We start from the raw sequence: 72089 nt of genomic DNA on the forward strand, positions 1-72089 counted from the left end.
AGAGGGGGGGTTAGGGGGGGAAGAGTGCCATAATACCTCGCAACATGTTTCGGCCAAGATATGAGAACGCACGCGTTGAGGGTGAAAATGGCCCCTTCGCGCGGGTTCGGCTTTTTTCCCCTCAAATTACTTCCGTTGATACCTGCGTCGATATATGCGTCGATACCTGCGTCGATACACGCGTGGAAAAATTAGCCTTTCGACGCGTAAATTCACAGTCATATCGACGCAGATATCGATGCTTATATCGACGGACAGTAAGTACGTCGATATGAGAGTGGAAAGGCACGAGCGTCGATAACTTTGGGTTATCTTGTAGTGATACAAACGAAGTAAAATAACGCAATCCGACTTCAATAGCGCACACAAACTTCAAAAACCCTAATGTATAGTCATTGACTAATAAAGAAGAGATTATTACCCTGTGGTCCTGATCTCCCTGCACCTCTAGACCGAGGTGTGCAGAGATCGGGCATGGCTAGAGAATGTGAAGTTGTTAGAGCTAGCGGCAAATAGTAGAAATACCACCGATGGCAGAGAGGTCTGGTCACGGTTTGGCAATCACGTTATGGTTTTGCAATGGTGGTATGGCTGACAAAGGAAGTGGTTGCATATGCTTGCTTCATTGAACCAATACTGTTGTAGACGTCATGTTTCAACCACAACTACAAACTCTTATATCTACTATTGCATGTGCTTTTTATTTTCGATGGACGGTGCATATATATTTTGATTGAGGGCTCAAATTTAGGAATGCGGCTTTGTCTCATCCTTGCAACAAGCATAAAAGTAATATTAGGCTCACTAAGTATTTTTGCACACACTAAAACAAAAGAAAAAATCAAAGATTCGTGAGTAGATTCTCTCTCTGTTTGTCGATTGGAGCCGGTTGACTCTCTCTCTCTCTCTCTCTCTCTTTCTATTGTGGGTAAGGCATTTGGCCAACTCTCTCTCTCTCTCTCTCTCTCTCGTATTATTTAATTATATCATTTGGACAAGTGTCCTCTTTTCCTTCCTTGAGAGAAAGAGCTTAATTATTTATTTAAATGCATTTAAATTCTCATTGAGCCCATCCAATAGGATTCAAACACATTATGAGGTCCAAATGGGGAGGATCTTGACATGTATCTTTTATGCTTCTTAAGAGATCATGTTTGAATTGAACACTTCAAGCACCTTAGTCATTTAAGCATGAAAATCTTTTATGCCTCTTGAGAGATAATGTTTGAATTGAACACTTCAAGCACCTTAGTCATTTAAGCATGACAAGCATCTCAAGGCTGGGCAAGGTTCCCACAAACACCTTAAGCACCTTAGTTATTTAAGCATCTCAAGCTTGGGCAAGGTTCCCACAAACACCTTAAGCACCTTAGTCAACAAGCATGACAAGCACGTCAAGCTTGGGTAGGGTTCCCACCTCAAGGTCATTCCCAACTTGCTTAAGGTCCTAGGTATAAGGACTTTTAACACTAACCTTTGGAGGTCTTTAATGAAGCTAACCCTAAGGTATTTAAGCTCCATTAGGTAGCATTTCTCTTTGAAAGACCATCTCTCATTTGGACCCTTTACCTTGGCCCCGTGTTGAGACAGATACATAAGCACACGTCTATATCCTAACCCTCGTTCCAGTTTATTCTCCCACATTAAACGATCAGTTTAATATGAGAAAAAACATTTGGGTTGGTTAGATATTAGATTTTATAACATGGCTAGTGGAAGTAGCAAAAAAAAAAAACCATCAATGGAAAAGAGGTCGTAGTAGTCGCAGTCGCGATCGTTCTCAAGATTGCAAGAATGCATGCAACAAGAGTTGTGGACATGACATAAGGAACATTGAATGTTACCACTCTCACAAGAAAAAACACATGAAGAAAGATTGTTGTTTATTGCAAAGAGAAAAGGGTTAAGCCATTGTCGTAAGTCCTGCACCTCCTAAAAGCAGTGTGAAGAAAAGAGGAGCTCAATGTCATTGAGTCTCCACATGTTGAAGTTGTTCCTGACGTACCGCAGTCATCAAATGTACTAATTTTTTCTTCTCATTTGAGTCCAGAGGCATTGTTAGCTCTTGACGAATGATATGCTAAGAATTGGATTATTGACTCAGGTATCGATTTTCATGTTACTCCTCACAAGGAGTGGTTCTCCAGTTATGCTTCTACACGTGGTTCAGTTAAGCTCGGTGACTCTCATCAGCTTGAGATATGTGGCATTGGAGATGTGAATTTGAGGATAGCTTGATGATCTTGGATGCACTACATTGTTTTGCAATGGTTCTTGGCTAATTCAAAAAGGGAATTGGATCATGCTCAAAGCCGATAGTTTGGATATGTTTTCCTATTTGCTAGAGCATCCGTGTCATAGAGATCATGTCTCCAAAACTATACATCATCTTCCACCACATAGGCAGAGTATGTGGCAATTTTTGATGCTAGCAAGGAAGATGTATGGTTAGCTCGCCTAGTGGGAGATCTTGGCATTACTCAAACTCCATGTTGGTTCTTCTTGTCCCTCGCACTCTGTACGTAGCATGCACTCTTCAATTCAAAGATATTTGGAGTGTAGCCAAACCTTCCATAGCAAGTTGCTAGCCCATCAGCTATAGCCAGAAGAAGGCTTCAATACAAATGGCAACAAAAGGAGGGTCGATAAACCTTCAAGCTCTTGCTCTTATACTCTTTGTATGTCTCTAGTGTGAAAGAGAATTCTATCTATGTAGCCGAGTTGCCTTCTACTAAGTTGTGGCATAGCTCTTGGTCATATGAGTAAGAAGGAAATGAAGCAATTACAATGTTTTGGCTATATCCCTCTGTTATTTTTATTTTTTTTAGGGGAATCCTCTAGATTTGGTTCATAGCAATCTATGCGAGCCTATGCCGCATAACTCTCTAGGGGGCATTATATTTCTTGACTTTCATAGATGACTCTACTTGAAAGGTGTTGGTCTACCTCTTGAAGAGGAAAGACAAAGTCTTTAGAGTCTTCCAAAAGTTTCTAGCTATGGTTGAGAACCAGTAAGACAAGAAGTTTTTGCGCACTGACAATGGAGGAGAGTATGCCTCCATTGAGTTCAACAATTTTTGTAGCAAAAAAGGAATTTAGAGGCACTTTACTACACCGTACACACCTGCTCAAAATGGAGTTTCTGAGTGCACGAATAAAGCTATTCTAGAGATGGTCACTTCCATGCTATCTATGGAAAATTTACCTCAAGAGTTTTGGAGAGCAGTTGTTATGATTGCCTAGTACGTCGGTGAGCTACAATATTCCATAGGAGATGTGGACAGACAAGAAGCCTAATTATGGAAGATTATGTGTGTTTGGGTGTGTGAGGCATTCTCACATCTGTCTAAAGATCTTAGACAAAAGCTCAACCCCAAGTCACACGAATGCATCTTCATTGGCTATGGTGTAGATGGAGAGATGGGTTATCGACTCTGTCACCCAGAATCTTTGAAGAGTTATTCATAGCTCACAAGAGATTTTTAATGAATCAAAGATGCATGGAAATCGTGTGAAAGAAGTTGAGTATTGCAAAGTGAGATTCAAGGATGTATCATCAAGTCCACTTAGGCAAACAACTCGGTCTACTAGTGGATGTACCTACTGTAGTAGTGATCTAAAGAGAGCTAATAATGATCCTAAGAGAGCAGAGTCCAACAGTCAGGCAATGAGGAGATCTACATATGTATCACGTGCCCCTTAGCGTTTTTAGCTAGGGTTAGACTATTTGTTGGTCACTGACTATAGAGAGCCTACCTGCATGAAATGGAAGATAGCGTGAAGTGGGAGCAGGCAATGCAATCTTAGTATAATTTGATTATGGCTAATGAAACCTCGGAACTAACAGAGTTGCCAGAGGGCAAACAAGACTTGCCTTGCAAATGATTGTATAAGAAGAAGTACACAATAGAAGATCCCAAGCCTAAGTAGAAGGCTAGATTGTTGCTAAGGATTTCAAGCAAAAGAAAGGCGTGGAATTTGATGTGATTTTGTCTCCAGTAGTCAAGATGACTACATTGCATCTTTTGCTTGGCCTAGTAGCCACTGAAAACATGGAACTTTGTTCAGATGGACGTGAAGACGGTTTTCCTTCACGGGGGTCTTGATGAGGATGTCTACATGAAGAAGCAGCTAGAGGGTTTTGAAGTCAAATCTTAAAAGCCTACAAGAGCAAAACTGGTGTGTAGATTGCATAAGGCATTGTATGGACTAAAGTAGGGCTCAAGGCAATGGTACATGAAGTTTGGTAAGTACATGCAGTCCCAAGGCTATGTAAGGAGCCAGGAAGATTACTGCTTATATACCAAGAGGTTGAATGATGGCTCCCTCATCATCGTCATACTCTATGTTGATGACATGCTCATTGCTAGCAAGTCAAAAGATAACATTGCCATTTTGAAGAAGTCACTTAGTACGTAGTTTTCTATGAAGGATTTGGGAGATGCAAGTCACTTTCTTGGTATGCATATCAAAAGGGATAGAAAACGTGGAATATTGGATTTGTCTCATATATCCACAAGGTCTTGCAGATTTTGAATATGCAGGAGGGAAGGTTCCCCAATGCATGCATATAAAAAAGCTAGCAAGAATGATGCTCCCAAGTCTGATGCTAAGAAAGTGGAAATGGCCAAGTGCCATATTCTTTAGTAGTTGGTAGTCTTATGTACACCATGGTAGCCACGAGACTAGACATTTGTTTTGTTATGGGAGAGGCTAGCAGATTTATGGAAAATCCACGTAGAAAGCACTAAGAAGTGGTGAAGCACATCTTGAGATATCTGACAAGTATGGCAGACAAGTGCTTGAACTTTGGAAATAGTGATACATCTATTGTGGGTTACATGGATGCAGATTACGTGGGTTGTGTGGATAGTCAAAGATCCACATATCGCTATGTTTTTCTATTTATTGGAGCAACTGTGTCAACAAGATCATCTCTAGAATTGTACGTCATCTTGCACCACATGGGCACATTATGTGGCAGTTTCTGATGCTAGCAAGAAGTTATTTGGTTAACTCACCTATCGGGAGATCTTGGCAATTCTCAGACTCCAGTGTTGCATTGCGATAGTTAGAGTGCAATTGTATTAGCAAAGAATCTTGTGTTTCACTCCAAGTCGAAACACATAGAAGTCCGTTATCATGCGATACAAGACATATTAGCTAGCAAACACATTGAGCTAGTCAAGGTTCATACAATGGCAACCTTGCAGATGCTCTCATGAAGAGCCTACACTCTGAGCGGTTTGCACATTGCAAGGAGATTATGGGTATAGGGTGAAGCCATAGGATTGCTTCATGGTTATACACATGTACATACATAGGCCACTTGTGCCAGATTGACCTTCAAGTGGGAGATTGTTAGGGTTCAAGCCAACTGGCCAGACACCCATCACATTGACCGTACTAACCTTATCTATTCTTTTGATCAGATAGAACAATAAGGAGTAGTAAGGTTATTCCAATCCTCACTAAGAGTGCCACAAACACTCTCTGCCTCCTATTCTTCTCCCTCTCACTCTGCACACACCACACACTCTTCAAGATATTGTTATAGCAGCACTGAAACACTCACACAACTTGATAATGAGCAACAACAAAAGAGAGGGTAAGAGTGATGTTATTTCCATAGAGATTTTGAGATTTTGATGCCTCATAAACAAGTAAAAGGGTCAAATAGTCCCCCTCTGGCTCAAAAAACTTTGGTTTTTTTTTTGTCAGCCTATGGCTATTTCTCTTTAGGCCTAAAGAAAATGTTATGTGTAGATGATATGGCAATGATGGTTAAAATTTGATCATTGCATCCAGGGTCCACACTGGGGAGTAGCATTCTTTATAAAGGAGGCTCCAAAGTAAACTTAGCCATCTTCATTCCCAAATTTGTTAAGAGCCCTTCATCATCGATGGGTCCTAAACTATAGAGCTACTCCATGGGCAATCTTTGAGCTTGTGAAGGTGGTGGATCCATAAAATCGAAGGTCAATAAATCATTAATGCCCTTAGCCTTTAGCTGCAAAGTTGCATTGCCCACATTTATTCTCTCATTTTCAGGCACAATTGTTGGTAACATTTCACTCCTATATGCGCTCTCCGTGTAAAAGCGATAACGCTTTCGTGGTCACGTGCTACGTGCTTGCCTTGCTCTTTGCTTTTAATAAGGTTGAGAAATGGGCATGATGACAAGTATATCTAACCCAAGCTTGGGATTATAGACATTCTTCTTAGTACTATAAACTAAGACTATAAGAGCTTTGGAACATTGGGACCCCACCCCTTCATTCTCTCATACAAGATCTCGCACATTATATCGATTTCTTCTAGTCTTGTTAAAATGAGAAGGATATTACCTTCTGACTTATTTAATGTATCTACATAAGAGTAATAAGTGCAACACCTAAAAAGTCACACTGCAGTTGCTTTGCATACAAAATATTATCTGAAAGTATTCTTCTTGGAATAGTTAATATATTATTGTAGAAAAGTACCCAAAAAAATTCTCAACTTCAAGCGTAGCTAAGATGAGATGTTGTTCTCCTATTTTCTACCATGGAATCTTCCCAAAGACGATTTAGATCCTTGGGATGGAATAAAAAATAGCGCTTTGTTGCCACTCTCGCAGTTTTCTCCTCTCTTATAACGTGTTTGATGAAGTGAACCATCTCGATTTATTACGATTTTCATAGGTGACATGTCAATGGAGTACCTTGTGTGCTCTCTTAAGAAGGCTGATTCATCCTCATTGAGCTCAATTTCAAGATCCTCTTCAAAACCTTTTTCTAGATACAAGAGTCTAGATCCATCATCATCATAACTGGGGTAATCTCTCACATCCAAGACCCTTGACAATATTAGCTTCTTAGCTTCCCATCTCTCAAGTGAACTCACTCTCTTTAGTGGTTTCCTAGAAGTGCCACTTTTATCCTCCTCTATGATGATAATCCAGAAAGCCCTTTGCAGTTGAAGACTGTTTCATACTTGAGGGATTAGATCCGTCATCCAAAGAGCTGCTTTTCATCAGTAGAAGATCTTGCCTTGTCTTTTGGTTCACACCCCTCATGGAAATATTCCGAGTCATGGAAACAACCATACCGCTTGATCTCCCTTCACAACATCTTTTGCATCAACAATCATACGTATGCAATTTGTGACACATGCATAATCTCTTACTTTTGATCACAAAGTCCACAAACTGCACAAAACAACCATGATCCATGACACATGAATTCCTACCACAACTCAAGTTCCTATGGTTGATGTCCTTTTGAAGAGCTAGAGCTTCTATCATCTCAATCCCTCATGCTCTAGTCTTTGTGCTCTTCATCGTTCGTCATTGTGGGCATATCCACTGTATCTATCCCTGTGACTAGCATGCTCTTTGTGAGTCCTTCAACCACCATACTTGTGGCTGCGATCTCTTCTATATTCATCCTTTTTGTCATGGTCTCTCTGTATATTACACCTTCTCTCATGTTGATCATGTCTTTCATGAGCTCCACAACGTGTCAACAATGTCGTAATCTCAATGCATGTTTGATAGCAGTGAAGGACAAGCATGCAAAAACAATGATGCTAAGTGAGTCGTGACCATGTAGCTGACAAAGGAAGTGGTTGCACATGCTTGCTTCATTGAACCAATGTTGTTGTAGACGTCATGTTTCAACCACAACTACAAACTCTTATATATTTCTATTGTGTGTGCTTTTTATTTTCGATGGACGGTGCATATAGATTTTGATCGAGGGCTCAAATTTAGCAACGCGGCTTTGTATCATCCTTGCAAGCATAAAAATCATGTTAGGCTCACTAAGTATTTTTGCACACACTAAAGAAAAGAAAAAATCAAAGATTCGTGAGTAGATTCTCTCTCTGTTTGTCGATTGGAGCCGGTTGACTCTCTCTCTCTCTCTCTCTCTCTCTCTCTCTCTCTCTCTCTCTCTCTCTCTCCCCCCCCCCCCCCGGTAGGCCCTCTTTGTGTGTGTTCCTTCAGCAAGCTGCGAGGGTAGCCCTCTAGGCCCTGTGTGTGTGTGTGTGTGTGTGTGTGTGTGTGTGTGTGTGAGTGTGTGTACGCTTCGGGCAATGGGAGCCTTGTCCTTCGGGAGGGGATTGAGTGCAGTGAGGGTGCAGGAGGATGGAGATCGTGCATCCGAGTGTGTGTAGTTTTTTTTTCGCTGCTTCTTTTTATTTTTCTTCTTCTTCTTTCTCTCTCTCTCTCTCTCTCTCTCTCTCTCTCTCTCTCTCTCTCTCTCTCTCTCAGGATAGATTTCTACGGCGTTAAAACTCTCTTCTTCTTCTTCTTCTCTCTCTCTCTCTCTCCATATGCGTAGGGTAGTGGGAGCCTTGTCCTTCGGGAGGGGACTGGTTGTAGTGAGGGTGCAGGGGGAGGGAGGTTGCGCATACGAGGGTGTATAGTTTTTTTTGGGGGGAGGGGGGGTGGGATCTAAGTAATCGATATATTTTATTATCATGTGAGCCAATATAATATAATAAATGTATGCGTCTATGATTTGTAAAAATGAAGTATTAATGGGAATCTAGTGCATATGCCATTTTTGAAGAGAAAAGAAGAGCGGATGTCGATGCACATGGGGGAGAAACCAACGACCTAGAGCTGAGATCCAGAGCTGAGATCCAAGGCGGTAGCAAGTCCATGAGCAGGAGGGCGTCGTGGGCTTGAGTAGGAGGCGGCAACTGCCACAAGTGAACTAGGTGTTGGGAGGGGGTTGCGACCTTAAAAAAATAAATTAAAGGTACGAGATGCAAGCACTAAGATGGTTAGCACTAGGTTTTGGAGGTGTATGTGTCTGAGTTTGACTCTCAATGCTAAGTTCTAGTTTTGCTGCTTTGTGCGCCACTAGGCATCTTGCAAGATTCGTGTGCAAATAAAATATGAAAATTCCAGTATGTCTGAACCACAAAAAAAGAAGAGAAAATCAAGGTTCACACTGGAGACACTCCTACTCCCCCCCCCCCTCTCTCTCTCTCTCTCTCTCTCATGTATAATCGAAGTTCTATGATGCAAAAGACGTGGATCACTATGGAAAGTCACTTCTACATATGTGCAATAGTACCGAAATGCTCATTGCAAATGGTGTATCTTTATGGCAAGGCACCAATGACTTTACATATAGAAAGCACAATGGTGATAGTGTGATTGACTATGTTGTTTTCGGAAGCCACTCTAGAATACATACAAACTTTTACACTTGGTGAATGGAATTCGGAATCGGATCATAGGATGTTATGTATTGACCTCTAGTGTGGTAAAAGACCCGAGCATGTAGCCTCCAATCATGATGTGAATCATTCGTACCTATGTCTAGACTTCAAATGAGCACTTATATATGTTGATATGGTGGACCAAATGTTAAGCATGACAAAGCATCAAGAGAGCCCAACATTAGAATGCAAGTGGAAAGTTTTCAAAGAAGTAATTTGCTCTTGTGCAAAGGAATGCTTTTCGGTGAAACACATGTCTTGCAAAAGGTCTAAAAAGGGTAGCACCAAGAAGAAATGGTTTGACATGGAATGTAGTCAAGCCCGAAAACACTTGCTAAGGTTGGATGCAAGCAAAGACAAGGAAGTTTACTTGGAACATTCACACACATACAAAGCACTTGTTCAAAAAAAGAGAAGAAGGTGGGAAGTCAAAAAACAACTTCTTTTAGCGCAAGAGAAAGCACATGCATGTGGCAAGTTTTGGCAAAATCTAAAAGGCAAGCGTGTTGAGAGCTTTGGTGACTTGACTCTTGAGGATATGTATACGCATTGAAAGAACCTCTATGAGCAACCCAATGTTGATAAGATGGAGTGTTGTAGCTCCCTTCCGTTTATGTCTCCCTTCTTTACCATTGAAGATGTATGCCGCGCGCTTGAAAAACTTGCTACTCGCAAGGCAGGGGACCTTCAAGGTGTCAAGGCTGAAATGATTAAATGGACAAGCAAGAAAACACGATATTGGATATGCGATATGTTTAACCTTGCACTTCAACATGGCATGCCTCATGATTGGAGTGTAAATTGGATCAAACCTTTGCACAAAGGAGGAGATGTAAACGATGTGAACAACTATCGCACTATAATGGTTGGTTCTTTAATGGCAAAGTTATTTGGATGTATCATGAAGATGAAGATAAGTAAATGGGCTAAAAAGAACGGCAAATGTGCACTTGGCCAAGCAGGTTTTCGAAAGCATCATAGCACTATTGATCACCTTGTCACTCTTCAAGTTCTTATGGAAGCGTCTCGAATGAAAGGAAAAAAGTTGTATTGTTGCTTTGCGGATTTCAAGAAAGCTTTTGACATGGTACCACGAGGAAATCTAATTTGGAGACGTATGCAAAGCCTTCAAGTGCCGAGATAATTTATGCATGCAGTCTTTTGTATCTACCAAAAAGTGATATGTCGGCTACGTATGGGAGATGGAATTTCAGAATTTTTTGCAAGTACCATTGGTGTCAAACAAGGATGCCCACTTTCCCCAACCCTCTTTGGGCTACTCATTGATGAATTGGAATGCATGGTTCTTGATTTTATGCAACAAGAAGGGATAGAAGAGGTTAAGATCGAAAATGCGATGATCATGCTTTTGCTTTATGCCGATGATGTAGTGCTCTTGGCACATACCTTAGAAGATGCACAAAAGCTTATGAGTGTCTTGGAACATTTTTGCCTACATAGCGAGCTGATCGTGAATGGATCCAAAACCAAGGTTATGCTTGTAAAGACCCTCAATGACGAGAATCCATGCATTGTATACAACAATGAGCAACTTGAAGTGGTAGATAGCTTCAAGTACCTTGGCCTTGAGGTTCCATCCAATCATAAATGGAAGGATTGCGCAATGCGTCGCTTGGAAGCCGGAGAGAGGGATTATTATGCATTTGAGAACATGTGCAATTTCGGAGAGATCAAGTGTTGGGCTCTCAAAAAGTGCCTCTTTGACACATTGGTGACATCGGTGCTTCTCTATGGAGTGGAGGTGTGGGGTGGTAGCATCGGGTTGTCTACTTGGAAAGAGTTTGAGAATGTCCAAAAGCGTTTTCTCACCAACTTTTTCCAAGTCAAGACACAAACACCCTACATGCTCTTGCTTCTTGAGTCCGGATCACTTCCCATTGAGGTCTTGGGCATGCAAAGGATTGTGGAGTACATGCTTAAGATACAATGTAGCCCTTTGTATCGACTTCTTACGATCGCATATGAAACAAATCAAAAGGTCCAAAAGACATGCAAGAGCAAAATACTAAGTTCTGGGTGGATGCTTAATGCTTGACATCAAGAAATGGTTTGGACGATGGGATGTATGTCACTTGGTCAAGGATGCGTTGATCGACTCCCAAGTTAATGAGGCCTTCTTACAACGCCAATGTATCACGGCTTGGGAGAAATCCGGAGGTTCTCGCTTCAGTCATTACACCACACACATTGCCCCAACCTACAAATCTCTCTTCTTCTCCGAACGAGGTAACTGAACCCATCCCTACATCCTTGAGCCCATCCCGTTGAGTGCGATCCACACCATTGCCTCCATTCCTCTTAGCTCCCATTCTCTACGCTTCGAAATAGGAAGTTGGGGCACTGCGAGGAGTCTCAGCGACTTTGCACCTTTTGCCCTCGTCAAGTGCGAGAGAGTGAGTACCACACACTACTTGAGTGCTCAACTTTTGACCACATTAGGTCCTCTTTTCCCCATATATTCAGCCATGAGCTCTCCCTACATAGCTTCCTCTCCCAACCATGATGTGGACTCTCTATTGCGACGCTCATTTTAGCCATTTTTGAGCATCGAGCGTCACTTATGACCTCCACTCACACCATGTGACATGTTCATTTGGTCCCATAGGTCATATTTGACCTCCAAGGAAGATAATAGAATTATCTCTCTCTCTCTCTCTCTCTCTCTCTCTCTCGTGTGCTGGAAATAGAAAAGCAGGAAGGGGCAGTGTGTTCCCGGACAAAGTCATGGCATCAGCCTCTTCTCTCTCTCTCTCTCTCTCTCTCTCTCTCTCTCTCTCTGTGATGACATGTGCAGGGAAGAGTCGTGTTACAGAGACGACATACCCCAAGAGCTCTGTTGTGTATGACTTGCTAGCCTTAACCTTGTGATAACTCTCTCTCTCTCTCTCTCTCTCTCTCTCTCTCTCTCTCTCTCTCTCGTTGTTTGCCCGCGATGGGTCTTTCTCTTTGCATAGCGCTGAGGAAGGTGAGGGTGGAGGCTCACACATGCTAAGTTTTTTTTTTTGGTTTGGGGGGGGGGATTCTACCTAATGAACATGTTTTATTATCATTGGAGCCAAATATGTCCCTATGATTATGGATTATGTCGAAATAAGTAGAATCAAGCGAGATTCAAAGGGAAGGCTGAGGGAAATGAAAGGAAAGAGGGAAGGCGACAGGATCACGGCGAGGCACCTAACAACACCACGAAAGCAAGCGAGAGCAGGTGGGAGCAAGGGAGGATGCATATCCATGTGCTAGGCGATGCACTGTCGTGTTATTGTTTTTCTTTTTTGTTAATGGAAGCTAATGGCATCAACGACGGCGTTTTTTAGGACGGCTTATGTTAGCGCGTCATAAGGCAATGTGACATGGGATTGATTCGGTTAACTCGAGCTATTTTGCAAGCCATGGTAGCCGAAGCCTTGAGAAAAATATAACCTAACGAGATTCTTTCTAAGAAAACTAGCCAAGCAAGTAAGGTGGAGCAAATTTTGGAGCCAATTCTTTTGAAGAGAATCTACGAGCATTGAAGAGAAAAAGTGGGATGAGATACGAAAATGAATGGGTGAATGTGGCAACCAATGAGAAGATAGGAGCGGAGATTGGGGGTAACTTGTTAATTGGCGCAAGGCAAGGAAGCAGAGCAAATAGGGGGCGGAAGCAACGCAAAAGTCCTTGAAGTCGCCAGGGGTTTGTTCTGCGCGAAAGCTTTTCATGCAGTATGGGAAACCTCTCGCGCCGTAGTGGCTAATTAGGGGGGGTTCTTTTTCTGAGGCTGAGGTCACAAGTTCGAGATCGAGTCTTTGACAGGATTTTTGTAAGTTGGCGCACACTTTAGAACATGTGAAATTTACAGAGATTCCACCTAATGGAAATGGAATAGAGCAAGAATATAGTTTTTTACTTGGTGAGCCAAAGGCTCTTTTTAACCGGTTTGGCCACCAGGTGGCGCTTGGTTTTAATTTTGGGAAAATTACTAAAATACCCTTCTAATTTGTGGAAATTCCTAAAATACCCCTCAAATTTCAAAAATTCCCAAATACCCTCGTATCGATTTTGGTTGGATTATTCAAGCTTAACAGTTCTTTATTCTTTTCTGACAATCAAAATCCGTTTTTGAGTGCTTAGCATGTAATTTGTCACAAATTACCTTGCAAAAAAGGGCATTTATATCTAAAAATAATGAAGCAATTCATCTCCAAGGCCTACATAACCTACTCATATTTTAGTTTTAGTATCTTGTATTGATAGACAATAGTCTTCTTATGAAAGGTACAAATTTTTTAATCTTTGGAAAAATTTAATCTCACAACCAGGGGTATTTTGGGAATTTTCACAAATTAGAGGGGTATTTTGGTAATTTTCCCTTAAAATTTTTTATAAAAGAAATCGCAAGGACGCCGCCGTGAAAATCTGTAACAAAAGCACTCAGCATTATGCGCAGCTCCAGTGTGCGCAATCACAAGCGAGAGGCAGAAGCAGTTCGTTCGCAGGTTTGTCTCTGGCCACTCTTTGAGAGAGAGAGAGAGAGAGAGAGAGAGAGAGAGAGATGCCTTTGTTCATCCCGCAAACAATACTTAGCGTCGCTTCCGGATCTGGGATAAACACACAGATCCGCCACCTCTAAAATGGGCTTGCGAGGCAGCTCGCTGAGCGTGCGCTGCATCTTTTCGCTGAGAAGTAAGCGTGACGAAGATGGCAGTGATGCGGCGGTTTTCCTTGTTCATGGTGCTGGCGCTGGATCACAATCACGGTGCAGATAACCAAGCCCTTGAGCAGCACCAAGTGCAATTTTGAGTCGGAATTCCCAATCCAGTTCTAGTTTCGAATATCCGTGGAGGAGGTCCCATAGGCTTCCATTCACCATGTAATCATGTAACAGGAGGTTCCCCTGATGTGATAACGAGTATCCTTTCTGGCTGACAAGATTCCTGTGCTTTATTCTCCCCATTGTCTCCAGCTCTGTCTCAAATTCCCTAGTATTTTCTTTATAGTGATTGTGAAGCTTCTTTATCGCCATAGGCTTCCCGCTCTTCAAAATGCACCTGTACACAGTGCTGGAGGCACCATAACCAATAGCGTATTTGTCGCTCAAGTTTTTGGTTAGTTTCATTATGTCATCGTAGCAATGCATTGCCAAGTCCATATGAAGAATGACCATACAAGGTTTTGAAAGGGTTTGTCATGAGCTTTGGTGAACTCTTTGGGCTACTGACTGGATTTCCACGCCCGTATAGACAATGCTGCAATCATTATCACACCACCAATAGCAAGGCCAAGAATCATCTTCTTTGATCTTGCTCCTGTAGAGGCCTTGTTTTGCACATTGTAGGATAGCCAATAAGGTTGCCACATAACAACCTGTTACCAATATAACTTTCAGCAGAGAACCTTGAGAAGTTCTTAGAGACCGGAATGTCCCAAGAGAAATTGTTGTAGGAATCTCTTCACAAACTTGCTTCCACTAGTGGAAGCTCAAGCAAGAGTCCCCGGCACTAATGGAATCGAGAGTGCATCTTTAAGTGATTAATCGTCGTCGGATTGTGTGTGCAGTTTGTCTTAACTCATGAATACTTAGTATGTGCATTCAGATAGGTATTCAAAATCAATTAATTTATTTGTATGGTGAGATGAGTGGCTTTCCTTGTAGGGAAGTTATGGATGGGACCTTAAGCAAGGAGGAATTTAGGTCATCATGCTGTCACATGTCTGATCTCTGGGCTATTCATTGCCCCCAAGCACCACAGTGGCGATGGCTTGATTCTGCTAGCAGTTCTTTTACGGTATGCTACCTTTTATTTATTTCTTCAATTATAGATCAACAATTTCGTTAGTCCCTTTGAATGAAGATCGGCTTGCCCTTATGGGAACAAAGTTTTTGATGCCAAAATTTTGAAAGCAAAGCTCTATTGTGAGAGTGCGTGTGTGTGTGTGTGTCTGAGAGAGAGAGAGAGAGAGAGAGAGAGAGAGAGAGAGAGAGAGAGAGAGAGAGAGAGAGAGAGAGAGAGAGAGAGAGAGAATAGATCACAAATGCTAGAGATAGGGGAAAGGGGACGATCAGCCCCCCTTTGACTAACAGAGCAAGAGACCCGATACACAATTAGTATGATGGAAGTGGGTACCCCCCTGGCCCCATAAATAGGTGCCCAAGGGGAGGTAGGGCAAGCCTTGATAAAAATCGCCACGAACCAACATAAAAAATGATAAATGAAATTATATGAGAGCGCCCGCCGGACAAAGGTGGGCGGCCGGCCCCAAACTCGGGCGGCTAGACCAGGTACAACCTAGACTATGGGTGGCCAGCCCGGAGACATACTAGCCGTATATACCCTAGACCTGTGTGAAGCAGCAGAGTGGTGTAAGTCTAACACCCCCTCTCAGCACCTGATACTAAACAAACCGCATGAAGCCGAAGATGTGAGGAAAATGAAGATGTCTGCTGCCTTGTCCAATGAAGGATACTCCATGAGTGTAGCAGCAGTCTGGGGTGTCCAACCTCTGAGAGATCTCCACGGTAAAGTGCCATCACGAGCAGTGTAGCAAATTGTTGTACTCCACCGATACAGGGTGAAGATATTGCATGAAGGTCCCGAACTGAGTGTGAAAACAGATCCTTGTCGTGAAAGAAGTGCCAATAGACCTGCAAGTGTCTTGCCGAGTAGGATTTGTGGTGTCTGTAGTCAAACCGTCTTGAGAAAATGGGGAAGCCCAGGAACCGTCATGAGAATGGCCGAAAGCCTGTCAATGCATGAACCTGCAACTCAGTGTGGCCAGATGGCTAAGCTGTGTAAAATTCCAGGAAGGCTAGATGTAGCAATCTGCACCATAAACGTCCTCAGAAACAAGGAAAGCCAGACTAAGCAGTCTGCACTGTAGAAGCTACTGTAAGCTGCGGCAATCACCGATAGACCGCACGGACCACCGCCGGATGGTGTCCTGTCAGTAGGTAGGGTAATTCAAGATGAGGGGAAAGCCAAACTCAATAGTTTGCTCTATGAAGGGCCTCTGAGAAGAGGTGTGGTCAGACCAAGTTGTCTGCACTGTAATTATCCTATATGAAGTAGGGAAGCCAAACCGAGCAGTTTGCGTTGTGAATATCCTCAGAGAAGAGGAAGGGCTAGACCAATTTGTCTGCGGCGTCTTGCGTGTATCTCCTGCCTCCAATCCTCCGTTGTCAACCAAAACAAAATCAACGCCAACGCGGCCCCTCATGTTTCAACTCGGTGTGGCTCTCAATGTGAATGACCTGGGAGTGGCCTATTGCCTAGGTCGGGGGATAAATCTACTGTAAGGTTACTGAGGGTGAGTGTAAGCAACTCTGAAGGTAGCAATCCAAATGATCAGAAGTGTAGAAGAGCAACTGCACTACCATTCAAGCCAAGCTCCGGGTGACTCTGGATGTAGTCACAGGATGCCCGATCTCCCGCATCTTGCGAGTGAACTCTCCAAGAGAGTCCAAAGCACCGAAGTCCTACTCTAGTCTGTAGATCCAAGCAATGAACCTGTCCAAGTAGAGATCCAAGATCCTCTTCTAAGTCCATGTAGATGCTCCTGTGTAAGCAAGTGATCTGACATGTTGAGGTCAAGTGGTAAGTGTTTGTCCACCCAAGATGGTGGTGTCTTCTCTGGGAATGTCAAAATCCCATATGCCATGAGCATGGCTATATCTCGTGTGAACTCCGTTGATGAGTACATAGGTGTGTCCAAAGAAAACCACAAGTCACCACCCCCTCTGGAGTGCGCAACCGCCAAATGATGGGCTGGAATGAATGGATCTCCCAAGGAAAGGGAGGATCTCACGTCGCTGGAGAAGGTACTGTCTCCAAAGCTGTAGCAGTCCACAATAACCGCTCAGACAACCACCGGATGGTGTCCTGACGAGCAATGGAGTGATCGACCAGACAATAGGCAAAAAGTCAGCCTGCTGTCCGCCCAAAAAACGCTGCAAAGAGTGCTGAAAACGTTGCTGTAACAGAGATTTCAGCGTGCGTGTACGCCACCGATCGGTACGGGAGCGTCGCAGAGGTTCAGATGAGGGGGTTCTCACACTTCTCAGCCGTCGAGGGGCTGAAAACAGAGAAAAAACAGCAAGTAATAAGTGCCAGAAAAATGCTGATGTCCTTTAGATACCTGGCGAAAGAGTGTATCTACTGGTGCCAAGCGGTAGAAGAATTTCCCGTGGAGGTCTTGGCGGCTCCCGTGTGTGCAAGAGGCTTAGCATTTGCTGAAAACGCAGCAACCTCAGAAAACGCAGCAAGGGCTGAAAAACACAGATCTGGTCCAAAAACGCAGGGCTAATTTGATGCTGATCTGTTGCGTTTTGCTACAGGGAGGGGGGAGCCAAGAGAGGGAGGATGAGATTGATACCTGTAGATGCAAAAACTCAATGCTGAGGTGTAAAAACGCTGATGGTTTCTGAAAATGGTAGGCAATTTGCAGTTTTTCCGCGATGAAATTGTGCAGAATTGCTAGCACTAGCCTTGGTTGCTGAGAGTGCAATGGTCTTCACTTGATTGTGCTGATCTCTTGGGAGGAGAACCATGACAAATCAATCACAGAAAAATCCATTCTCAGACCATGATTGCCGGCAATGTATTTAGCAACCGCATCTAGATCCATCCCGGACCTCCCATACAACAACTGATGGGACATGCTAAGCGGGGATTCTTGACACATTTGGGTAACTTAACCTACCCCACTGATGAAGCTTTGACTTAGAGGACTAGATAGACCTCGACAAACGACAATAGAAAGAAGAAGAACTCCCAGAAAAAGAAGGATGCACGACCCTGATTGTAGAACAGAGAAACTACTATCTCAAAAAGGGGAAGTGTTTTGGTTGCGGGGAACAAGGGCACATCTCCGCAAGGTGCCTAAAAAAGGCACAACAAGGACAAACTGAAGAAAGGCCGGAGAGTTCTAGAGCAACGGAAGAACGATGAAAGCAGGACTGGTATCGGATTGCATGGGAACCGACCCAAGCTAGATGGATGAAAGTACGGAACTTTGCCGTGCATGGGGCAAAGTAAATGATCAGAAAAAGCACTCATTTTCTTTGATGGAGGAGCCAAGACCAACTTCATTTTACCTGAATTGGCGGCTTGACTGGAGATTACGCCCGACAGGATGGGGCCACCGGCGAAGGCAGTTCTAGAGGCGCTCGGACGGGATGTAGCCATTACCCCTGTCATTGGCAAACTTCGTTTGCATTGTCAGGGTATTTAGGGTACGAGGACTTTTGCATTATGCCTTTGGAAGGGTGTGACGTCCTCCTAGGAATCCCTTGGTACCATAAGAAGAACGCCGTGTTCAATTATCGGGCCAAGAAAGCAACTTTGGCCAATGAGAAGGGCAGGAAAATTGTACTTGATGCAAAATTGAAGGGCGAGTCCGTTCCTATTGTATCGGCTTCGGCCATTTCAAAATTAATGAAATGATAAATGACGTTTCCTTTCAACTCAAGTTGCCAGATACTTGGAAGATTCACAATGCATTCCATGTGAGTCCCTTGAAACCTTTTAAAGGGGAGGTTCTAGTTGATGGGGAGCCTGATGAGCAACCCAAAGTGAAAGAGAGCGAGGAGATACTCGTTTCTGAACTAATTTTGACACACAAGGAAAGAAAAGTAAAAGGTAAAGTGATTCGGAGGTTCTTAGTTAAATTCAAGAACTATCCGGCATTGGATGCGAAGTGGGTGGAGGAGGAGGACCTAGTAGATACTCCTCAGATTTTAAAACTTGACCTTGAAGCATTCGCTTAGCTGCGTCTACTCCGAGAGATCCTGCAGATCAGAGTAGGGTTGAATCTGGTGCAGAGGGATTGCACAAGAGGGGAGTCACTCCGCTCCTTTGTCACAGATTACCTGGATTGAATAGTCATTGATATCCCTTTGGGTTTAAGGGATAGTGCTGTGCTGACAGTATTCTAATGTATGACTTTATGAAATGGAATTCTTGAAATTGAACATGAATAATTTGTACTCTCTCATGTGACTTGTTTGAGTCTAGGAACTGAAAGACCAAATGATTGCAACATTTCGGTCTTAAAAATCTCTATAGACATGATCGCAATAGGGATTAGTTAATCCAACATCAGTACTCAGACTTTTGCTCAAGGAGTAATCTCGAATCTCTATAGGGAGTCTGTAGCAAAACCGCTCAATCTGTTCTTTGAAAGTAACCTTCTTAAACGAAGAGGTCGGTAGAAAAGAATCCCAAAACCTTTCACAATATGCATCCAAAGTGTCACTCTTGGTCATCCGTAGATGGTTCCAAGCAGTTCTGACATCTCGTTCGTACTCTTGGGTCAACCAAGAAGAAATAAAGAGCCATTTGAAGTTCAACCACTTGGTCGGGGCTTCTTTTCTTAGAAGACGAGTGGACCACCATGTTCGTGCATTTCCCTTCAAAAACGATGCTGCCCTCCTGATCTTGGAGTGCTTTGAGTAATGTCCTCTGGAGAAGGCTATATCAAACTGCTGAATGAAAGCCAAAGCCTTCGGAGCATCTCGGAATCGGGAAAAGGATTCAAATTTTATTGACTATCCACCCTCTTTAAATCCCTTTGTCTTTTTGTTCTTGTAAAATTCAAACTTAAAAAGCAATCTCAACATCAGTCAAGCGCGAAAAGACGACCGGCTTTCCATCTTGAAACCTGCACCAAAATTAGGGTTAGATTTCTTCCATACGGTTGTAGCCGACTGCATCATGGTCCATAAGCTCTTGGATAGACAATGTTCCTATGGCGGTGATGGTAACCCCAAGATATACCAATCATACTGGACAATTAGGGTTAGATTTCTTCCATAAGGTTGTAGCCGATTGCACCATGGTCCATAAGCTCTTGGATAGACAGTGTTCCTGTGGCAGTGATGGTAACTCCAAGATATACCAATCATACTGGACCTCCAAGGTTATTAGTTCGAGAAGAGACCTGTTGAGATAGGTCGAGAAATTTCAAGTCGTAATCGGTAAGGGTTTCCGTGGCAAGCATTTCAGAATACCCCACTTTGCCAGAAGCTGCAAGAAACTATATAACTTCGGGCAAAAATTTTCTTGAAAGCTTGCCAAGTCCTTGGAGTGTGCGGCTTGGTAGCTATAGACATCCACCAGTGCATGGCACTAACTCTGAGAAAAAAAAAGTGGCTCGAAAAATCTTTGATTCTTCTCTTGCAAGTGATCTATGGCTTATGCCCTGTAAGATAGAGCGATGAAGACAATAGTGCGCCCGATGCGTGATGAGGTAAGGGTGGGAGTCACTGGTAAGTCTGGGGTCGGGACATGAAGATACTTCAAATAAAATTCCAGTGAACTTTGGAAGCGCCATCTTGCTCTGTTTGCTCTTTGGTAGGATTTGTATGCTTTTAGAAAAGCACACGCCTGAAGCTCTGATACCACTGTAACAACGGGGAGGGGCACCACGGGCCAATGGAAAAGAACAGATGAACAACTTTAAGCACTTCAAATAACAAGTGAATTGAGAGATGCACGACACACGAGACAAGGAGTGGTGGAGTTCCACCTTAGAGAGCACTGCCCCCAAACCTTGGCGCCCCTTCCGGTATTTCTTTATATTGCTTGAACTCAGTATAATGCCGGTACTCCACCCTCTGCACCTTCGTACTGAAGCGTGCCAGAGAATGAGTCCTTTGCACATATTTAAAGGCCCTTGGCCTTGAAAAAGCGGTTACATGAAAAGCAGTCAAACTGAAAATCATCTGGCCCCAAAAGCACTAGCGCCCAAAAGCTGCCAGCGCGCTTTGCGGAAATCTGTACAGATGTCACGCGAGCATAGCGAGCGCAAATTGCAGAAATCCATATTGCTGCATCATCACAACCAGCTCAAATTGTGGAAATCTGTACTGATCTGCCACGTCAGCATCTTCTACGCTTTGTGTGTGTGTGATTTTTAATGCCTTTTGGTCACTTAAGCCCCATCAGACGGGGTCTCAAAAGTTGGTGGGAACTCTTCTTTAAAAATAGGTCACTTGGCGACTTTGCAAGTTGGTAAAACTTCTTCTGTTGCTTCTGCTTCTTCACTTAGGGTTTAGGCCCCTCGGTCGGGATTTGAAGGTTGGCTCCGTTCTTCAGTGACTTGACACGTTAGCAGTTTGTGACATTAGTCCTCTGAGCTCATGGCTTGGACTTTTTTAGGTTATTTGCGGGGGGAATGACGAGGTGTCGTTGAACAGCTTCATACAACAGACTGTCCCGGGGGAGTGCTTAGCGGCCCTGTTTGTTGTGTCTTGTAACATGTGTAACAGACTTGGACACTCCAAGTCAAGAATATACCACGACAACACCAAATAACCACTTCAAGACAGTTCACAGTTCACAATTGATTCAACACTCGCCCGACGGAGTTCCATGCCTAGAGATATTGGCCCAAAGATTGGCTCCCCTTTCGGTATTTCTTTTTGTATTGATCTGAGTTCAAAGTACAAGAGTGGTTGGGTCTCACTCTCAGACTCTGCGTCCAGATGCTCTGAGAAGTGAGAGACCAACTTCACTTATAAAGAGCTACAAGGGATGCCAAAAGCAGAGTTCCAAAAGCTGAAAATCAAAAGCTCAAAAGCTGTGCTTTTCTTCTCTCTCTTTCTTGCCCTAAAAATTAAAGCAAAAGAGAGTTCTCTTCTCTCTCTTTCAATTTGCGTGGAAAAAGCACTGTCCAAAAGCTGCCGTACAGCCAACGCAAAATCCGCCGCAAATCCCGGATGTCCGTACTGCTGCCACGTGTCATACCAGGGTTAGGGTTAGGATTTCTGGTAGAATTAGGGTTTTTGCAGTTAGGGTTTTGACAGATTTAGGGTTTCTGCAGAATTAGGGTTTTGCCGGTTAGGGTTCGGGCAGCCACGTCAGCAAATTAGGGTTAGGGTTAGGGTTAGGGTTAGTGCAAAATTAGGGTTTTTGATTTTAGGGTTAGGGTTTCAAGAGAATTAGGGTTTCGTGCAGAGGGCAGCCACGTCATTGCTTTGTGACATACCCCCCTTTTGAAAGCATTGTAATCGCCCTCAATTACGCCTGCAAAACAGACAGAGGCCATAAACTGTCTTAGCAAACACTGACTGTTAGTACCTACATACTAGGAACACACATCTAGCACATGTACCAATCGACAGTCACATCACATGACATCACAGGACATCACTAGACACTAGAAGACATCACATGACATTCAACATTCATTCGGATCTTAGACCATGATTTATCGGCAATGTAGCTAGCAATCGCATCTAGATCCAATCAGGATCTCATAGATGCCCAATTGACTAACCCCTATTGCAACCATGTCTATTCGAGATCAATTAGACCAAAATGCTGCAATCATTTCGTCTATCAGTTTCTGCACTTAAAAACAAGTCAAGAAGAAATCAGTTTCATATTCAAGAATTCCATTTCATAAAGTCATCCGGCAGAATACTGTCAGCTCTCAGTATCCCTGAAGCTCAAAGAGACATCAGTGACTCTAGTATTCAAAAATCGAGGCATCTGTTGACAAAGGAGCGGAGTAACTCCCCTCTTGTGCAAACCCACTGCACCAGATCTCCGGCCAAGCTGAGTTCTGGGTTCCATTTGGAATAGACTATGCTAAACCGCTTCAAGGTAAAGATTCTCATTTCAAGGAATATCTGCTAGGTCTTCCTCCTCCATTCACTTCGTATCCATTGCGGGTCTTGAATTTAACCAAGAACCGTCAGTTTGCTTTACCTTCTTTCTTTCTTTCTGTGCCAATTTCTGTTCTGGAACGAGTATCTGCTCGTTTTTGTCCAATTCGGGTTGCACATCTGGCTTCCCATCATTGGGCACATCGCCTTCAAAAGGCTTCAAGAGACTCACACGAAAAACATTGTGAATCCTCCAAGTATTCTGGCAGCTTTAGTTCAAAGGAGACATCATTTATCTTTTCGAAAAAATCAGGAAAGGTCCATAGTATCTCATACTAAGCTTTGAAAAAAGCCTCTCCTTTTCCTTTTTCTTTCTCAGGCGTGCCTTATCAAAACGTAAGAGCACTCAATCATCCTCCTTCAATTTCAAATCGCGACGATGGCGATCCGCTGCCTTTTTCTGTCGTTCTTGAGATTTCTGCAAAGCCTCGCGAACCTTGGCAAAAGCCGTGTCTTAGTCGCGCGTATACTCATCCGCTTCAAAAATCCTATCTTTTGTGCTTATGAAGGGTGGAACCTTCGCAGCACCTTCAACAATCTCAAATGGCGCCTTCCCCATTGAAGAGTATATCGTGTTATTGTAGGCAAATTCCACTAAAGGTAGATACTTTTCCCATTGAGTCTTCTGATCCGAGATATAAGACTTCAATAAATCTAAAACCACTGAATTGGCAATCTCAGATTGCCCGTCAGTCAGCAGGTGGAACGATGACGAGAACTGCAACTGCAATTGCGTGCCAATGTTCTCCCAAATTGCCTTCCAAAACAAACTTGTAAATCTGGGGTCCCTGTCGGAGACAATCGTCTCAGGCATGCCATGTAATCGGAAGATCTCGGCCACAAACAGTCTCGCTAAGTGATCTGTCTTGACTGTTTTCTTCATTGGAATGAAATGAGCCTGCTTGCTAAATCTGTCAATAACAGTCTAGATACCATCGTGACCACTTTGTATTCTCGGGAGATCAAAAATGAAATCCATTGCAATACTTTCCCAAGGGCGGGTGGGTATGGGCAAAGGCTGTAACAATCCCTGTGCTTTATGCCTGTCAAACTTGACCTTCTGGCATACCAAGTAACTGCGCACAAACTCTTCCACATCCTTCTTGAGTCTCGGCCAATAGAAGTATCTCTCTACCCCTTTCATGGTGGTAGCAATGCCGCGATTACCGCATTCGGTCATAACCTTTTCCCTCAACGGCTGTGTAACGCACAACATGGTTTTTCTCATCAAGTAGCCATCCCGAATCGAATATCCCGCTACTGTCTCCTCATCCCGTATCCGTGTGGAAACGTCTGCGAAATTTGTATCTGTGGCATACTGGTGGACCATATCCTCGAAGCTCCTATGATGTATCACGGAAATAGGCAGAACCAACGGCTTCCGAGACAAAGCATCTGCTGTAACAAACTGCTGACATGTCAAAGCCTAAAGAATGGAGCCAACTTAAGATGCCGGCCGAGGGGCCTAAACCCTAAGAAGAACAAGTAACAGAAGAAGAAGGCCTATCAACTTATGGGGACCCCGTCCGATGGGGCCCAAGTGACAAAAGAATTAAAATAAAGCAGGACCCACGCACACACAAAAATTGATGTTGTGGCAGATTTCCGAAAATTGCGCTGACATGTTGACGTGGCAAGCTGTACGGGTTTTCGCATTTTGCGCTGGCTGATGACGTGGCAGCTTTACGGATTTCCGTGATTTACGCTGGCAGCTTTTTGGCTTTGCTTTTGGACCAGATGCTTTTGAGTTTGAAGGCTTTTCACTGTAATTGCTTTTTAGGCCAAGGGCCTTTAAATATGAGGCTAGGGCTCATTCTCTGGCATGCTTCTTGGAGTCTGGAATATCGGCTTGTACTTTGATAATGCAAAATAAAGAAATACCGAAAGGGGCGCCAAGGTTTGGGGCCAATACTCTCTGGGCTTGAATTTCGCCACTCCGTGTCGTGTGTCGTCTCTCTCTTTCAGTTCAGTTGTTATTGAAGTGCTAAAAGTCTGTTCATATCTGCTCTTTTTTTTTTTTTTTTTCCGAGAAAAAGATCCTTCTATTAGTTAATGAAAGCTGCCCATAGGGCTACAACCACCTCTGCAAGAGAGGGCTACAACAAACATGATGGGGAGACTCTCCCAATGAAAGAACAACATATATACAATGAGGCTAAATCAAGGGATGGGAGGAGGGAAGAGCCACACATGTGGTCGGTAGTGCGATCTGAGCACACCCTGGACAATGGTATAGAAAGGCCCAGGGCGCTAGAGTCGAAGGAAAGCCTCACGGCGCTCCTGCATGCGGTCGGAACTGCCCTGTAGTCCCTCAAGTTGTCCTCTGAGAGTATGGATCAGCTCTAGCTAAAAGTCATGAACAGTCTCTGCTGGCCGCACAGAGCGGGCCTCAAAAATGCGGAAACAGCGGGCCCGCCAGATGAACCATAGTGTCAAGCCACTGATGAGCTCCCAACACTCCTCTCTCTCACTGCACCACTCCTGTGGAGTAAGCTCTGAAGCAGGCTGGAGTGTAGGACGCCCCCCCTATATCACTATCATCCTGCTGGTGGAAGATAGCTCAAACTGAAGTGTCGGGCCCGTGAGAGTGGACCAAGCCGCTGCCCCTCAAGTGTACTGTCTAGCCGTGGAGAGAGTAGGCATCAGCCGAAGAACTCGTAGCCACACTTGCTAGGCCGAGGGACAGTCCCAAAGACAATGACGCTGACTCTCCACCAACTGGTCACGGGCTGCACATGCGGCCGAGAGACCACTATGCACAAGCCAGCTCCCTACTGCTGTAGCTCTGTGTGCAACCGGCCAGTGAAACAAAGTGACGCGCCTCGGCTGTCTGGAATCCCACAGCCTCTGCCAAAAGGCTGCCAAGAACTCGACTGTGAGGCCCTCCCACTGCCAATGACGTGCTGCACCGGGGCGGGTCTCTCTCTGTGCTGCAAGTATATGACGTCCCAGCCGAAAAGTGTACTGAAAGAAGGGGACTCCTGGGTGGTCTGCAGAAGAGAAGGGGTCCCTCCATAGCCACTCACTAGGATCCCATTGTACTCATGTCAGTGGACAACACTCCCAAGCCCATAGCCTCCAGTGTCCAGTCTCAAGAGCTGCTGGGTCAGGGTCTATGACGCAAGTCCTCCCACAGATTCCCACAACTCGAATCCTCTGAAAACAGCACTCTGCTACCTACGGGGCCTCTACTGCAACTCGCTGTAATCGTCCCCCACCCTGAAGCTCGAAGAACAGGGCTGGGACAGTCTCTGAGCAGGCCCTGACTGAAATGAGAACCTCCAGTCGTGTGAAGGCTCCCATCCATTGGGGTGCTATTGGCTCGAGAGGCGTGAGCCACTCAGCTGGAATTGACTCTGAGATGTCCTGACACATGCTCTGCACCCCTCTCATGCCCTGCAGGCTGGAAACCCTGCACCTCCTCTGATAAACCTGTGAACTCTAGCCAGTCACCTAGAGAGCACGCTGGACCTGCTGCCATGGGACCCCAGGAAACATGAGGCAGACTACCAACCAAGTGGCCTCTCTGAGTGCTAACCATGGGGTTCTAGATGAGGGGCTGCCGTAGGCGCTCCTCTGTACACATTGGCTGTCGCTGCTCCAGGCCACGCCGTAAGAGCTCCCAAGAACGAAGCAAACTCACAGCGAAGCGGTCCTCCAGTCTCCTGCTCAAACCAACTTGGCGCATCTTTGTAAAGATCCATTTGGTCGAAGGTTGCCAAGGGCCTCCTGACTGAGGCACCCTGGCATGAAGCCTCTGCAACAAGAACTCCTTCCAGGGCTCCTCACCTGGAAGAAGTCCTCTGACTATGAACTTCCCTAGAAGGGCTCTGCTGTGCTGTGCTGGATCAATGATCCCAAGCCCTCCTTGAGAACAAGGAAGCGTGATGACCGACCAAGCCACCTTGGCTCGGGCCATCTGAGTGTCACATCCTGACCAAAGGAAGTTCCTGATCAGCCTCTCTACCTGGCTGATACAAGAACTCGAGAAGATCCAGCAGGTAGTGATGTACCACATAGTCGCCAACAACACCTGGTTGGCAACTACTACTCTGCCAGCCAGCGAAAGTCGTGGTGAGCTCCAATGTAACAACTTTCTCCCGATGGACAGGAGAAGAGGAGCAATCTGTTGCTCGGGAGACAAGTCCAAACCAACATGACAACCCAAGTACCGAACTGCACTCCCCCGGGGAATCCACCTGAAACCTTCTCTTGGCATCCAATCTGGCACAGGAGCACTACCAACCGAGAAAGCCACTGTCTTTCTCCAGTTGATCAGTGCGCCCGATGCACAGCAGAAGGTCTCTAGAGCCTGCTTACATCTGTGAAGATTGGCCTCCTGGCCATCTAAGTACAAGGCTGAGTCATCAGCAAACTCAGCGTCCAGTAGCTCCTCTCCCCGAATAGGGAGTGCTAAGTCTTGAAGACCAACCTGCTGTGACACCAAAAATTTGCTCATCGCCTCCGTATAGAACAAAAAGAGAAAGGGGGCAAGAGGACAACCCTGTTTGATAGAGCGTGTGAGCATGAAGCGCTCACCTCTCCCCCCTGCCAAAAGCACCTGACTGTGAGCTTGTCTGTACAAAGCTGACACCCCTTTGATCCAAGCATCTGAGAAGCCCATCCTGTCGAGAGTGCCCTCTAGAAAGTCCTAGTCAACTCGGTCGTATGCCTTCTCAAAATCGAGAAGAAGAATCACAAGGTCCTCACCACGGAGCCATGCCAGGGCAGAAGCCTCCCAGAAAGTAAAGATGTTGTCAAGGATACTGCGTTCCTTGACAAAACTTGTCTAAGTCCCATGTATAAGGCTCTCTAAAAGTGGATGAATCCTCAAACTCAGAGCCTTGGCAAGAATTTTGTAGGTTGAGTTGAGGATGGTGATGGGGCGCCACTGTCGAATCTCATCCAAGGAGCCACCCTCCTTGGGAATGAGGTATATCACGCCCTCACTCATACTGTCAGGCATCACTCCTGTGTGCAAAATGTACTGAAAAGCACTACAAGGATCTAGGCCAAGCAGGTCCCAGTACTCCAAGAAGAAGCTGGGAGTCAACCCATCCTCACCTGGACAACTACTACGAGGGAGGGCCCTAAGAGCTGTGTGCAGCTCCTCAAGCTGAAGTGGCATCTCTAGCCTCTGGCGCATCTCCTCTGTCACAAGACATGGCATCTGTGCCCAAACCTGCTCCCTTCATGCATCCTGCCGCTCTGACTGAGGCTCAGCCGACAGTAACTCACTGTAAAAGTCAGTAGCAACTGCACGCATATCCTCGGGCTCACAAGCAACTGACCCATCGGGCCTCCTCAACTGAATGACCTTGGCATGCGAGTACCGAGGTCCCACTGTCTCAAAAAAAGCACCAGTCACTCTGTCACCCACCTGAGTCCACTGAGATGCTTGTCGGTTAAAGGCAAACTCATGACGCCTCTCCTCTGTGCTAGCAAGCTCCTGTCGAGCCTGCTGTAACTGCTCGTCCAACCATGGACTGTTTGGATGCCGCTCCTGCATCCTCTGTAGTGAAGCAATGCCTCATCTGAGACGCTGCTCCGCCTCCCTCGCTGCAGCCTGGCGAGCCAGAGACTCCTGAAGAAAAAAGTGGCTAAGCTGAGCTAGGCATGAGGCCACTCTGTCTAAAGGTGAGTCCTGGCTGTCCATGCCCTCTGTCCAGAGAGCCTCTACCCTCTCTCTGAGTGCTGAGTCCAACAAGACCCTCTCTGGGATGCGAAGCATCGTGCTCCCAATCCTCTGCCTGCTGTCTGCCACCGTGAGGATCACTGGAGTATGGTCCGAGAAGGAAGTCCTTGCCAGGATGCCCACTGAACCCCCCAAGTCACTGAAGTGGTCACTAGTGTAGAAGCGATCTATCCGCGATAGATTCACTCCTCCCACTCTGCGTCCGATCTAGAGAAGGCAAGACTGTCTGGGGGCGTCACAAAACCAGAGTGCTGCCATGTATCCGAGACCCTCAAAGTCATACAAAACCTCTCCCAAGCTGCCAACTCGACTCCATGCACAGTAGCATGGCTGCCACCAATCCTGTTAGAAGGGTCCTCCAACATGTCGAAGTCCCCTCCTATACACCAATGATCGGCCTGCGGCAAAGACTCAACAATCTGTGACCAAAACTCTGCACGAGCACTCGCCACATTGGGCGCATAGATGTTCAGGAAGCCCACAAGGCCACCCTGAACCTGCATAGTAATCCACTGAGCCCTGCCTGGCACAATAATCCCTTTGCCCACAATGGCCTGCTGCAATGAGTCCGCAATAGTCATACATATCCCACCCTGGATGCCTCCAGTCCAAAAGCAGCTGACCAAAAGGTATCATAACGTCCACGCAAAATCTGACCACATCGCCGAATGTGGCTCTCACACAGATGGTGCTCCTGAAGCATAAGGAGATCAATCTCTCCTCCCACAAGGCAACGTTGAAGCTCCTGACGCAATCGGCCCCGCTGTCGCTGAAACTGGGGCCCACCTAGTCCCTGCACGTTCCATGAGACGATCCTCATGGGGAGCGAGAGAGAACAGATGCTGCCCGTAGCAGCAAGACGGGCTATCTTCAAGGCAGGCTTGGATGGGGAGTAATCCGCATCCGAGCGTCCCCTAGATAGGCGTGACTGCAATGAGTGCCTAGCCCAAGCCCAAGCAGAGCGAGCCGTGCGTAACGCAACCTCCTCTGTCCAGGAGTCCTCATGAATGTATACATAGCAAGGCAAACACTGCGTCCACGTGTCATTTTCTATAAGTGCGTCATATTTTGATTGCATGGCAGCCATCCAATTTTCTGAATTCTGTGCTTCATCAAAAGACAGAGGTTCCTCAACATCATGTAAGCTAGACACAACCAAAGCATAACAATTTGATCCATAAGATGCATGGTGAGAGCTTGAACGAGTATGACTAGACAAAGGTGCATCCAGTTTACTGTCACGCAAAGTATGCACCAGCCATTGTGGCAAACCTCTAGCCTGCTCATTCTCGGCCCTTGAAGTACATCATGTACATCTGCATCAGTAATAGGTTGTTTTGTAACATGTTCAGAAACCCCCATAGGTTGCACATTTGCCTCATTGGAATTTACATTCAAACTTCCACCACTGAAATTAGGCAACGAAGTGTCATAATGTCCTATGAGCTGACATTACTGTCTCTAGTACATGACAACAAGGGCTAAACAGAATCTTCCACAAACACATCATCCCGTGAGACCAAGATATGCTTTGTTTGCGGATGATACAACCTGTAACCTTTGCTTTCAGCACTATAACCAACAAAAATACATGTGACAGCCTTATCATCCAATTTTTTGCGCTGTGTTTATGGCACCAAAGCATATGCCAAACAACCAAAAACACGCATGTGCTAAAAAAGAAGGCTTTCTATCATGCCATGCTTCATATGGAGTAATAGGTTGCAAAGCTTTCGTAGGACACCTGTTTAGTACATAAGTGGCACACATGATGGCCTCAAGCCAAAAATTATGCGGCAAAGCTTGACTTTTGACCATACATCGTGCCATTTCTCTAAGTGACTTGATTTTCCTCTCAGCAACACCATTTTGCTGAGGCGTATAAGGCTCTGTATATTGGTGTTTTATCCCACGACTAGCCAAAAATTCATGAGACATATACTCCCCCCTCGATCGGAATCAAGGGTACCCATAGTATATTTCGAGACATTTTCAGCTATAGCCAGAAATTGCTTGGAGCACATAAAAACTTCGGACTTCGCTTTAAGCGGAAATACCCATGCATGCTTGGAGTAATCATCAATGAAAGTCGCGAAGTAAAGGTAATTTCCCAAGGATGGAGTTTGCATGGCCCCACAACATCACTATGCACAAGTTGCAACCTGCATGTGGCCCTAACTGAACCATTCTGTGGAAACTTAGAACGTTGCATCTTACCCAAAATACTGCCTTCACAAACATGTTTGACAGGTGCTTCAAGAGGCGGTAAAGAAGCAACCGTATCAGATTTCTGCAAATGCCTGCAAATGCAGCAAACTGGCAAAACTCAGATGCCCAAAACGTGCATGCCAAAGGTTTGCATATGAAATAGCCTTAGAATCCACAACTGCATTTGCAGAATTCTTCCCACACTTGTCATACAAAGTGAGCTTATACAGCCCACGACATAATATGCCAGATGCAACAATTTCATCACCAAAACTGAGATCATGTACTGCACATCTATCATCCGCAACTTGACTACAAGTCCAAGTTTAGCAAGTGTAGATACAAACAAAAGATTCTTCTTGATCCCAGGTACATAAAGTGCATCAACAAGTGTGAAAGAACTGCCATTTGCAGCAGTAAGCACAATCTTTTCAACTCCCTGAACCGGATAAGAGGCATTGTTGGCACAAGTGACTGAGTTCCCACAAGGGACAAACTCGAGAGAGGTGAACAAATCACGATGTGAGGTAATGTGCTTTGTAGCACCACTGTCAAAATACCACATGTTAATCTGCAGCAACTGACATGCATGCATCATGAACAACATGATTATAGGTACACTTTGCACTAAAAGCCCATTCTGCATCAACATCAGCATCACAGTCTCCTTTCACAGAAGACTCAACAATAGCTGCATTTTTAGTGGATCCAACATTTGCAGTGGAACCACACTCTTTCTTCTTAGCCTCTTTGGCCTTCAACTTAGGACACTGCTTGATCAAGTGATCATTAGCTTTATAATAATGGCAACGCATCTTCTTTTGTCCTTATCACCAGAATTTCCAGACTAATTGTTGCCAGCAGAAGCATTAGGGACAGGTGATTTTCCACTCACAGAAGAGCCATAAGAAGTGGCTGCATTGTTGTTACCAACCTTTCTTTGAGCAAGAATAAAAGCCTGTTCAACTGCACGCTGTCTAGTCCTGTTTTTTCTGGAAAGCGACTCTTGCAACAGCAATGTGCATAATGCATCAAACTTGACAACTTTAGGATTTCCTTGGGTCATAAGTCTCCTAGTACTAGCACAAGTCTGGTAAGAATTTGGCAAGGCATCAAGAACAGTCTGCACAAGGGAACTGTCTGAAATAACTTCACCTACAGAAATAAGTTGCTCATTGATATCCTTGACACCAGCAAGGAAAGTGTCCATATCATCTTCCTTATGCATAATCTTTGATATCAGCTCTTTACGCAGCAATGCAATTTTAGCCTCATTGCGACTTGCATAAAGACCAACCAAAATATCTCAAGCTTGTTTGGCAGATTTCGCTGAATAAATGTGTAGAGTAATAGTGCGCTTCACAGACAACGCAATCAATGCATGAGCCTGTGCATCTTTTACATCCCAACGAGCTTGCTCAAATGTAGGCAAAAAAACTCTAACAACAGCAATCCTTGCAACAAGACCTGCAACATTCTTAACATCGCCTACATCCTCGGAACCAGGATGTACATCAATGCCCTGCACAATATTCCAGACGCCCTTCGACACAAGAACATGTTGCATCATATAAGCTCACATAGGGTAATTGTCCCCATCCAATCTGTCCTCAGCAGCAAACATCTTGAATACATCTATGTTGTTGTCAGCCATGGTAAATGCTGCACCTGATTTGAAAACTGCCCGAAAAAAGGAGAAATGAATCGGGAACAACACGTGCTATATAGCGCAGACCGTAGAAGACTGTAAGAGACCTGTTATGCAAAAATGGCACTGATAGAAATCCTGCACAAAATGGCGAAATAGCATGTGCAGTACTGTCTGTAGTGGAAACCGAGGTCGAAATGAGCCCGAATCAGAAATCTGAGCTCGGCTCTTCGAGCTCTCCCGAAATTTTTGTCAACCTACGAACGCTCGCCAAAGCTCACTGAAATCGAAGAAAGTAAGCGGGTGTGTGTTGGAGCTACTGGCGACTAAGCCCGGGAGGACGCAACCTGCTCTGATACCAGTTGTTGGAATTAGGGTTGCAGGAAAACACACAGCTTGGAGAAGACGAAGGAAGCTCAAGGCACACGACAGAGAGTGTATTACTTAGTGTGCAATGGAAAGATAGATAGCCCTAGAATGATGGACGTATATACAATGTACGGGGGAAAAAACCTTCTAGTGAGGGAAAAAATGCCCCGGCGGTCCTAAGTGTGTTCACACACATCACTACCACATGTATATGGTAACTGAGCGACACAAAGTGATTTGTTGTGGCTTCAATGCTTCAACTGCGTCTATGGTCGTGGGTCCACCTTCGTCAAAATCTCCGAGGAGGAAAATTGTTGAAACCATTGCTAACACAAAACCACAAACATATCCATTCCATGTAGAGTAACTGGAAAAATACTATTCTTCCTAAAGGATTGTGCATGCAATGCAGATGAACAAAGTGACGGAGTGCCAAACTGCTCACCAAACACACGCAAAAAATGGGATTGAAACTTGACTTTTCGACCTAAACCTATCGACTGTGTCAAATCACAATGGAAATGTTGATACTTGATGGACAATCTTGCTTGTGCTCTTTCTAAGACTGTGTCATGCCAAGGAAGAGACATGTAAAAGCGATTGACAAAACGGACAATCGGGAAACAACGTGAATTCCTTGAATGCAAACTTTTTTTCTTTTCAAGAGTGATCCGCATACATCCATGCTCATTCGTGAGTGAATCATGTGCATCGTATAATACGGCATGCCTATGAAAAGGGAACACATAAAGATCGTGACAAAAATACAAGAAACCGTCACAAATGAGAAACTCGAACAATGCGTGCTGACTAATCATGCGAACACAAAATACTTCCTGTATGGGTTCTTTGGACCTTGACTCGTAAGTCAAGATCGGTCCTGCGTGACTGATCATATCTGCAATGAGGTTAGCATCACCAGAAACATCATCATGTAAACCATCATCCTTGCAAACAATCACATCTCTATCATGCAAAAAATGTGTGTCGTGCTTCGGAGAAGAAAGAACCGAGAGACTCTTCTTCTCACGTTTCTTTTCAAGCTTCGCCTGCACATTAGAAATGAGAGGTAAAGAATGAATACCCTCCTCGCCACGAATGATTATGGGAGAGTCACTGTTGGCATTTAAAATGAGCGTATTGTTTGCAATGAGAGGGTTATGTTCACGAAACCATCGAATGCCTAAAATCATATCACATCCTGAGAGAGGAGACACGACAAATTTTCTATGGGAGGACGCTTGCTGAACAGTGAATAAGACATCAAGGCACTCGTGTAATGAGAGAGTCCATACCGGGAGCGAAGCCCGGCACCTCAAGAAGAGTTGTCTGGCTAACCTCCAAGTGGGCTCTTTCTACAAGAGAGGCATCAATCACATCATGCATACTGACTGAATCAAACGAGATCACCATGCATTGACCATTTACACGACCATAATACTTCATGAAAGACTCATCAGCTTGATGATCATTAGAAACTTGGGGCATACTAGTGTTCTCATTTATGGCATTAACAGAGGATGTGGGTTCTGTGGGTTCTTGAGGTTCGTTGGATGCGTTCTTAGGACATGTCTTCTTTATATGACCCTTGACGTGACATTGATAACATCGACCTTAGCATAGATGACTTGTTCTTCTGGCATTATGTATCTTCCTATAATTCCTTGTTCATCTTTTTCATTTGGGGTTAGCTTAATTTTAGTAGGTGTTTTAGCTTTACCCTTAGATTCATTTTGTGAGTCCTTTTCTAAAGGATTAGAGGAAGATGGGCTAGAAGAGTGTAACAAACTGCTGACGTGTCAAAGCCTAAAGAATGGAGCCAACTTGCAGATGTGGGCCGAGGGGCCTAAACCCTAAGAAGAACAAGTAATAGAAGAACAAGTCCTATCAACTTATGGGGACCCCCAAGTGACATAAAGGATTAAAATAAAGCAAGACCCACACACAGAGGAAAAAATGATGACGTGGCAGTTTTCGAAAATTGCGCTGACATGATGGCGTGGCACGCTGTACGGATTTCTGCGTTTTGCGTTGGTTGATGACGTGGCAGGCTATACGGATTTTTGTAAATGACGCTGGCAGCTTTTGGCATTGCTTTTAAGCTTTTGAGTTTGAAAGCTTTTCATGTAAACTGCTTTTTAGGCCAAGGGCCTTTAAATATGAGGTTAGGGCTCATTCTTTGGCATGCTTCTTGGAGAAGGTGCAGAGTCTGGAGTACCGGCTTGTACCGTGTTGATGCAATATAAAGAAATACCGAAAGGGGCACCAAGGTTTGGGGCCAATACTCTCTGGGGTGGAATTCCGCCACTCCGTGTCGCGCGTCCTCTTTCTCTATTTCAGTTCAGTTGTTATTGAAGTGCTAAAAGTGTTCAGTCTGTTCTTTTCTATTGGCACGTGGTGCCCGTCTTGTGACACTGGTATCAGAGCATCAGGCGTGTGCTTTTCTAAAAGCATACCGGTCCCACAAAAGGGCAGACAGAGCAATCGAAAGACATCTCGAATTTATTCGAGGTGTCTTCGCCCTCCAACCCGGACTAATTAGCCACTCCCAGCCTTACTTCATCGCGCATTGGGCGTGCTCCTTACAGGGCATAAGCCATAAAGATTACTTGCAAGAGAAGGATCCAGATTTGTTTCGAGTCACTGTTTTTCTCAGAAGCAGTGCCATGTAGATGTTGATAGCTACCAAGCAGCATACTCCAAGTACTTGGCAAGCTTTCAAGAAAATTTTTGCCCGAAGTTGTATGGTTTCTAACATCTTCCTTCGGAGTGCAACTTCTGGCAGAGTGGGGTATCCTGAAATGCTTGCCATGGAAACCCTAGCAGATTATATCTTGAAATTCCTCGACATCTCTCAGTAGATGTCTCTTCTCGAGTTGATAACCTTGGTGGTTTGGTGCGATTGCTATCTTGGGACTACCATCGCCTCCAAAGAAACACTATCTGTCTAAGAGCTAATGAACCATGTTGTGCTCGGCTACTACCTCATGGAAGAAACCTAACCCTAATTTTTGGTGCAGGTTTCAAGATGGAAAGTCAGTCGACTTTTCGAGCTCGACTGATGTCGAGATTGCTTAATCTGTTTGAGAACTTGTTTGATGATCTTGTTTAGAATCTGTTTGAAATGGATGGTATCTGTTTTGAACCTATCTTGGTGCCGATTTGAATTGTTTGACTCTGGTTTGATACTGGTTTCAATGATTGGTGATTTTACTCCCGGGTGGAGAAGTGAGAAATTATGTTTGATAATGCTTGTTCATACTCATGGCCCGGACCCTTGTGGTTATTTGCGGGGGGAGTATTGAATGATTGAAAAGTGTTGTTTTTACTCATGGCCCGGACCCTTGTGGTTATTTGTGGGGGGAGTGTTGAATGATTGAAAAGTGCTATGCTGTTTTTACTCATGGCCCAGACCCTTGTGGTTATTTGCGGGGGGAGTATTGAATGATTGAAAAGTGTTGTTTTTACTCATGGCCCTGACCCTTGTGGTTATTGGGGGGAGTATTGTTGTTGTTACTCATGGCCCGGACCTGTGTGGTTATTTTCGGGGGGAGTATTAAGAAGTCTGAGTAGTGGTTACTCTCAGCACCTCCAAACGACGCAGGCTGCGGTCTAGGGAGCGTTTGGTTGTAAAAGGCCTCTTTATCTCATGGCTCGGACCTCTTTAGGTTATTTGTGGGAGGAGTGATGAGGGAGTCGTTGAACAACTCATGGCTTGGAACTGGATGGTTATTTGCGGGGAGAGTGCTCATCAGCGGCTTTATGTTTCTATGTCTTGTAACATGCATATGTGAGCATTTGTGTTGCATTGATGTGCCAACCACTGAATATTCCTAATTGGATGAGATTGCCTGGTATGTAATTTTAGTGCAGCAAGACACCCGTGGAAGATCAGTGCGGTGTGAGTGTGATGGCTAATTTTACTACGCCGGAATATCAAGAGTTCCGATCTGGACGAAAGCAGAAGCCAACTCCTTGATCAAAAGAGTCGAAAGGAGAAGCTAACTCCTTAACCAAAAGAGCAGAAAGGAGAAGCTAACTCCTTAATAAAACGAGCAAACTGATTGTCTCTCGGAATGTCCCTCGGAAATTTTTGAGCTAACTTGTGTTGTTTTGCAGATATGCTGTAATCGCGGACGATTACTCTCTTTCAAGAAGAGGAGATGTAACAAACTGCTGACATGTCAAAGCCTAAAGAATGGAGCCAACTTGCAGATGTGGGCCGAGGGGCCTAAACTCTAAGAAGAACAAGTAACAGAAGAAGAAGTCCTACCAACTTATGGGGACCCCGTCCGATGGGGCCCCAAGTCACATAAAGGATTAAAATAAAGCAGGATCCACACACATAGGAAAAACTGATGACGTGGTAGTTTTCAAAAATTGCGCTGACATGATGACGTGGCATGTTGTACGGATTTCCACGTTTTGCGTTGGCTGATGACGTGGCAGTTTGTACGGATTTCCGTAAATTACGTTGGCAGCTTTTGGCATTGCTTTTTGGACCATAAGCTTTTGAGTTTGAAAGCTTTTCATGTAAACTGCTTTTTAGGCCAAGGGTCTTTAAATATGAGGTTAGGGCTTATTCTCTGGCATGCTTCTTCGAGAAGGTGCAGAGTCTGGAGTACTGGCTTGTATTGTGTTGATGCAATATAATGAAATACCGAAAGGGGCGCCAAGGTTTGGGGCCAATACTCTCTTGGTTGGAATTCCGCCACTCCGTGTCGCACGTCGTCTCTCTCTATTTCAGTTCAGTTGTTATTGAAGTGCTAAAATTGTTCAGTCTATTCTTTTCTATTGGCACGTGGTGCCCGTCTTGTGACAAAGAGTTAACATTCTTACCATTCTTACTGCTCTTACCGTTCTGTGGGTTCTGAGGAGTTTGAGAGGTATTGTGATAAGACTTGTTCTCCTTAGGCTTTCCTTTGTTGTGCTTCATCTCCTGTGCGAGAGCAATCGCTACCGCCTTGTTGAGATCCACGGGGTCGAGTACTTCGACATCAAACTTGATATACTCGTCCAACCCGAAAAGGAATGCCTCTTTGCGCTCATCATCCAATTTGCGTAATTGGGTGCCGAGCTGCAAAACATAGTTAGAGAAAGACATGACTGGCATACCATTTTTCTTGAGATCGCGCCAATCTTCTTTTAACCGCGCTAAGTACTGAGGTGGCATAAACCGTGCCTTGAGCTTGTCTTGGAAGTCTGCCCAATTGAAAGAAAGGGGCACGTCTTCCTCTAGGTGCGCGGCCAACTGTGCCTCTTGCCATGTGTAATACCAATTAATGGCATCACTGGCAAGATACATGGCTACTGTCAAAACCTTGCTATTCCTTGTTTTCTTAGTTGTCGCAAAGTAAGCATTAAATTGATGCAACCAAGAATGAATAACATTAGCATCCGTCTTACTGTCATACTTATTGAACCTCAACTTCTCAGTGACTAGATGCAAGTTGCCTGAGCTCCTTCTGTTGCTTCTTCTGCTTCTACTGAGTGATCACTGGGTTTCTTATATATCTCCTTAGCAATTTGCCCTACTTACTTTTCCACCAACAAAAGTCACTTATTAATAAATAAGTGAAAAATGTGTATTTTGGAAAAAAGGGTTCTATGCTCTGTAAAATGCTCATGATGGGTACTGAATGCCATGCTGATGATTATGTTGTGTGCAATCAGAGGATATGCAACTACTCTAGTCTCTAAGTGCCCGGACATGCACTGTGTGCGCAGGCTCACAAAGGTGCCATAACACTTCCTAGGCTGACCTAGGCTGACTTGAACCCTAGACTTGAGATAGCTTGTCCACATGCACATAGGGTTAGATGTGCACGTGATACCAGTGTTTTCAGCCCATGAAAAGCAGCGTTTTCAGCCCCTTAATCGTTGCAGATCCCAGCCCTAGCCTCCTTGTGGTTGCAGTCCCTTACCATCGACAGTGCTAGGAGATCCGGTATTTAGCCATAGACCCGTCGTCATCCTTGTCATTATTGTCGACACAGTATCCCAACACCTAGTACGCCTTATGCCTTGGCTCGGCATAAGGATCCACAGACCCGTCAAGAACCTCGTCGTCGTCGACATAGATCCATAGACCCTTCAAGAACCTTGTCGTTGACTTCACCGTCTTTAACATAGACCCGCCGAACCTCGTCATCGACTTCACCGTCTTCGACATAGACCCACCGAACCTCGTCGTCGATTTCATCGTCTTCAACATACTCCATCAGTACCTCGTCATCGACATCATCGTCGTCGACATAGAACCCCTCAGTACCCCGACGTCGACATCGACTCCGTCAGTGCCTTGTTGTCGACATTATCGTCTTCGACATAGACCCCAACAGTACCTCGTCGTCGTCGTCGTCATCATCGATGTCGACATAGAACCTCTCAGTACCTCAGGTACCAGTAGTATCCATCATCAGTAACATCAGTACCTAGTACTTGACATCAATAGCATTAGTAATCGTTAGTATCAACACCTCAACATTTAGACATTGTATCAGCATTGTGCAAGAATAAAGAAAGTACTTGCTCTGGCAACAGAGTAAGGGGACCCTTGAGGGTTTGGGACCGACATTCCGTGTCATCTCTCTCTCTCTCTCTCTCTCTCTCTCTCTCTCTCTCGTATCTACCTCTTTCTTTTAGTTCAGTTCAGTTCAATTCTTTCAAGTGAAGTAAAGTGTCCCTTGTGTTTGTGCAGAGTACTAGATCCGAGCTAAATCCTTAAAACACTTCCGCTGCACTTGACATTCTAACGAGCCATTACACCATCATTCACGTCCGATGCACTCACGGGTTAGCACAGAGGCATGAATACCACCTTAGAAAAGGTAGAAAGATTCTTTTTTGGCCTAAAATGCGAAAAGGTGTGTTCAAGTATGTTACACAGTGTTCCATTTGTCAAAAAGTAAAAGCTCCTAGGGGTAAGCAGCAAGGCCTCTTGCTACCATTGCCTATTCCCGAAGGGCCATTTCATGACATTTCCATGGATTTTGTGACTAACCTTCCAACTAGTTTGCATTCAAGGAATACTCTGTGTCTAACCATTGTTGATCGTTTCAGCAAGTTTTGCATGTTGATTCCTTGTAAGGCCACAGTGACAGCACAAGATGTAGCACGTCTGTTTATTAAGCACTGGTATCCCCTTTGTGCTTTGCCAAAGTCGATTGTGTCAAATAGGGATGTCAAATTCACGTCACATTTTTGGAAAGCACTTTTTGAAGATTTTGGCATCGAGTTGAATTTTTCATCCGCATTTTACCCACAGTCCGATGGTCTAATGGAGATCTACAATCAGTTGGCTTTCGATGTTTTGAAGTCTTATGTGCACGATCATCAGTCTCATTGGGCGTAGTATCTCCCGTTAGTTCAAGCAATTTTAAATGATTCATATTCCAGTGCATTGATAGAACTCCGTATGAGGCATGCCGCATTTGGCTGTCCGGTTCAGTCTTTGTTGACTCGATCGGTCAGTCGGTTGCCTAATGTCAATGTTGAGAGCCAATCTTTGAGTGAGATTACTGAGAGTGTGAAGCTTCAGCTAAGCAAGACTCAGGAGTCTTATTCTCGTGAGGTTAACAAGCATCCTCAGGATGTTACTATCAAGGAAGGGGATTGGGTCTATCTTAGGATCATGAAGCAACGTCTAAAGCAAGTAGGAAAGAAGTATCCAAAGTTGTCTTTTCGTATGTATGGTCCTTTTCTAGTCATTAAAAAGATAAATGAGGTTTCTATGTTCTAAAATCTGAAGGCCAAGTGACTTTTTATAGGTTTTTTTACCATTTGCCCTACCTACTTTTTATAAATGTTACATCAAAGTCAATTATTAATAAATGACTTAGTGATTGTTTGTATGCCTGCTTAAGTGATTGTACTGTGCAAGTGAGGGTAAGCAACTATGACCTTCCTGATCATGCACATCCTTTTAGAGGCTCACAAAGTGCCAAGCTAGATCCTAAGCTATCTAAGATTGATGCGGACCTCTAGCAATAGCTTGTCCACGTGGCTCAAGTGCAATGCGCACGTGAGACTCCCTCTGTGTGTGTGTGTGTGAGTGTGTGTGTGTGTGTGTAAGGTGCAGCGGAAAACGCTAGAAGCTGGGGTTGATGGAAAACGCTAGGCTAAGGGGAATCTTGCTTGGAGGGGAAACCACCAAGGGGTTCTTGCTTGAGAAGTTGCCTGTTGAGCTTGGGCTCTTGCTGCCTCATCTGCCAATTAGTGCTAGTCTAGGTTTGCTTATATACAAACTTACTCAATTTGCCCTACCTACTTTCCAACAAAAGTCACTTAAAAGTAATAAGCCAAAAATGTCAAAACTAGGTAAAATAGGCTAAATGCACTGGAAAATTCCCCTGAAGGATTCCGATGGGAATGCTTATGATCATGCTGTGTGCAACCAGAGGATATGCATCTACACTAAGTGTCTGGAGATGCACGGTCTACGAATAGACTCACAAAAGTGCCAGATCACTTCCTATTCTAGATTGACTTGATTGAATTGAACCTTGATCATGTTGTAGCTTGTCCACGGACACATAGGTTGGATGTGTCATGTGACACTCTCTCCTTTTCAAAGTGAGGTACTGATACCGAACTGTATGGCGTTGAGGGAGATCGCCAATAGCATCCGGAATGTTGGAAGGGACTCTTCGCCGGCCCACTCTGGTGTGTGGGTCGTGCGGTACTTGAACTTCATAAAGGTCTGCAACGCTTGCTTCTTTGGGCCGTGCCGAAAGCGACACAAAGTCTTCTGTGGCTCCTTCGATGCTTCAACTTCGTCTATAGTCATGCGTCTATCGTCTTCAAGAATCTCCATGGCTGAAAATTCCTGAAACCACTTCCAACACAAAAACATGAACATACCTATTCCATGTAAAGTGACTGGAAAAAATCTTGTCTCCCTAAAAGACTGTGCATGCAATGTAGATGAACAAATAGACGGAGTGCCAAACCGTTCACCACATACACACAAACAATGAGATCTAATCTTTCTCTTATGATCTAGAGCAATCAATTGTGGCAATCCACAACGGAAATGCCCATGCTTGGTGCTCATACTTTCATGTGCTTGTTCTACAAATGTGTCATGCCAAGGAAGAGACATGGAATGTGACTTCCTTACATACATACTTTTCAGCTTTTCATGAACAATCCGCATACATCCGTGCTCATTCATGAGTGAAACGGGCTCAACGTACAATATGTCATGCTTAGGAAAATGGATCACATAAAGACGCTGACTAAAATACAGGAAACGATCACGAATGAAACACTCGAACAATGTGTGCGTATCAATCATGCGGACACATAATACTTCCTGCGAGGGTTCTTTGGATCTAGGCTTGAGAGCCAAGATTGGTTCTTCCTGAAGGGGTGCTTTGGACCTAGGCTCAAGAGCCAAGATCGATCCTTTGTGATTGATCGAATCTGCAATGAGGTTAGCTTCGCTAGAAAAAGTATCAACTAACACATCATCCTTGTGAACAATCACGTCATCTTCATGCATATCATCATGCTTGTGAGAAATCACATCTTGATCATGCAAATCATCATGCTCATCATTATCATCCAAATCATCATGCTTATCATTATCATGCAAATCATTGTCATTCAAATCATCATGCAAATCATGTGTGTCTTGCTTTGGAGAAGAAGAGACTGAGAGAGTCTCCTTTTCCCGAATCTCTTGCATCTATGCCTGAACTTGAGAAAAGAGTCGCAAGAATTCTTTCATGTGTTGGTCGCTCTTTTCTTTGATGGCTTTGTTCTCGCGGTCATATTCTGCTTGTCTTTCGTTGTTCTCGCGATCAAATTGTGCTTCTCTTTCTTTGTTCTCGCGATGTATGGCTGCCACTCTTTCTGTGTATTGACGCTCTATGGGTGCCATCTTTTCTTCGTGTTCACGCTCTATTTCTGCTTTTCGGTCTAACTTCTTGTTCATCATCCTCTTGTCGAAAAGCGTCATATAGGAACTGGTGCAATCTTTGGCGTAGATGGGGAAGGGGGAGGGTCGGAAAAACCTCCTGGTGGGGAAAATTCTTCTTCACCTCTCTCATGCTCATCACCTCCAAGTGAAGGATCCATTCCGCTTCGAGTGATGACCATCTACTGAAGTCGTGGGTTCGTGTGGGTTCTTGTGGTCTTGGGTTCTTAAGTTCACGAGGAACTTGGGTTCTTGCGGTCTTGGTTCTTGGGGTTCTTCAGTTCTTGAGGTTCTTGAGGGTTTTCTTTTGCTTGCAATCTGTGTTTGAGAAGGATCTTCTCTTCACCTGAGTTCTGCTCTTTTCCGCGGGCGCACCCCTTGGCAGGCTTGGGCTCACACCAAGGTTGCTTTTTCTCACCTCACGTCGATTGGCCGGCCGCTAAGTGCACGGTCCGCTCTCAATGAGTGAAAAGAGGCACAAGGGGAGGCTGGACAAGCCCTTCTTTCCCGGGATTCCTGTCACTCTTCAAAAATACGATTAGGAATCGACACGCCCAAGCGAACTTGGGTTCGTGTGACCGCAACAAGCAAAAAATTTCTTGTGGTTCTTTCCTTGAGTGATACATAACTCTGCCAAAGCTCTGATACCAATGTAAGGTGCAGCAGAATGAATGTTTGAACTTTGCTCAAGATGAGTGCTCCGAATTGTGGTCAAGGTTCCTTTTGATCTTATGGAAGAGAGAGCTTTCCGTTCTTAATGAGAGAGTGCAATGATCACAAACAAAGTGAATGGACACTGTGCGTGCAAGTGTATGAGACTGAGAGATAGAGAGAGAAGAGAAATACGACACCAGAGACGTTGTAAAACCCTCCGAAGGCCCCACTCTCGTCGGCGAGAGTGGTCTACTATTGATTGCACAAATTGGTACAAACTGAATGCATCTGACTGATGCAAGTCTAGGCTAGGTCGATGTCGACGACGGGGCTGACGAGACCGACGCTATGGCTGAAATCTGCTACTCTTTATCTGCTGTCCAAAAATGCTAATGGGCTGAAATCTGCTGTCCTTCGACTGCTGTCCAAAAATGCTAATGGCTGAATTGTGCTCTGTGGCTGAAAATGCTATGGAAAACGCTGATTCTCTGCTGGTCTTTGTCGCTGAAAATCTGCTGCTATGAGGGCTGAAAATTGCAGGTCTTTATAGGGCTGAAAAGTGATGGCTTAGGGTTGAAAACTGCAGGTCTTCATCTGCTGAAAATGGCCATGGCAAAATGTTGCAAATCTGGAAACGCTAGGTCTTGTGAAAAACGCCAGGGCTGTAGAGCATTATTGGCGATGAGTGCTTGCTTCAAAAACGCTAGCCCTGGAATCTTCTGGCGATGTTGATCAAAAACGCAAGAAGCTGGGGTTGATGGAAAACGCTAGGCTAAGGGGAATCTTGCTTGGAGGGGAAACCACCAAGGGGTTCTTGCTTGAGAAGTTGCCTGTTGAGCTTGGGCTCCTACTGCCTCTTCTGCCAATTAGTGCTAGTCTAGGTTTGCTTATATACAAACTTACTCAATTTGCCCTACCTACTTTCCAACAAAAGTCACTTAAAAATAATAAGCGAAAAATGTCAAAAATAGGTAAAATAGGCTAAATGCACTGGAAAATTCCCCTGAAGGGTTCTGATGGGTTCTGATGGGAATGCTTATGATCATGTTGTGTGCAACCAGAGGATATGCATCTACACTAAGTGTCTGGACATGCACGGTCTATCAATAGACTCACAAAAGTGCCAGATCACTTCCTATTCTAGACTGACTTGACTGAACTGAACCCTGATTATGTTGTACCTTGTCCACGGACACATAGGGTTGGATGTGTTACGTGACACTCTCTCTCTACAATTTTTTTGAAGTACTAAAAGTCTATTCCAGCCCGTCCTTTTTAGTTGGCACATGGTGCCCCCATCCGGGGAAGGCCTGCTCTCATCAGAATGCTTGTCTAGTCGAGCAGGCCTTAGACTCCAACTTAGAGTGGGACACAAAGTCAGCTCACTCAGCCACCACATACAGGCATAGTTACAGGGGACGGGGGGACGGGCCCTAGGGCCGGGGAACGGCCGTAACCGGGCCGGGGAACGGCTGGGAATGCCGAGGGACGGACGGAAAACGGGCCGGACGGGCGGGTCGCAGGGGGACGGACCGGGGACGGACCGGGGCGGACGGGGACGGCAGGGGTCGGATTCAAAAATGTGGCCGTTTTTGACCGTTTGCAACGGCTCTGTGCAGCCCCAACTGCCATATTTTTTAAGCCTTGGCCCTTGGGAGGCTATAAAAGGCTCCCTTGGGCCTCTTAATACTCATAGTCTCAATGCTCAATGCTCATTCCATTTCCCTCAAGCTCAAGGCTCAAGCTCATTCCATTTCCCTCAAGCTCAAGGCTCAAGTTTGAACTTTGAAGCTCTCCTCTCCCTCTTCTACCCACTTTGAAGCTCTCCTTTACTCTCTCTCCACACAAGCTCTCCTCTAACCCTTCTAACTTCTAAGCTCTACTCTCTCGAGTCTCTTTACCATCATGTCATCTCAAGCCAACTCCACTTCTCAAGCCGCTTCTTCTCGAAGGAGGCCCGCCGTGCAAACGTGGTCGTGGTGGGATGAAGTCGACTTTAGCTCGCATGGCAAAGGTGGCGGTGCAAGACCATGGACGTGCAAGCTATGTCCATACAAGAGATCGGGTGGTTCAAACAAAGTGCGAGCCCATCTTCTTCATGAACCCGGTCACGAGGTGAAGTTTTGCCCTCATGTAGCTCCCGAGAAGAGGTTCTATCTTCTTGAGAAACTCACGGTGTATGAGGTTGCGGAAGCGGCCAAGAGGGGCCGTTTTGTTGCCGTTGATCCCTCCGCCACGGCGACACCGCGAGAGCAAAGGGAAGCCAACCTTGACGACATCTCTCGAACCTTCAAGAGCCATGGATCTACACCGTCCTCTTCCCTTCCGCATCGCCAAACCACTCTCAACGAAAATTGGAATCCTAAATTGAAGGAAGAGGTAGATAGGTCGGTTGCCCGATTCTTCTTCCACGACCACATTGCCTTCCATGCTTCGCGGTGAGTTTCCCTTGGCATATGCACATTGCAATCTTCCATTTTGTATTCATAATGGGTTATAATTTCTTGACTCTCCATACTAACGCAACATGCTCTATTTTGTGTGGATAGGTCTCCATACTTTCGAACCATGGTTACGAAAATAGGGGAATATGGATCCTCTTATGTGCCACCTTCATCGGAGAGGCTTCGCACCACCCTCCTTGACAAAGAGAAGCTTGCCGTGGAGCAAGCGGCCCAAGCAACAAAGGATTTGTGGGAGACCAATGGCGTCTCTCTTCTTGTAGATGGATGGAGCGACACCCGCAAGCGGTCCATCCACGGGGTGGTGGCCTACTCTCGGGGGGAGATGTACTTTGTGGAGTCACATGATGCATCCGATAGTGGCAAGGCCGCCGAGATGCTTGCTGCGGAGTGGACAAGCACCATAGAGATCACCGGCCCGGAGAATGTCCTTTGTATGGTTGCAGATGGAGAGGCGTCAAATAAGGCAGCCGGAGCTATCATTGAGGGCATGTATCCCAGCATCCATGTCACATTTTGCATGGCGCATTGCCTCAATAACCTCCTCAAGGACATAGGGAACTTGTCATGGATTTCACCCACCATTGGTGACGCCTCTCGAATTGTCTCCTTTGTGCTCAACCATCAAAAAGTGCGCCATGAATTCTCAAAGAGGAGCCACTTGTCTTTGCTCAAATATTCAGAGACAAGATTTGCATTCAATTGGCTTATGCTAGGCCGCTTGTCTACATGTGGCGGAGCCTTAAGGGGCCTCTTTCTCAGTGATGAGTTCCAGGCCATGCCGGAGTCTACATCAGCAGTAGGATTGAAATGCCGAGAATGGGCCGACGACGCCGCTTGGTGGGAGGAGGTGAAGACTCTTGACACCATGGTCAAGCCTATTCTACACCTACTTCGAGTGGTGGATGGCTTGCAGCCATGCATTGGCAAAGTCTACGAAGCCATGGATCGGATGATGGAGGCACTTGAGAAGCTTGTGCCTGACCCTGTTCAGTATGCGGAGATTCATGGCTTGTGTGAGTCGAGGTGGAATGGATACTACTCTCCACTTCATGCGGCAGCTTATGTGCTTGACCTTGAGTTTCAAGGAAGGCGTCAAAAGACCGACAAGGAGGTGAGCAAAGGATGGCGGCTTGCATTGGAGCGCCTTGAGCCTAGCAGTGACATTAGGCGCAAGATTAGAGACGAGCTACTCAACTACAGGCAAAAGAAGGGCTTCTATGGATGTGTAGATGCACAGCTTGATCGCAACAAGATTGGCTCGGTTTTGTGGTGGGAGGACTATGGAGGAGATGGCCCACATTTGCAGCGCTTGGCTGTTCGTGTCCTTAGCCAAGCATGTACCACTAGTTGTTTGGAGCAACTATGGAGTGTGTATAGCCACATTGCCTCTAAGAAGAGGAATCGTCTTGGTGTTCAGAGGGCCAATGATTTGGTGTTTGTGAGCGCTAACTTGCGCATGCTTGCCAAGAGCGTCACACACAAGGTAGATCCTTTCACTGAGTGGGAGATGGCACAAGAGAATCCATCTATGGCCGATACTCTTTTGGAGGAGCTAGAGGAGGATTTCGAGCCTCAATGCGAGCCTCCCGAGCCGGAGCCCTCATACGTTGCTGACGACCTCGACTACGACGACGATGTGGAGATTCAGCAGGCGAGCACTTCTTGAGTTTGATGATCATTGATCACTCGACTCTCGAGTCTAGACTCTTGAGTCTACGACTCTACCTACTACATAGCCCTTTGTACTTTTTGTTATCCTTGAGGCCTCAGGCTTGTCCTAAGTCCTTTAGGCTTTTTGACTCTTGAGCCCTTGTGGCATGCACTTCTCATTTTGTATCCATCGATCATCGATGTTTTATTAGCACATTTCAGCCTATATGACTCGTGTTCTTTGGTCTATTTAGTGTAAATTTATGGTCAAAGTGATGCTCTATGTGTGTGGCATGTGTGTAGGTCAAAAAATGCCAAAAAAACTCTCTTTTTTTTTTGCTGTTCTGACCCCCGTCCCCGTTTCCTAACTTTTGCCGTCCCGACCTTGTTCCCGACCCCGACCCGCCGTCCCATGTAACTATGCATACAGGTGCTATAGCAGATTCATCTTCGTCGACTGAGGCTAAGCGCTTGAGTACCTTACCGGAGGTTGACGACCAAGACGTAAGATAATGGACACCCATCAGGGGCATAGACTAGGTTGCTTGGCTCCCGGAGGGGATGGGGCAACTTTCTCAGTAGTGGATTCCTACAAGGAATCATTTTGAGCACAGAGGTGCCCTAGCCTATCCAATAGCCTTCTGCCAAGGCCCTCTGCCCTCTACCTCAGCCTCTTCGTCCTGTCTTGCCCGTGTCCCCACACCTTCTTTGTTTTAAATGCCTCTCTCTCTCTCTCTCTCTCTCTCTCTCTCTCTCTCTCTCTCTCTCTCTCTCTCTCTCTCTCTCCTGCGCCCCTGCGCTGCCCTGCTCGCTGCTGTCCCTGCTGCCCTGCTCACTCGCTCTTCTCCCTCGTTGCCCCCTCGCCTTGCTCGCTGTTGTGCCCGCCTGCAGCCCCGCGCCCAGTGCCTCCTCCTCCTCGCGTTGCCTCTGCAAACCCGCGCCCCCCCCTCCCCCCCCGATTCGCCTGTAGCCCCCCCCCCCCCCCTCCCCCCCAAAATTTTAACGCGTAGGATGTCCCCCCCTACTTCTACGCGTAGAAAGTTTTTTTTTTTTTTTTTTTTTTTGAGACCCCGCCCCCGCCCCCACCACTTTTTAACTTTCGGGCCCCATAAGTCATTATGGCCTTTTGAGGACTTTAGTATAACATTTCATTTCATTTCTACCCCCCCCCTCCCCCTCCTTCAATTTTGTTTTCGAGGCGCGCGCGCGCGCACACACACACACACAGAGCTGAACATATTGACCGGGCCACACCGCCTCACGCTCCGCCACTCGTCGCGATCGTCGCCAGTGTGGGTGCACACGTACATCCAGTGCCGCGCTAACTGCTAGAGTGGGTGCACACACGCATCTAGCCCCCTTGCGGGCGGCGATCAAACATGTGGAAGACGAACGAAAAAGCCGACCCCCTAGAGGATGCCATTCGAAAATGCAAAGAGGAAATGACGGAGAACATCACCAAGATGAACCGCAATCTCTGGGGCACAATAAACATTCTCGAAGGACGTGTGCTGATCCAAGAGAGCAAGATAAGCACGCTGGAAGACCGAGTGACGACCCAAGAGGAAGAGATCACGTCATTCAAGAAAGAACTCGCCGAAGCCCGATCAAGAAACACACTGGAAGAGGGCGAACTGCAACCCTCAGTAATTGAAGAAATCAACACGATCGAGGAACAAGTACGGGCCATTAAAGAGGGAGAAGAACAACACAAAGAAATGACGACTTCTTGGGTGGATGTTCTTACCAAAACCCAACAAAAGGAAGACGAAGCCGAGAAATGGATCAAGGTGGCCAAGAAAGGAAAAGACAAGGAGATAACGCCCACATCCACACCCAACAACATCATTAACCAGACACTAGAGGAGGAGCAGAGGAGATGGGTGCGCACTTTACATGTGAGAATTTGCGGTCTTAAAGACAAAGGCAATGTGGACGAAGAAGTAAAAGAACTCACAGCCTTGATGGGGATTCATGAGCCGACACACCCAAGGGCATGGAGAGTGGGCAACATAAAGAAAAATGGAGGCAGTGGAGAAACCTCAAAAGAAAGAGCACTCATCCTCCGTTTTCCCTCCATGGAAGCAAAGAAGTCATTCTTGAAGAAAAGACCAACTCTTAAAGAGACTGGCATCTTTCTTGGGGACGATCTCACCCTCTCGCAGATCGCTCATATGCAGGAAGTAATGCCGGAGATTAGAGCGGCAAGGGGAAAAGGCAAGATCGCTTTTTACCGAGACGGAAAAGTGGTAATACTTGAGCGACGCTCCACATGACGGTGCGAGACTTATGGGACCACACTCAAAGTAGCTGCCTGGAATTGCAATGGATCTATGCGTCTTGATGTGGGTGCTTTTGAGGATAGCTTTACTGGAAGAGATATCATCTTCTACTCTGAGACACACCAGGCCCCTGGGCAATCCATGCCTCACATCAGTGGATATAGGTGGGAGACAGCCTACAGACAGGAAACACGCTCAGAGCAGAGAGGGCGGGGCTCGGGAGGAGTGGCAGTGTTATTTAGAGAGGATTTGCAGCCACTGATACATATAGCCCGCAGGGACGAGCAGGCTAGGTACATGTGGGTGAGACTGAAAGGAGAGACAGGCAGATACCTCTATCTAGCTATTTGTTACTTTCCCCCGAGTACATCAGTTTATGCACCACCCAAAGGACAGTCCCCTTTCTCTATTTTGGATGATGACATATGGGAGTTCTCTAGGGACGATGACATTATCATCCTCAGGGACTTCAATGCTAGGACTGCCCATCACTAGGTAGTGTTTTATGATACTTCAGAGGAGATGCTAAGAGAGATAGATGTGGCAGAGACGGGCCTTTCCAGACTATCACACGATATGGAATATATTGAGTATGGGCGACACCTGATAGACATGGGCACTGCACATGGATTGGCCATCTTGAACGGCCTACAGAGATTTCCTGTCTTAGAGGCTTTACATGCTTCCCACACAGACATGGAGCCAGCACGGTGGACTATGTCATGGCACAACCGAATCTCATCTCTAGTATCGAGGATCTCACAGTTGGGCCCAGACCGGTGGGGGTGGCGGTGGATCATGCTCTCGTGTCGATGACCATCTCCTTCCATTTCAGTGCAACACACAGGCCACGAGTAGCAGTCCCTACTCGCTACACATTCACAAGGGAGACGGACTCTGTATACATGGACGGAATCTATAGACGCCTATGCACTGAGAACCCGGGGCGACCTCTGGAGGAGCTAACTACTATACTGACCCAGACATTACATGAGGCAGCAGCTGAAGCATACCCACACACCCAGCCTGAGCAGAGCCGCCGATTTGGGAGCATGCCTCAGAATAGCTGGTACGATGAGGAGTGCCGCCAGACTAGAGCCAGACTTCAGAGGGAGGTGCTGTTGGGGGACGTCACTCACAGACAGTCACAGATGGACTTCCGACGCCTGGTGCGGCGAAAGAAGAGGGCTTTTCTAGCTAGACTCGAACAGGATCTATATCAGCTATTCTTGAGTCAAGACTCGCGTGAGGCGTGGCGGCTCTTTCATGAGCAGTCCCCCCCCCCCCCCCCCCCCCCCCCCCCGCTATTTCCTCCACAGAGACCTGGGGTCAGTACGCATCATCTTTGTACACAGTACCTGGACAGCCGCCCCTACCCAACCCCCCAGACCCATGCCCACATACATGTGTCTTTTTCACTGCTGAGATGGTGAAGAAAGCCATTGACAGGATGAAGACTGGGAGAGCATATGATCATGAGGGCCTAGTAGCTGAGCATTTCATGCATGCCAAAGACCTACTAGCAGAGCTTCTAGCAGTTATGTTTAACCGTGCCATGTGTGAGGGCCTACCAGACACTTGGAGCCTATCTACGATCGTACCTATCTTCAAATCAGGAGACCCCATGGAGCCTGGGAATTATCGCACTATTATGATTGGGCACACACTGGCACGGTTGTATGCATCCATTCTTGAGCAACAGCTGAGTAGATGGGCAGAGAGGGAAGGAATACGTGCAACTGGGCAGGCAGGATTCAGGAGAGGCTTCTCTACTCTTGACCATATCCTAACACTCAGGGCCATCATCAAGGAAGGCAGATCTCATGGGAGACGGATCTATTGTAGGTTTGTGGACTTCCGCAAAGCTTTCGACACGGTACCCAGAGCTAGACTGATGCGCAGATTACAGGAAATGGGAGTACCCACAGAACTCATTTGGGGGATCATGGCATTGTACAGATCAGTAGTAGGGCATGTACGCACCCCGGAGGGACTTTCTACACCGGTTCACTCCACTATTGGGGTGAAGCAGGGCTGCCCGCTCTCTCCCACTCTTTTCGGTATGTATGTGGATAAGATTTCTGACTACATTGACAGCGATGGGGATAAAGGTGCTCAGTTGGCAGGGACATGGATTCCACTTTTGTTATATGCTGATGACATAGTGTTGATCTCCGAATCCCCAGAGGGAATGCAACGTCAATTGGATGCTCTGCATACGTTTGCCCACGAAAGTGGTTTGTCTGTCAACCTCGGTAAAACCAAGGTTATGGTGTTTAATACCACCCCACAGTGGATCAGGAGGTCAGCACCTACATTCACATACGGCCAGGAGACTGTGGAATACACAGACGCTTACACTTACCTTGGAGTGGTTTTTAGCGGACCTACATTCTCACTCAGAAGAGCAGCAGAAACCAAACTTACTAGAGCCCACGCAGCATTAGGTAGATTGGAGAGGATGTGTTCGCAGGTTCAGTTTCAGGAGCCCCAGACGAAGCTCTGGCTCTTTGACACCTTGGTGGCTTCAACATTGCTCTATGGAACCGAGATATGGGGACCTTCACTGGATCACCACGGGAGGACGGGTCGCTCAGACGGATGGGGGAACATGGAGAAACCTCTCGTCTCTATGATCTCGCGGCTCATTAGAGCCAAGGCATCAGTACCACGGGCCATTATCCGAGCAGAGCTAGCGGCCCCCCCACTTGTGGTGGAGGCGCTCACCAGATCAGTCTCCTTCATAAACCGCACATGGGCACTTCCTAGAGACAGATATGCTCACACAGCACTTGAATCCTCTCGACAGTTAGCCATACAAGGAGATACAACATGCTGGTATGGGGAGATGACATCATGGTTTCAGGCACATGGGTTCAGCATAGACGGGCTGCCACCATTCCATTACTCATTGGATGCACCATCTCTCACCCTTACACAGTCAGAGATCACCAAGCTCATACACCAAGACATGACCCAGCTAGACACTAGAAGGACATGGATACAACCAGCACAGGAATTGGGCACGAAGATGGCTTTTTACAAAGACCATCTGCTCCAGCTTACGGAAGATGGTTTTGTGGCGAGACTCAGATATATGGATACCCACTTGTCTCATGGGATACGATGTGCTATTGGCCAGTTACGCACATCTTCTCACCAGTTGCGGATTGAGACGGGGAGATACAGGGGAGTAGCAGCAGAGGACAGGACATGCCCCTTGTGTAACATGGAACCTGAGACAGAGCTACACTATACATGTCGCTGCCCCGTCTACTACGAGATACGAGGCCGCTTCCATTGCTTGTTCAGAGAAGGTTTTGGACCACTCTCAAGAGTCATGGGATACGAAGATCAGAGATGTCTGGGTTTGTTCTTGCTTGAGCTGCGCAGACACAGAGATAGCCTGATGAATGGCGAGGCTAGCCAGTCTCAAAGACGGATCACAGACTTCTTCAGAGCAGACACGGGACAGCCGCAAGAGCCACTCCCACAGCAGAGCTCCCCCTCGTCTCACACCAGAGGCACACTGATTGACCGAGCGATTGAACTGGGGAAATCCAGACGCCCGCGACAGCGAAGAACTACACAGCATCAACGGAGACTACGACAGAAAATTCGGAGCACGCTGGCCAAGCATGCACGACGTCCGGTCAGACTACTAACCATGGAGGAAATTGATGAGATTCGCCAACGACCGATGCTAGATCTCTTGTGATTCAGCTATCCCAACAAGCCGCCCATTTTTTGCTTAGTCTTTTGCTTGGTTCACATCGATCAACTTAGGACCCCATAGTATATATCTTTGTTTTGTACTGTTGTTAGGTTATTTTGTTATTTTGTTACTCTGACTTTGTATCAGATCCACCACTTTGTAACTTTCGGGTCTCATAGGTCATTATGGCCTTTTGAAGACGTTAATATAACATTTCATTTCATTTCATTTCTCTCTCTCTCTCTCTCTCTCTCTCTCTCTCATTCTTATGCCCCCTCACCTCTCAACTTGCTTCCCTCTCCCACTCCACCTATTGCCTTTGTGATCTCACCTTTTTATGTATGATCTCCTATGTAGGACACTCCTTTACCTTTGCTTCAATCATGATCTCTCCCCTCTCGGACATGCCTAGAGGATTGGTCAGTGTAGATGCCGGCGTAGGGAAGAGAGCTTTGATTACAGATTCAACACCTTGGAGACTAGCCTCAAGAGTGCATGGTTCCAAATAAGAGAGTTCCATTTTCCCCTGGCAAGGGAGAGAAGACGGTGGACTCATTTGTGGGTTTCTCTAGGTGGTGAGAGCTAGGTAGTGAGAACCTAGAGGAGTGGGCTTCAGCATGTCATCTCCGGCAACTGTTTTGCAACAACAGGCTATTGAGTCCTCACGTCACTTTGAGCGATCTTAGCGTAACAAATCTACTAAAGACTATTTGGCCTTTAGCAAGATTCTTGGCCTTAGGAGCATGTACGTTAAGTTGCTGACATATTGCCATTCAATTGATTGTGAATACAAAGCGCGCCACCCCCCCCCCCCCCCCCCCCCCCCCCCCCCCCCCCCCCCCCCCCCACCCCCCTCTTACCAACACACACACACACAAAATTTATGGTATGTCCAATTTTCAGACGACCCACCTAGTAGAGTCATTGGCAAGCCTCCATTGGACATACAGGTTTTTCTTTCACTATTGGTACTTATATCAGTGTTGTACCGTGTTACATCAAAGTGAGGTTTCGTCCACATTGCACCGAGAGACACCCACAGAGGGCACATAGCATGGAGCACGACACATTTCTTCATCTACGCATAGATGCCACATACCACCTTCCTGTTTGATTCTTTAGGTGTGCGGTGGGAAGAGGGGGGGGGGGGGGGGGGAGATGGCCCATCTTCGGGTCCAGTTTGGTGTCAATGTTTCAAATTCTGTTTCTTGTGAATACGTTGGATTATTTTGTTTGCTTCTTCATATGCACACACATGTACATAAACGACGGTGCACACACACTTGAATATATATGTATTTAGTTATATGAGTGTATGTGTGTGTGTGTGTGTGTGTGTGTGTGTGTGTGTGTGTGTGTGTGTGTGTGTGTGTGTGTGTGTGTGTGTGTGTGTGTGTGTGTGTGTGTGTGTGTGCGTGCGTGCGTGGGCGTGCACATGTTCGCATATACGTGTCTATTAAGAAAGCATGCATGTATTTGCGTGTATTTCTAACACACAATTTTTTGTTTAATACAAGAGAGAGAAACCCAAAACCTCAGTATTTCTTGGATGGGGGCCTAAACTTTTCGCTTCTAAACTTGAGAACTTCAAACCTTTTAAAATTCTGAAATCATGGAACGATATTGTTGGCTATGCTTTCATGGATCCAAGCAACGTCAAATGCTCATTGGAGTGATTGGGCCAACTAAATTACCTGGACTTATTTTCTTTTGATGCTGATGCTTTTGCAGGGAGAGGGCTACTTAGTACTAGAGGATTGGCCCATTGAGACACCTGATGAGGAACCAGCAGGAACTCAGGTTGCACTTCTTTCACTGGCATGAAGTTGTATGATTGAGTGACCAATGTGGTTTCATGGACTTAAGATTCCTTACTTTATGTTAAGATTAGTTAATTGTTTTGTTTTATGACTAGTCTCAAATTTTTACTTGTGTCCTAATCTTCTGACTAGTCTTCAGCTTACAATGATGTCGTTGATAGCGATGTGGGTTGTGACGTAGACTGTGCCACAGTAAGTGGTCTTTCCCCACAAATTTGGTTTTGTTGAGAAGTTGCTTTTGATAGCTCACAGATGAGTACCGTTTTTCTTCTCAAATGCAGTGTGCTGATACTTAAAAAAAAAACTTCTTTAGGTTTGTCATGAGAATAATGAAGCTCATTTTTTAACGTACCACATAATTTACAATGACATCTATAGAGTACCAAAGCTACTTTTGAAGGGAAGGTATTCAGGTAACGTGAAGCACGTAGCATCTTTTGTGTTTAAAGATGTGGTACATTTGTGTTAGCATTTTAATGTCGGTGGCCGAATTAGCTATGTCATACTGCGAGTTTTCTTTACAGATGGTAAGCCAATTGACTGGCAAGATATTCTACAAATATTACCAGCTGGTTTAAGCAATGACAATGCAAAGTGGACATTCTTGACGTATGAGGTATGATAACTTTTTTCTTAAATGTAAAGATTATATTGGCTTAGATCACTTGCATCACTGATAGAGTTGTTGTACAGTATTTGTACTAAGGTTGATGACTTAACAAACCATAATTCTGTGAAGCTGGATAAAATCCCAGATAACTCCTTTAAGCTTGTAGATACGATTGGTCATCAGTTGTTATTACCATTGGAGGAGAGATTACCTTTCAAAGTGTTTGCTTGTTGACAACACATGAAACTTCTGGGCAAAAAGGTGTTGCACATGTAAGGCTATAGAGGTTGGCTCGATAATGGTAATAGATGATATTTGCTGGCTTTTTAGCAGTATAGAGAGCCATGACTGGATTTGTAATTTCTTGTTCCTCAACATCTTCAATCACCATACAATTAGGACAATCACAGTCTACTCCCATCACCGTGTCAGATATTGATCCTTTCCTTTCTGATATTGGGCTCTCTGAAAAGAAAGGAAGAGAGGGAATGGTGAAAAATGATTTTACATGTCTTTCAATTCTTTAGAATGTGCTTATACTTTTTACCTGTTACTAAAATGTCATCTCACAGATCGTCATTGAAGGTAGGTGATTTGATCCTGTGAGATGCATACATAATGCTTATTTTTGCAACTTGCTTTATAATGCTAGAACTTAACCCACGTTTTATGTTTCAGGAGCACCCGTACTTGCATATGCCTTGGTTGGCATTACACCCATGTGGCACCAGCGAACTTATGAGGATGGTTTTTTCCACAAGCTATGTAGACTGCCATCAAGTTGGCAATTATGTATCTCTGCCCACAGTCGCACGTTTCTACACCCTGGCATGGCTATCTTTTGTGAGCCAAGCTGTAGCTTTGAAGTTGCCAAAAGGATTCTCTCAATGTTTTGAGGCAATGAGAAATATGAATTGTTAAATAGTAGTGCTTGAGTGTCTGTAAAAGACTCCAGAGCTGAATCACTAGAGGTGGTATGCCTACACAGCCCTAATCACTTCATTCTTGTTTAAGGCACATGGATACCATGGGTCAGCACATAATCTTGTCGCCTTTGAATCAACACCTGCGCTTTAAGGGACGTATAGGTAGCAACCCATGTAGGTAAGTAGTCTAGTGTCTGAGGACCACTATATCCACCCAATAGTCTACGAGGTACAAGGATTGGAATTCCGCTTTATCCGCTGACTTTTTTTGGGGAGCCAATTGCTTTGGATTTTGGAAGCTTCTCATGTATTGCTTTTCTCATGGCCAAGGGCCTTTAAATAAGTCCCGTGGGCTCTCTCTAGCTCATTCTGTGCTAACGAGCCAGTGAGAGGAGCAATTGCTCAAGCATTAATACAAAAGAAATACTGAAAGAGGCGCCAGTCTTTGGGGCCAATCTCTCTGGGTAACGGAACTACGCCGGGCTGTGTCGACTCAATTGACTGTGAATTAAGTGTGAAGTGTTTTAAAGTGATTCTCTCTGGTGTGTGGTGCCAGATTCCAGACTTGGGGTGTCCAAGTTTCTTACAGAGAGCTCATGTGAAGTCCACTTGAGCTCCTTGGCAACGGCTCATGAAAGATGGGTTGAGAAAATGGCCCACTATCACGTCAAACAAGATATGCATGCAGGCTCCACGAGCCCCGTGGGTTGAATGCTCAGAAGTGTGCAGAAGCGTGCTGTAGGATCAACTGGAGTGGGGAGTCTTCTCATGCCTTAAACGTGTCTCCCGGTAGACCCTCTTGGACCTGTATGGGTGCATGCTCACATACTTGAAAAATCACCCAAGTCCGACCAGGCCAGGCCCGCAAACCGCAAGCTGCCGAAGACTACAGCTGAGCGATGCAACCAGCTCAAGTGCGTGTTTGGGACTGCTATGTACTCCGTACGTAGCTCGTTTCATGCTCTTCGAGATGAGCTACAACACACCTTGAACACCCAAGCGACCTAGATGTTATGAGCCGAGAAAGCTCTTAATTGGACTGCGCCTTTCGCAGGCTCACCCGCTCTGTCGATGTCCTGCATTCGTGCCGGGGTCCCCTTCCACTCATGGGTCCTGTTGCATGGTGTCCGTGCTAGGTGGGAGCCAAGACTCTCATATGCAACTTGAGGGGGTGCTCTCTCGTTACTGGGCCTCAGCTTGCCTCAAACTATCAGTGCCAAGCCAAGCAGTGAGTCTGAGAAAAAATGGGTAAGGACTATGCTCCATTGTCCCCATCCTAATCCTGTGGGACACCAGGGGTCGGCAAGCCGAGATCGGGCCGCACGGGCCATCACTCGTGGCCGAGGCCAACCGAGTCCCAACATTCATCTCCTCGCAGAAAAATCGTCCTCGATAGTAGCATTTTAGGGCGGTCTCTCCTTGGTTATGCTCCGAAGGGTGAACACCTATTCGTGTCTAGACTGCCAAACGCTGCTTCTGGGCGGTCTTACTGTATAATGATGGTGTCTTTAATTCCGTGTTATAGCTGTGCTTACAACTTAAAATAAGAAAGCTCTAGTTGTGGTTACCAAGCGTCTCATAACTTGGCACCTTGGATCAGTCCTATTGTTACATCCCCTGACATCAGGATGGGCGCCTGAGCTATGTTTGGCCAGTGCTCTAGTTGTGGTTACCAAGCGTCTCATAACTTGGCACCTTGGATCGGTTGCTAAGTGGGAGAATTAACCAGGGGGCTTTACCCCTATTGTTACATCCCCTGACATCAGGATGGGCGCCTGAGCTATGTTTGGCCAGTGTGAACCGACCTTGCGTGTGAACGCACCCTTAGTTGAAGGGAGGTTAAGAAGGGCAGTTAAGAAGTCCTATAAATAGGAGTCTCATTTATGAGACATTTTGTGTGATCACCACACTCGGGACATAAATTAAATTCCTCTCAATAGCCTTATGCAGGCCATAGTGAACTTTCACCTTGTTATAAGTGGTGGGTGCCTAACCTTTTAAGTGATTGGACATATTTTAAATAGGTTAGAAATGATCCCTTCTAACTTATTCAACACTTAAAAGGTTGTTCAACTTTGCCTCTCTGGTGAATAAAATCGCCCGCAATCTCTTGGGAAAGTACCTTGCTTGAGCTGATTACTTCTCTAAGGCAGCTAGATCTCCCCGCTCTTCTATTTTAGCGTACCGACGGACTGGAGTGTGACTTGATTGTCACCGTAAGCTCTCTTTCATGCACATAGCTCTTGCTCTCTCTATTTCTCTCGTTCTATTAGCTTGCTTATTCACTTAATTGCCCTGGGTGTTTTCCCTAGGCCATCCTCTTCTACATATTCCTATATTTAACTACTCACCTGCGTGCCATGGTATCACAGGATGCTTCTTCTTACAAGGTTTCCTCTTGACCCCACACACACACACGGGCTTTGTCCAAAGGTTGTTCTTTCCCATCCACAACCTCCGACACATCTCTCGTTGCTATACTAAAATAGCAGTTAGCAAAGATGTCAAGGCAACTCGTGGAGCTGCGCTCTACGGATGTCCCATTTTCGCTCGTCACCATGAGTATCTTGCCTCTTCAACTCTATCCTGACCCCTTCTAAGGAGAAATGAAAGAGTGTGAAGGGACCGCTATTGACTCATGGCTGGGGAAATCAATGTAACAGGAATGGGCGGAACATAGCCCAAACGTTTTGAAATGGCGTTTTGGACAAGTCACGTTCCCGAAATGGAGTTGAGAACGGAACGGGGTGCAATCGGAACATTGTTTTGCACGGGGGGGATGGATGGAACGCGGGTCGTAACGAGCAAAAGTAGGCATTTGGGGGCGTATTTGGGGCTGTTAAGGGGACATATTTGGGGCAGTTTGAGAGCAGGTTTAAGGGCAGACTTGGGGGTAGTTTTGGGATTGTTTAGAAGTTGATTTGGGACTAAGATGAATGGAGGTAATTCAAGCCTTACTTTAGTCGATTGTTCTGGCCTCGTTCCCATTCTCTCCCCCCTCCTTCTCTCTGTTCCCATCCTGCTCCGGACCCTCTCATTCCTGTTCCCTGTTCTCGTTCCGGGTAACTATGGGCAAAATGGAGAACCTACTTTAATCTGTACTGTTTCACTGATGCCAAGTGTACGAGTAAGGTGCATACTATGCTCTAGGCAAGGCTTACGCGTGGTGGGCTGGTTTACGGCTCAAGTCGACGACTTGGACATAATTTGAGATGGTCTTTTGTGCTCCCTTTTTGCAAATGGATAAGATCGAGTGTTTCAAGAAGCTGTTCAAGTTGGAGATGGGCAAGGACCCCGGCCGTGTACTCACAGAAATCCAAGGATTTCATCCACAAGACAAAAGCCTTAGAGGACCTACAGGTCATCTTAGAGATGCTCTATCTGTTTGGATTGGTATCGGCTTACATGAATGAGGTATTGCGGAATCCAATCACATCAATGGAGGACATCTACAAGTACGCAAAGAACTACGACAATACTTTGGCTGTATTTGGGAGTGGCCCGATGATAGGGAGATCTCTCATCGTGGTGCCTCCTCATTAAAGTTCAAATGCTTTGCCACAAATGCAAACGTCAATATCTGTCTACTGAAAGTCCGCGGAAGAAATTTAAAGACAACAGCAACAACGAGTTGTCGAGGATGGAGGATCAGAAGAAGAATCACTGCTACGATTGTCATTGGACCGGCCACTTCCGTGGAGACAAGGATTGCCTGAAGCGAAAGAAGAGGCCAACCACCTCCGCAACGACAAAGACTTCGGTAGACGCTATCGATGAGCCAAGTAGTTTGTCTTGTTTTGATCCAAAGATTTTTTCATGTAGATGCTCATAGATGCCGCAGTTGTTGCATACACAAGACCGTTTTTGACCCGCACGGTCTTCTTTGCGTCACCGGGGAGATCAATGGCCAAAATGTTAGGGTTTTGTTCGACAACGACTCTACTCATAAGTTTATTTCTTCTTGTGTGGTATAAGATATGAAGCTCTGGACCGTTACTGTAGACAATCCATATTTGGTTTGATACACGGAAAGTCGAACCTTAGATCAGGGCATAGGGTCGTATCACAGGTTGACCTCCGCATTCAACACTAGCATGAAGACTTTCGATTTTTGTATCATCATGTTCTTGATGGTGTGTATCATGTGGTCGAGGGTTTTCTATCCTTTGAGACCAACGATTCTGATGTAAACCTTATTTGGATTCCGTTTTGATGGAATTTGTTGATGTACTCCATTAGATTTACTTGATGGGCTTCCACCGTCTTGTGGGCCCAATCTTGATCACAAGATAGAACTTTTGCCCGGTAGCCATCTCGTCCCTCGGCAACCTTATCGGTTTAGCCCGAAAGAGGAGGACAGGATAGCTAGGCAAATGCAACCCTATCTTGTGAAACGGTTTATTGAGCTTGTGTGCTCTTGTTCTTCTCGCCAAAAAGAAATGCGTTTTTGCATAGATTACAAGGATCTCAATAAAGTCACCGTCAAGAGCAAGTATCCATCACCCAGGATGGATGACCTCATCTCGGGTGCATGATATTTCACCAAGATCGATCTACAGTCTGGATATTATCAGATACGAATACATCCGCACAATTTTCCAAAAATCGCGTTTCGTACACGGTATGGACATTATCAGTTTCTGGTCTTACCTTTTGGATTGACCAACGCTCCAACAACTTTCCAGTAGATGATGAATGATTTATTTCATCCATATCTGAGAAAGTGGGTTGACGTTTTTTCGTTGATATCCTTATTTATAGTTGAACACTTGAGGAACATTTGCATCATTGCGCGAGTCCATCTATTAGGTGGATAGATGAGCTCTATCAATGTTTTCAAACATTGAAGCGACTTGTTACATCTGCACCGATGTTGCATATAGTGGATCCAAATAAACCCTTTGTGGTGGTGAAGAATGCCAATAATTACGCCATGGGCGCTGTTCTCTATCAGGATAGCCAACCTTGCCTTGAGAGTCGCAAGTTTACAGTCATTTAGACACGCTATTCCATACAGGAGAAGGAATTGTTGGCGATCATTCATGCTTTGAAAATTTGGTGTCAATATCTTCATGGTGTCTGTTTCGTTGTTTGGATTGACCATCATTCATTGAAATATCTCTGTGATCAACTTGAGCTTTGAGGACGTAAGGCTAGGTGGGTTGAACTCATGCAGGAGTTTGATTTTGAGATTCACTATCATACAGGTGCCACCAATCCTGTGGCCGATGCCCTTAGTAGGATCTTGGAGGTGGATGCTCTTTCTTTCACTCACATTTCGACTGATTTCTATCTTTCTCGCAGAGGACGTTGCCAAACAGATCCTCACTTTCTTGAGATTTGGCAACAAGGCCAAGAGAAATTGTGTAGCCCGAAAGGCAATGGCGATCCGGACGCCCGTAGGCCGGCTACAAAGAGAAAGGTAGCCGAGAAGTATTGCTTCCGAGGTGGACTACTTTTCAGGCAAGGCAAAGTGTGTGTGCTCATAGATGAGGATATTCGCAAGAAAATTCTATATGAGTGTCACGATGCACCTAGTGCAGGACACCCTAACATACACTATACTTTGGCCTTGGTCGGCTGGTGTTTCTATTGGCTGCACATGAAGACCTTTGTTGAGAGGCTGTGTGGGAATGCCCTCAATGCTAGCTTAACAAAGCTGAACGTCAAAAGTGTGTTTTGCTTTTACATCCTCTACAAATTCCGGATAGGAAATGAACTAGCATTTCTATGGATTTTGTTGATGGTTTGCCTTGGACCAAGACCAATCGTGGTCATGATGTCATCCGGGTCGTCGTTGATCGACTCACAAAAATGGAACGTTAAATTTCTGTTTGCACCACCGTAAAGAGTCACGACTTAGCTCAACTCTTTGTGGAAGAGCACTTACATAAACCCTACGGTTTGCTTGAAGAAATTGACAGTGATCGTGATTCTAAATTCACTGCTAATTACTGGCAAATGTTGTTCCAAAAATTGGAAACCCGCTTCTGTATGTCGTCCTCAGATCATGCCCTTACTGATGGACAGACCAAGTGCATGAATCACACAATGGAGGATATGCTACAAGCATAAGTCTCGTCGTCAATGTGATTTGGAACACTATCTCCCATAGATTCAATTTGCTTATAACAGTACTAAGTATTCAGCTATAGTCCCTTTATGCTTATGTATGGTTATGAGACAAAACCAATGATTGCTCCTCGACTCAAGAGTATTAAGATGCAATCTGTAGCCGATTTCTTGCAAGAAATGCTACTGATCGCTAGAGAGAGCATCAAGATCGAGCTACCTTTTATGCTAATCAGCATCGGCAATCACACAGGGTCCCAGGAACGTGTACCTAAAGGTACCTTAGGACTCTGAGTTATCTTCGCAATATCGTGGACCATTCTAGATTATCAAGATGTATCCTACAAATTTGACGTTCCCTTTGGCAGGACAATTGTCACAAATTGCTAACGTGTCAAGCCATTGAAGAACGGAGCCAACCTGCAGATCTCGGCCAAGGAGCCTAAACCCTAATAAGCAACATCAGGAGAAAAAGAAGAAGCAAAAGAAGTTCCCACCAACTTATGGGACCCCGTCGGATGGGGCCCAAGTGACCTATAGACAAAATATCAAAAGGGGCGCCAAGGTTTGGGGCCAGTGTTCTCTTGGGATGGAACTCCGCCACTCACCGTGTCATGCACTCTCTCTCTTTCAGTTCAGTTGTTATTTGAAGTGCTTAAATTTGTTCAGTTTGTTCTTTTTCGTTGGCACGTAGTGCCCGTCCCCATGACAACAATCCATCTTGTGTTCCACGTGAGCTGCTTGAAAGAGCGCTTTGGACAAGATGAACAAGTAATCCTTCTCGAGAAAATCCCAAGTTAGGCGAATACCACTCATTATATTCCACTAGAACCTGATTGGTTCTCGATCAAAGGGTTTGCAAGTCTTGCAAGTCTTCGTACCCCGAGTATTTGATCAAGTGGAAGCATCGTCCTGAATCCCAAGCCCCTTGGGAGTCAGTTTGATTGTTATGAAATCATTTTCCATATTATTGAGGACAACAATTAAAAATAAGGGGGGAAGTGTTACATCCCAGACATCATGATGGGCGCTTGAGCTATGTCCGACCAGTGTGGACCGACCTTGTGTGAATGCATCCTTAGTTGAAGGGAGGTTAAGAAGGGCGATTAAGAAGTCCTATAAATAGGACTTGAGTCTCATTTGTGAGACATCTTGTGTGATCACCACACTTGGACTCTTAAGCTATACCCGCACACCCATACCGGTGTGGGCTTGGTGGTATGGGACACTAGCCCTTGTGGTAGAGGCGTGCCCGCTTGGTTGCAGGCTCCCATGCTCGGGGGTGAGTCCATATTGGCGCTATGGTTGGGAGGTGAGCCTGATGTCCGCTCACTATGTGTGTCTAGGGGTGGGTTTGGCTTGTCAAGTGTGCAGGATGGATCCGGCTAGGGACTAACATCTATGCTTCGCTGTTTCAGACTAGGCCTTGATCATCTTCAGGTAACTGGTTGGTAGTTGGCTTTCTTTTTCTTGTTGTCTTACATCAAGTCATTATGTTTGATGGATCGTCCTTTTCAAGCCCACATGCTTAGAAAGATGAATTGCCTTGTCCTAGTCTAGGCGATTTAACTCGTGTCTTCATTGCACGCATTCGTGTAGATACATTTGTGGTAGCATCCTTGTACCTGCCACTCACTTCCTGCAAAGCAATCTCCATTCAGAATTGTCTACCACATGCCCTCCATCCACAAAGAGAACTATAGTTCCGATTTCCATAGAGATGTCTTTTGAAGTTTGAATGAGCTTCCACTTAGCTTCATTGCTTGGCGACCTTGAGGTTCCAATTCTCTTGGTCATGGTACAAATTTTCTTCCTTGCCACCTTCAATCCTGAACCAGGGCTTTCTGCCAAGTTTGAGTTCCACTTAGCTTTCCCATGCCTTAATGATAACCTCCACATGCTGTTGATGTACGTGCCAAAGACTACACTCCCTATACTTGTTTTCATTCTTATAATCATAGATACTTGGGTCCTAATGGCTTCAAAAATATATATTAACTATCTACATACTGCAAGGACTCTAAAGAGAAGAAAACATTGAAGGGAAAATAAAAGAGAAGAGAAACACAAGTATACCAGTATGCAATCGACCACCTCTTTATATGGACACAAAAAGTGTTTTGACTTTCCACCTTTAGGTGTCGTTTCATTTCCTAAACTCACCCTTCACTTATGCACTTAAAAGGTTTTGAAAGGATTTTAATTTTTTCGAGATTGGGAGGCCCTAATTAAACGCTCTCTACTGGCTCTACTCTTTCTGCTTTTCATTAGATAGAATCTCCACAAGATCCCTTAGGATCTCCAATTAGCACGTCCATGCACGTCACCATCTAAAACCAACCTTAATGAGTAACATTTGAACTCATCACGTAGATACTATGAAACTCAAGCTAAACCACTAGGCTATACGCCTTGCGTGCCCTTAGGCCTCCCTTAAGCACTAAAAAAACAAATATGCCCCCCCCCCCCAAACTAATTAATTAATGCCTTTGTGAAAAAGTTGTTTCGGGGACCTACTTGGGTCCATTTTTTTGAACATTAGATAGCTTGCGCTACTCGTAACCCGTGTCACTTGGGTCTAAGCGACGATGCTTTGAATTCTGAATGATGAGCCGTGTACCATTGCAACTCATAGCCTGTGTTGCCCAGACTTTAAGTGCCAATGCTAGACTTGATCATCACCTTGTAGTCACTCTTGACTATGAAGGTTGTATCTTTCTTGAGTCAGCCATTTTTACACTGATAGGCTCCTCTACCAAGCCTTACCAATACTAGTATTGAGCTCAATGATGTAGATAGTCACACATGACTCTAGGGCCCGCTTGCCTTCTCCACGAGGTAATTGACAGTTCTTGCCGAGTTTGGCTGATGTGAAGTTCCTAAAAATTAGGAATCAATCAAAATGAAGAAGGAAAACTGTATCTCGAACCGACTCGGTTTGCCCTCATGGCAATCGATTGCATGCATTCCATGAAAATCCATGTGCATCCATGTGCCACGGCGACCGCTGCAACGATAGCCTCCGGCTTCTCTCACACCATGAAGTTGCTTTATCTTGCAACGTTGATCAAAATCTGTTTTCTGTGATCCAATGTGTCGCATAGCTTGTTTGCATTCTTTGGTGACATGACTATTTGGTTGATACAATTGAAACATCTGCTATAACCACACAACCAAAAACCTCTTTGATAGAGTTACGGGGCTGACCCCGAAACTTGAAGAAAACTCTACCTTGAGAGCCCGAAGTGTCTATAACTTGAATACGTGGCTTAGAGAGCTTGCGCAAAGTCTACTTGAGCCCCTTGGCTATGCAAAATAGTTAAGTGTGGAGGCTCCACGATACCATGTTGGACCTGTAGCGGCTCATGTTCACATACTTTAGAAATCACCAAAGTCGGGCTAGGTCCCTCGGCTGGCCTTCGGATAGCAAACTCTAGTGAACTTTAGGTGAGCAAGTCAACTTTGTGGAGAGTGGACAACCAGCAATCTTTCCATGAAAATGACCAAAAAATGCATCCCAATGCGTGACCACCTAATTGCCAAAAGATGTAGAAGACATCTTAACACATGCCTCCCAACATACTAGCCCGGGGTTGTCTTTGAGATACAATCTTGAGCAGAAAAGAGGTCTTTTGTGCCAATGCATGAATCTGTATGTCAAGAATATTCAAAACACTATGAGTTTTGGAGAACAAAGCCTCATAATAGACATAAGGTAAAGGCCCTTTTTAGCCTGTTTAGTTTTCCAAATAATATCGATGATCGAAGACATAAAATGTGCGTGCGGATGTGTGCGAGCGCACACAAAGTTTTGGCACGTAGAAAACTTAAAGAGCATTGTTGTTTGCTTTTAACATAGAAACTTTTGTACACATGGAAAATATAGACCGTCTCATAGAGAAATAGGCATGGTTCAAATGCTAGTGCCAAAAAGGGAAAAAAAGCTCAAAAATATGGAAGCATACCCAAGGGTTGAGAGAGGAAGTAGCTTCTCCATAGATGACCTACTTACATATATATATCGCATACAAACAAATTCTGGATCACTTTGAACATCTTTCATGGATTATTGTCTTCCGCATTCAGTTTCTTATGATAAATAGTTTGCTTGTTCTTGTCAATAGAAATTATGGTCTTCCACATTCAGTTTCTTATGATAAATAGTTTTCTTGTTCTTGTCAATAGAAATTTCATACTAGAGAACTATCCCCATTCACCCTGATTTTGGAGCCTACATCATGACCTATGCCTTGACATGAAAGTCATAGTTGTTGCAACAGCTCCTTTGTTAAAGAGGTTACAAGAGGGCTTCATGGACTATTTTGTGAATTGCGAAGAGTTGATGCAACTACCACGACTTTTACCTCCTACAACTCGGATGTTACGTAAGATTCCGCCACTTTTTTGAGAGACTCAACACTTGTCACATGTGTCCCTCAAAAGCATAAAATTTATTTTCTAGATTGAAAATTTGGTTTTTCCTAGAGGCTTTGAAGGCCTATACCAAAAAGTAAATGTCAAGAGAGTGTCAACTAATGTTTCAACGAAGCTTGTTGAGGATCTTAGGATGTATGATAGACCTAATTGTGAGCAACATTTTCAAGTGATGCAAGCAACTAACAAAGTGCTGAGCACCGCCATATTTTTTGATTTGCATGTGGCAAAGGCCTTAGTGTTTTGTTATGTTTTTCAAGCTATGGAGATACGGTAATGATGGTTTGAAGTGGCGATATTCCAAATTGTTGTCGGTTTCTTTAATGCTAATCTTGAACTTGAGAAAAACAATGCAAATCATTATCCTTTGCACACATCGCCCCTCCCCCCCCCCCCCCCCCCCCGCCCCCGCCCCCGCCCCCCCCCCCCTCTCTCTCTCTCTCTCTCCTCACTCACCAATAGATATATATTTCATTCATTGTTTCCTATTTTCACATATATTAAAGTTATCAAAGGTAGGCCGTCTTAAATGATTTAACATTTCTTATGCTCGTTTAGGATGCAATTAAGAAAGTTGATCGAGGGAGGTGCCTTATATCATGTGGGCCTCTAAATGATGTATTTTTGCATGAAGCAATGATAAATGGTTGTCTCTTCTTTCAGAAAGTCTACTTGAAAGAAGTGACAACCATTTATTGGCTCTACTTGATTAAAAATTCAACACGTCGAAATATACCCTCTCCCCAAAACCCTGCACGAGCATGGCCATTCCCTCTTGTGACTCTCCCCCTTCCCCCCTTCTCTTGCTGCAGAAGGCTCGCCTTAGGTGCTTGATCTGTGTGTGTGTGTGTGAGAGAGAGAGAGAGAGAGAGAGAGCAAGAGAGAGCTGCCTGCTTTTTGACCTCATTCAGAGGGAGAGAAAGAACACTTCAAATCGAAAGAGAGGGGTATATATAGAGCACTAGGGCGCCGAAAGGAGGGTAGCTGGAGGCAAACGTGTGCGCCAAGCAAGATCATTCCCCTATTGTATCTCCCTACTGTCTCCATTCTTGCCTCATGTAAACTGTAGTTCTCGAAATCTTTCAATTTTTCATTCGCATCCTAGATCCACAATATACGGCTATGCATAGACACTTACTTCGTACCCATGCACCTTGACATGTTCGTTTGGGACGACTCACTATGGGAAGGGGGGGAAACTAGCAGCCAGATAATCGTATATAATATTTTCGTGTTATTTTCTTTTATTAGTTTTTCCAGAGCTTTTTAGCTCTTAAGCAAGCATAATAATCTCTCGCATCTTCATAAGATTCTTCATATATGGAATTTACAAAATGGGTATCCCCCCCTTGTTTCAAGAATGAAGTAGAATTTAAGATATGGATATACATAAGTAAAGCTGCCAAACATATACGAGAATAAGACCAGGTGGGATTGGAGACCATAGTGACTAACAATTGTGCTTTGGCCTAAATCTCTTCAAGGATTGCTCAAAGTAGGCTTCTTTGGACATGTCTTTTGACAACAATTTATAAAAGGGGAAATTCCCAAAATACCCCTCTAATTTGCGGAAATTCCCAAAATACCCCTCAACTTTCAAAAATTCCCAAAACACCCCTAATAATTTGTCACAAATTACCTTGCAAAGAGGCCAATTATGTCTAAAAATAATGAAGAAATTCATCTCCAAAGCCATACCCAAATTCTAGTTTTAGCATCTTGTATTGATAGACAACCAGTCTTCTAATGAAAAGCTACAAATTTTTTCATTTTTCAAGAAATTTAATCTCACGACCAGGGGGTTACCACCAAGAGACTCTTTCGCTCATCCCACCTCAAGTTAGTAAGTTGAAAAAAAAGTAGGAATAAAATTTTGGATCCAAAGTGCTCACTCTTACCAATGATCAAGGGTTCTTGTCGTCTCTTGTTGCTAGTCCAATTAGATGGCCCCTTTTGGTTACTCTAGGAGTCTTATGTGACATAAATGATGAAATACATAATAGAACTTCTAATTGCAAGACAACTATCTCCACTTGATCATCGATTTAATTCTAAGACATCTACCTCCACTTCGTCATTCAATGGTTGTTATCGTTCTCCTCATTGCGCTCTGAGAATGCTTTGTGGTGATGACATTGTGTGCCAACAAGATTTTCTAGAATCGCCTCTTCAAACATACAAGCAACATTGGTGGTGAATATTAGTTTGCACAACTTATCTCCATGAACTATGAAAATATGAATCTTTGTAAAAGAAAACTTGCTCGCATTGTGCCAAAAATAGGAATGGCTCATTTTTTGTTTGTAATGGATCTAAAGGATTGACTTACAAAAACCAGGTGATGGCTCTTGTTTTATTGTAGCATTTGCACCTTTGCACTCATCAAAAAACTAATCAACCTTCTTCAATACACATGTTTCCTAATTTTAAGGGCTGCTATGTAAAAGAAGGTCAATACACATGATTACTAATTTTAAGGGTTTACTATGCCAAAATTCTTACTCTTTTGACAACCTCCAAATTTTAGCTAAGCTAAGCTCAAAGAGAATGAGAGTGGTGAGGAATGGAGAAAGAGATAGACATTGCTCATTATGGAGAGATCAATGAGTGGATTGGTGAGAGGGAGAGCTCGGGAAAATCCGAGGGTGCCATAAATGAGGCCCCTTTTATGGGCGGTTTGGGGGGGCGGGGGGTTGTTGTTGTTTGAACCAAGGGTGTGAGTGTGAATAAAGAACTCAGGGGATTGATATAGAGCGAGATTTGGAGTGAATTTGTCTTCTTTTTGCTTACATTTCATAGCTTGCTCCATAAGCTTTTGGGATTGATACGGAGCGAGCTTTTGGAGGAAGCCCTTTTTTCATTCCCCCCCCCCCCCCCCCCCCCCCCCCCCCCCCTCTCTCTCTCTCTCTCTCTCTCTCCCCCTCTCCCCCCCTCTCTTTCTCTCTCTAAATAAATAAATAAATAAATAAATATAGCTCTCTCTGTGTGTGTGTGTGTGTGTGACTCGCTCAATGCATGACAACAACAAAATCGATACAATGCCGTTTTGTACCTCAAATATATGCATAGGATAAACCAAGCCACTGCAGGTTCCCCTGCCAATCACTAGTGATCCACAATGTATCTGGAAAGACTTCTCTCTAAGCAATGTCTGACACCCACAACCTAGTAACTATATCAATGAGATCAAGCTTTGTCTCAGTTGAGGAACATAGCGCACATGTCATAGCCTATATGATGCACCATTGGGTAATGACAAGCAACATCTCCTACACCTACAATGTCAAACATTGAACCATCAACCAAAGTTCTCACTAGAGAAAGTGCTAAACCACTTACGATATGGTGTGACGTGAAAAACTGTATCCTCGTCTAGCAATCAACATGGAGAAGTGTCACCTCTGGAAGACATATAAGCAGGAGTGACACTAAAGTGAATTGTGACATCATCGTCAATGTCATATGAAGCCACTGCTCTAGCATGTGTCAAAATATCATGTGCATCTCGCATACATCTCTGCTGCTACCTCATACGTTTGAAACAACATCATCTAATGTGCCCTAAGTGACCACAATGCCAACAACGCAAGTATCAACAACTGCGAGACTGTCGTCTCTCATGAGTCATCATTGTCGACTCTAAATTGTCACACATGTATGCTATGTGGATGTCAAGAAACTATGGCGAGAACTCAAGGGAGAAATCTGGTAGAATCTGCCTTGTAAACTGAGCAAAAACTCAAGTAAAATCTCAATCATAAACCATGTCAAATTGGCAACAATAGAAATCACTGGACCACTACACAATCATGAAAACCATGATCAATCGCATCAAAATCAATGCTCGCATATGCATAAAATAACTCCACAATTGCTATCTGTAGGCATACAATCTTGGACAAACAACTCAATCGAGCGTAAAGAACATAACCATATACGAAAATAGTGAGAAAGCACGCTCAAAACGCATCCCACAAAGAACTGCTTGCAAAGATATGCAAAGAACTTGTAAAGCCTGTGTGACTGCGTCTAATATGTAGCCACATAAGCATATGCAACTAACAAAACCTGTCAAAGTGGGAGCTTGACCACTAAACCATCAAAGAGTAAAGCTACAAATATGCATAAAACATGGTAAGAATCTAGGAAAAATCTGCCAGACTTTCTCCTAAAGACTGAGTAAAAACTCAAAAGACTCACTAAAATTGCATAAAGCATAAATAGACACTTAGTATCTCAGTAACAAAATCCACATGTGGTATACATGAAATTGCCAAAACCTTGGCAATGAAGCTCACTGCTGAACGAGTGGCGCTATGGACGACTGCACTTGTCCACTTGTGAATCTATCAATCTGTGAGCTATACCTAGCTCAAGCTGTATTTGTAAATGCATGTATAGCATAGCCGCACAAAATTGTGCTAAAACCATTTCTGTAATGTCCCACACAATTATACATGAGCATTATCTGCGCCACATAATCTGCACTTGAAAATACGTGCAACCTGTGAGCAAAGCGCCAAGAATCTGACACACACTACCTCATAGGTCGATGAACACGTCGACCAAAAAACAGGCACAAAGTACAACTAGCCACTTGCAGCCATAAACACCAACCAAGAGTTGAGCCCGCTCGAGAAAAATGGGCTCTGGAATGGTCTGTGTGAGCCGTATATGTCGTATGTGTACCACTGAAGCAAGGAAAATGGGGGTACCGTCGAAGTTGAATCGTTGGGG

General features: G+C 45.0%; 1 protein-coding gene across 2 annotated transcripts; it reads left to right on the forward strand.

Annotated features, from left to right (window-relative positions):
• Positions 1–13570: 13570 nt before the first annotated feature.
• Positions 13571–56847, forward strand: LOC147420530 (ubiquitin-like-conjugating enzyme ATG10). Of its 2 annotated transcripts, none has more exons than XM_086504875.1 (7): positions 13571–13712; positions 14870–15002; positions 55222–55290; positions 55443–55502; positions 55624–55723; positions 55835–55926; positions 56599–56847. In XM_086504875.1, the coding sequence occupies exons 2-7, from the start codon at positions 14877–14879 to the stop codon at positions 56839–56841; spliced, it is 690 nt and encodes a 229-aa protein (XP_086361001.1). In that variant the 5' UTR covers positions 13571–13712; positions 14870–14876; the 3' UTR covers positions 56842–56847. The 2 variants fall into 2 exon arrangements, with proteins under 2 accessions (XP_086361001.1, XP_086361000.1); XM_086504874.1 differs by lacking the exon at positions 13571–13712 and adding an exon at positions 13817–13972.
• Positions 56848–72089: the final 15242 nt, after the last annotated feature.

Source organism: Adiantum capillus-veneris, chromosome 28 (genome assembly GCF_014529385.1).
Source record: "Adiantum capillus-veneris isolate H3 chromosome 28, ASM1452938v2, whole genome shotgun sequence".
In the NCBI taxonomy this organism is placed as follows: domain Eukaryota; kingdom Viridiplantae; phylum Streptophyta; class Polypodiopsida; order Polypodiales; family Pteridaceae; genus Adiantum; species Adiantum capillus-veneris.

Coding starts and splice junctions, on each gene's coding strand:
- LOC147420530 (XM_086504874.1), top strand. CDS start 13,848: ATGGGCTTGCGAGGCAGCTCGCTGAGCGTGCGCTGCATCTTTTCGCTG. Junction 13,973..14,869: donor GGCGCTGGATCACAATCACG/GTGCAGATAACC, acceptor CTTTCCTTGTAG/GGAAGTTATGGATGGGACCT. Junction 55,291..55,442: donor AGGAACCAGCAGGAACTCAG/GTTGCACTTCTT, acceptor TCTTCTGACTAG/TCTTCAGCTTACAATGATGT.